The following is a 65,046-nucleotide window of genomic DNA, read 5'->3' as shown; positions in this document are numbered from 1 at the left end:
TTAGTTACTTGAAATGTAACGAATTTACAAAAAAACCCTAAGAACTTGATGCCTTGCAGGTGCACGCAGTTCATCCCCATACGCCAATCTTCCCCACTAACTCGCTAATTTCAGAGAGGTGTTAAAAACAATACACACGATTGATTGCGTTTTCCTGTGCTTGGTTGTAGAAAGATGGAATATGCGACTCGTGATCTGTATTTGGCAGACGCCTTGTACACAGCAGGGTGCCATGAGTGGCTTCAGTGTGAGGCAGGAGGCAAACGCTGTCTTTTCTTTTTGCAGTCTCAACAGATGCACTTGGTAAAATGTAACATTTGGAACGCAACACGATGCCTTTTTGTCAGAGTTTCTTCCTCTACCGGATGGGCGAGCGTTTGAAATCTCCTGCAGTTTCGCGTGAGCAGCAGTGCGGCGAGGATGGGCAGGGGGCTCAGAGCACTGGGTCAAAGCAACTGAGCTTGCAATGTCGGCATCCTGGGTTGAAGTCCGGCTTTCAATCACCCGTGATGAAACCAGCTTTCTCAAGTGCGTAGAGCAGTGGTGGGCCTCGGCCTGACCGCGAGCCAGTGACTAAAATGAATCGTTCAATTTCGTCGTTGGCATAATTTGCTTTGTTCGAGCTCTTGAGAACGAAGTATTTTTCAGTTTGACACGTGACAAGTGCTTTCTGCAGGGCATATGAAGATCTGCCCCGAGTGTGGATAAATCGGCACGTTCGAGTTACTTAAGACGTGATGTATTCTGGTGCGGTTCTCCAAAAACATGATGTGGCACGCCGCTTTCGGCGAGCGTTCCGGATGGAGCGGTCTTTTTGTTGCCGCGTGACGACGATAATGCAGTTGGAATATAAATGAGGGGATACGAAAGCAAAAAATAAAGGTCTTGGCGAGGAAATTCATTTTTTTTTTTAAACGGGTGATGCTTTCAACTCGAGCAGCTGTAAACGGGGGTAACATATTTCACCACTCCACTTCTGGAAACCCGCGTGCGCTTCTGAACTAAAACTGCAAAACTCAAGGTGGCGTTTGACATCGCCACTGCGCCCGGCCCGCATTGAGAATCATTTTTGCGTTTTTGGCAGATCGTGACGTGCTCATTGCTGCAGAATTAGAAAGAGCACTTGCGGCAATTCCAGGGTGTACTGCTGTGCTCCGACAAAGGTGGTAGCAGTAAGATCCGCTCCAGTAAAGTTGACCGATTCCAAAATGTATAGTTTTCCACTCGGTGGTAATTCGACGCGATACGATGGCTTTCTTTGTTGCGTTCGTGCCGTTCGTGTGTAGCCAACTTATACGAATGAGTTCTGTGAGGGTGGGCAGTTTCTGGTCATGGTGGGTAGAGAGGGGGGGCGGTGGGAGACGTGCTGCACCCGTGTCGACCTGTGGGTAAACTGTGCATAGACATCGTTGTCTGGAATGTTCAGTAAATGGTGGGGTAAAGTGTGGGTATTACAGCCACCCTTTTGGACAAGTCTTCGTGGCGTAGGCGCTGTGTGTGGCCGGTATTAATTTAGCTTTGGAGGTAGTTAACGTCAGGATTTAAGAGGTCACGAGTTCATCAGTCGACTCTTGCTCTTGCTAACATTTCCGTGGATGGTGGCGCCTCTTCGTGGCTTGCAGCGGCGGTGTGACATGAACCCATTAGTTGCGATGTATACAAAAGAAACAAAAAAAAACATCGATTCTTCCATATGATTCAACGCTTGTGTCGTGAGATCAAGAATCTGTATTAATCGACAAATCGGTGCATCGTTTCACCTCCTAATCAATGATGTTACGTCGGCGAATTTCTAACGGTTGCACGCAGTGGAACAATTTGTGAACGGGTCCTGCCTGTCTGGTGCAATGATGCAGCAAGTCCTGTAGCTGTTGTGTAAGCATAACCCAAATGAATTTGAGCATTGTGTTATTGAAGCGACTGTGCATTCAACTCAAGATCAGTGGTGGTTGCATGCCGTGCACAAAACTCTGCGGACTGGTAAGACGTTACATCGGTAGGCTCTTGTGTGGCCTTAAAGATTAAAGCCATTGCTGTATACGGGACATCTCATCGGTGGACTGCAATGTCATTGTTGCTTCATAACAAATCCACTGTAGCGGAGAGGTATGGATGACGTGCGATGTGGGGCTCTTGCCAATTAAAACCTTCGCCGTTGATTTTTTTTTAAAAGCTTTATTCAGGGAGGGGGGTCTTCTTTGAGGTTTTTAGTGCCCAGAGAAAACGACGCCCTGGGGAGGGGAGTGCTTGGGGCTGATTCAGCGAAGGGGGGGGGACAGAAACCCTGTTATGTCAGCTATGTCATAACAAATCCCCATTTATTTTCCACGACCAAAACAACTTTACCAATTTACAACTTTTAGGTGAATTATATTTGTTTTCTACTTAATGCAAATCTAAAAAAAAACATGAATCCAATGCTATGGTAGTTACAGTACGAGACTGGGACTGTCTAGGAATGTGTACGTTTCTGTGCGGCGTGGAGACGCGGTGAACAACAAATCAGCATGGCTTTGCGGTATACTCTTTGGTTTTTTTCGGTAAAGTCACGTAGGTAAAACATTAAAATAAATTCAATCACGACGTTTCGGGCGCAAACACAAGCGTCCTTCTGTTGCGCCCGAAACGTCGTGATTTAATTTATTGCATTTTTTTCCTAAGTGACTTTACTGAAAAAACAGAGTATGAATCCTTGCAGTCACGAAAACTTCAAATCTAGAATGGCTTTGCCGTGTTTATTTTTTTCCATTCGGGAGTGCAATTTTATATTTCTGTCGCTCAACTTTTACGAGTTCGTCAGCCGCCACTCCCTATGACACAGCAGCGGTCCCCAACATTTTTGTCACCAGGGACCGGTTTCGTCGAAGACAATTTTTTCACGGACCGGGGTGGGGGGGTCATCATTGGGTCTTTCCCCCTTTTTAAAGAAGCTCTCCAGCGACGTTTGTTTTCGACTCATTGTGGCTACTAGGGGTTAGAGCTTGTGGGCTTACCAACACTGTGAGTGAGACAAGTGCGTAGTGTGGGAAAGAGGCGCGGATGGAAGTGGTGAATAATAAAATAATGGGGGCGGGTTCCACGTGCGGACTCGTCACTCTCACCTCCTGCTGCTGTGCGGCCCGGTTACTAACAGGACACGTGACCGGTAGCGGCCCGAACCCCTGATATACAGGACACAGAATACCCACTCACGCTCTGTTGAGGACACGCAGGAGATCAATGGTGGCCAATCCACCGAGCACAGTGATGATCCATTTTGGTGGATGCCACCAGCTGAAGACCAACAACGACCCTTCAATATACGTGGTTTTTTTCACTCATTTTCGAAGGGGGGGCAACTTTTGCCGATAAGATATCGTCAGCGTGAGGGCCGCAACACGTTTGAAACTATTGGGGTTTGACAGCACGATGATGGTGGGGTGTTTTCACCCTTTGTGTATCGTGCCGGGGGCCCCACTAGTGGCCCGCGGGCCTTGTACTGAAGAACACCGATGGACACAGTCACACACAAAGTATTAGCGCCCTCTATTGGTAGGCATTATTTTTAATGCATTAATTCTTGGGGATCATTTTTTTTGTTGATTCGCCATCACCCGAAACGAAAAATGTTAGTTCGCTTATGTTCGTGTTCTGATGTGTCCTCGGAGCAAGACAATATAGTGTTACTATCCGCCGCCGAATGGCGCTCCATGTATTGACCGCCATTGCTGGAGAGTAACGAACAACTGCACTCGACAGAAAAAAATTAACCCGTTAAAACAAAGTTTTTCACTATAAATCCTTTATATGCGTTGCATCGGGGCGGCTAGAGTCCTTTCGTCCTCTGGCTTGAGATGGCTGCCACCTATGGGTCAGATGATTGTGTGCCAGCATTAACCAATTGGTAAATAGATATTTTTCCCCCTAAACCGTGTAAAATTTTGGGACAATTTTTTCACGAACATTAATTGTCACGCACAACGAGTCTGTGTGGAAAATGTCAGCTCGATTGGATCACGGGAAGTGGGTTAAAAAACGACCGAAAGATTTGCACGGTCCTAAGCAAGCAACCGAACTTAATATAAAGGATTTAAAAAAAATTCAGAAACATTTAGAAAAACCACCGTTTATTTTTCTGGGGTTCATGGTCAACATTTGTTTTTTTTCATTTTCGTAAACCCAACCTCGGCTCGTGTGCATGAGTAAGGAGGATTGTGGCATCGTAGGACTGGCCGACCGTGGTCATTGCTGGGTTGAAGGGAGCACATTTTGTGTCGTCTCTCGCCTGGTACCAGACGTGGCCTAGGTGCCCCTGCCCACCAAAGGTCCTTCGGTGTTTAATAATCTCCAGATTATTATTTTCCCACCACGTCAAGGAAATGTCTTCTTGCAGAATGAAACAATCCGCTGCTGGATGAACGAACGCCTCTCCACACCATCTCTGTCATGCACTCCGATTGGCCGATTCGTGTAGCGGTTGGGCGTGAAGTGATTCCACTGTGATTTAAATTGGCATAGGAGCCAGGAGGCTACACACTTACGTGCTTTATTGATTTTTCCCGAGAAAGGAAGGAACCCATTAGCCTTGACCTCTTTGCCTGCTGTCCCCTGCTGTGCATGCGCTTGCCAGTTCCTGTACTCCACTTAAATTGGGGGTGCCACGGTGGCGAGATGTTAACTACCTCGCCGGGTATACAGGAGGTCGTGGGATCCCGACCCTGCTGTATATTTGGAGTTTGCATGTTCTCCCTGTGGTCGCGTGGATTTCTCTCCGGGTCCTCCGGTTTCTTCTCTCCGCATTTAGAATCGACATCACGCGTCTCGAGTATAAATTTGCACACGACAAAGCCACTTCGTTGATTCTAGATTTGAAGCTTTCGTGACTGCAAGGAATCATATTCTTAGGTTTTTTTTCGGTAAAGTCACGTACGTAAAAAATTAAAATTAATAAAAGTAAAATAAAAATAAAATAAAAATCACGACGTTTCGTAGGCAACACAAGCTTCCGTCTTCAGGTGGAACCATCACAGCACGATAGCTGTATCAAGTGAGAGAAATTCCAAGAAACAGTATTTGTATATATACTGGTTGAGGGTGGGAGGAGCCAAGGTAGGCCCTGGATATTATTTTTGTGAGGTTCGGTGCGGCTGAAGCACGCTGTTAGGAATGAGCCTTTGTTGTGTAAACTAGGTGCGGATGATGTAAAGGTGGTTGGTTTCTCATTTATGACCAGTTCTCCCCTTGCAGGCTTGCACGCCACCAATGTAGACATCCTCACCCGCCACCACTGCCCCCTGCACTCGTGGTTTTCTCTGGGCACTCTGATTTCCTCCCACGTACCAAACACTCAATAATCGAATTCGTCAAACATTCCCATGTCCCGATCCATCCTGGAAGAAAAAAAGAAATACAGTATTGGCGATGCCTTCCTCGGTAAAGAATACACTTTTTGATCGGTTTCACTCGGAGGATAGGGTCATCCTAAGGTTCTTTAACTGTTTCGAGTCGTGTGCTAAACTCTTAAGAAAATATAAATGCCCCCATAGTCGGTTCACCCAAATCATACCTGATGCTGAAGATACAGCTAAAAACAATAGGGGTAATTCCATTGAAGCCACGATCAAACATCGCAACAGTTGTTAAATTAAATTTCTGTACTTAATTGAAAAAAAACCGTAGCAACACCGCACCTACTTGGCAATTTATTTACAGGCCGGGTGCTGCGTACTTCTTGTATCGTACAGGGACGGCTGTCGCTCAGCTTGCCCTATGCTCTACTGCAGCAAGGGCATCGAGATGCGATGTAAGGCGCTTTGGGTTGCTAAGGCATTGCCTAGAAATGGAAATCCTCATCCTTGAAGCAGACGTAGCCTTCTACCGGATAGTCGTACAATGAATACATGATGAAATAATAATGATGTATAATGACTGCTACAGTGGAAATGAATGTATACAGAATGGTTGGCCTTTTGTGGCCTTACAAGTTATATGCCCGTTTACACTGAAATCTACATTCCGTCCCGGTTGTATTTAATAAAGGACTTGCACAAGGTTGAACACGAGGGCTGGCACGTGTGCCTGCCAAAAGAGGGGTCACCCTCTCTACCTGCTCGTGCACCACACACACACAGTTGCATCCCCCCCTTGCCTTGATGATGTACATGCTGCATTTACAAATAAAACGTGTATACCTGTGCCGTGACCCATCTCTGTTCAAGCTTTTTACACGCGTTTTATTAACTCACTGTCTGTTAAATTTCGATTTAAAGCTTTCGTGACTGCAGGGATTCATCTTCTTGTTTCTTTCGGTAAAGTCACGTATTATGTTTTATTTTTATTATTTTATTACTTCCCTTCTACGTGACTTTACCGAAAGAAACAAGAAGATGAATCACTGTCTGTTGTTGTTGTATCCTCAAATCTTGTAACTCAATTTTAACCCACTTCCCAATGTGGTATCGACTTCAAACTTGGTATGCTTATGTCATACTGATGACAATACTATATTTTATCATGAAACAATCTATATTTTAAAACATTCTTTTTATATTTAATGTTTCGGCTTGGGTCTAATTGTCTACGGTCAACTGACGTTGGCTGTAATTGACCAGTCACTTACGTTATGGCAAGCTTCGGGGCCACTTCCCTGGCGTCGTGTAGTTCTGCCATTACTAGTACATTTCATAAAAGCGTGTTAAAAAAAATGTTTTTTTAAACACATTCCTGTGGAGGGAGCTGGTAGGAACGTTGGGTTGCTCGGTCAATGGCCAGGGTTAACGACGGCGTGGTGTATTCCGCAAATATGCCCGACTGAGGGCGGGCACAAGTCGGCGTGAGTAGGTTAAACGTTGAGTTTTATAAGGGCACCACGGAGTGACCAGCCCCTCCCCACCCAGCCCCACCCCTCCCACACCCCACCCAGCCCCACCCCTCCCACACCCCACCCAGCCCCACCCCACCCTCTCCACCCAGCCCCACCCAGCCCCTCCCCACGCTCCCCACCCAGCCCCTCCCCACCCAGCCCCTCCCCACCCTCCCCACCCAGCCCCTCCCTGCACGACGGACACAATAATCCCCTGTGGGCTGGTGTAACCAGGAGGTTCCTACCAGTATTACGTGGTAAACCAGTAATCATCCATGGTGCAATTCCACCAGCAGATGGCAATGCTGTCCAGCGATGGAACGTGGATCGGGCGTGAACAACGTAAAACGTGACACAATTTCCCCGATCCACCGATACACTCCGTTGCTCACAGAGGTCGCAAACGGGTTTTGATTCCTTACCCGTACCCGGCCGCACCAGGGTCGCAAACGGGTAAGGTCGCAAACGGGTACCCGTACCCGGCCGTACCCGTACCCGGCAATACGGGTAGGGTACGGGTATCGGGTACCCAATTGCGACCTCTGGGATGAAGCCATGTTGCAGGCGCGGGTGGGTTGATTCTAGGAACTTGAATTGTGAGAAGAGACAAGACGTTGGGAAATGAGTGAGAAACGGTTACTCACCAGTGACTCACGGCCTACCCGTACCCGGCCGGGTACGGGTAGCCGGGTATCGGGTAGGGTACGGGTATCGGGTAACCGGTTGCGACCTCTGGTTGCTCAGGATATACCTGGGCGTGACCACCTGCACATGAACCTGTGGGCCGTTGTTCTGCAACTACAGCAGCAGCAGGCGTACGGGACTAGGAGAAGAACAAGACGGGGCAGTGGCAACTTCGTTTCGGAATGTTTGAGCAAGCCGAAGGTAGTGAGGGGTAATTGGCCCCAACGTGGAGTGTTGGCGAATGTTGTTGTTGTTGTTGTTCACAATTATGGACGTATGAAGTCAAAAAAGTCGAAGTGATATCCGGCTCAATTGAGCATTCGGGCAGTATATTATTGGTTCTTTCGGTAAAGTCACGTAGAAGGGAAATAATAAAATAATAAAAATAAAACATTGTTAAATAATTCTCACGACGTTTCGGCCACAACGCAAGCAGCCGTCCTCAGGTGAAGAACAGCCCTGAGCCAGTGGTGGAAATTCCACGTAGCAGTGGCAGCGGTGAGTCTATCCACAACAACAACCACTGATGACTTTTCTCCGTCAATGATACTTACTTTAGCGACCCCGTAAAATGATGGGCTGAATTAAACCTCCCCAAAAAGAGGATTTGAACTCGCAAACTTTGTGGCTGTGTGCCGCTCGCTCTGCCTCTGAGCCGCCTGGCCCACGTGTCCAGGAGAGCTGGAAACCATTCAAATCGATTCTTGTTTTGACCTTCGCATGAATGGGTTGCACTCCTAGTGACTGCATGGGACACAATGACCCATTGCATGCAGCAGCGGATGTGAATAACTAAAAATAAACGATTCTTATACTGTATACGTAATTTGATACATGTAGCCAGAGCTTAAGAATTGACAATGATTACACTGGTCAACACACTTGTTCTGGCATAAGGTGTTCCAACGGTTGGGTAATTTTGGGGTGCTGATTCCAAATCTGGCATCAGTTTTTGTCTATCACATCAGGTTTTTGAGATATCAAATATTGCATTTTCAATAAAAACTGCAGAAGAAAAATATTAAATAAATGTGGATATCTACATAAAATGATATTATAAACACACTATCCTAAAAATACAGCACCATATTTTTACACTAAAGCAGTCACTGACTCGCAACAACTTGCAATCATAAGTGACAGAGTTAATTTCGGGTAAAATCAATGAAAGTGGGGTATGCCGATAGCATAAAAATGAGATGTGATAGAGCAATTCTGAGATCAGATTTGGAATCAGCACCCTGAAATTAGTCTAAAACAGCTGCAAAAGTCCAGGCCAGAAAAAAATGTTTTTGTTGTTGTTGACCAGTGTTGTCAATCGGTCAATGCAGGATTCACTAGCTTACTGCGGGCTCGGTTTGTGCGATTTAACTTACATGCGGCTAACCTATTTCTACACAAAATTCCCTCTGTGCGGGTTGAAGTCACTCAGATGCGGTTATGTGGTGGGACGTGGGACAACGTTGTGTGTGTACTGCGTGTGTACTGTGTCTAATGAACGGTGTGTAGTCATGTGTGTGTACTGTGTGTGTAATGTGTATTTTAAACGGTGTGTGTGTACTCTGTGTGTGTACTGTGTCTAATTGACTGTGTGTGTACTGTGTGTGTACTGTGTCTAATGAACGGTGTATGTGTGTACTGTGTGTATGTACTGGGTGTGTACTGCATATGTAATGTGTCTTTTAAACGGTCTGTGTACTGTGCGTACTCTGTCTAATGAACTGTCTAATGAACTGTGTGTGTGTACTGTGTGTGTACTGTGACTAATGATCTGTGTGTGTACTGGGTGTGTACTGTGTATGTAATGTGTCTTTTAAACGGTCTGTGTACTGTGCGTACTCTGTCTAATGAACTGTCTAATTAACTGTGTGTGTGTACTGTGTGTGTACTGTGACTAATGATCTGTGTGTGTACTGGGTGTGTACTGTGTATGTAATGTGTCTTTTAAACGGTCTGTGTACTGTGCGTACTCTGTCTAATGAACTGTCTAATTAACTGTGTGTGTACTGTGTGTGTACTGTGACTAATGGTCTGTGTGTGTACTGTGTCTAATGTACTGTGTGTGTACTGATCAGTGTTATTTGCTCGCAGATTCACTCAATCGGGATAACATCTCGCACGACTCAGTCGCTACCGCAGGCCATGCCCGTGGAAAGGACCTCGCCTTTTTGGACGTCAGGATGACGTGAACGCCACACACCACGTGCTCTCACACGATGTGCAATGTACTCACGTCAGCGGACACAATATCTGATTGCAAATAAACCGGGACGCTTGGGTCGTGAGCTCAATGTGAGCTTTATTTCTACATTGATACACCGTTATTTTTTTTTACAGAACTGGAAACGTTGCATTATGCATTTAAAAATTCGTTAACAAGACTTGTTAACACATTTGAGCATTCTAAAGATATACACTGAGATGCACATTCAATGTGTAATGTATAATATAATTTTATGTTTTTATATACAATTTGTATACATCATCGAGTATTGCTTGTAATACACTGTACCTAATGCAAGGAATATGTTCACAATGATTATACAAGGCAATGGTTCTCTAACTCAAGTCCACTGGTTCCATATTTTCAATCAACTTATTAATGAGCCGTGATCCGTGTTTGCCATATAAACTGTTAGGTTTTTTCGGTAAAGTCACGTAGGTTTTTTTCTTTAAGTTAATAAAAGTAATAATGGAAATACAATAAAATAATAAATCACGACGTTTCGGAGGCAACACAAGTCTCCGTCATCAGGTGGGACCGTCACATCTAAAATTATTAACTTTTAATTTTTTTTTTACCTACGTGACTTTACCGAAAAAACCTAACAGTATGAATCCTTGCAGTCACGAAAGCTTCAAATCTAGAATTTGCCATATATACTGAGTGGAACAGATGGCAATTGTACAAATCTGGTCAGGATCGGTGGCTCTGGGAACTGGGGTATGTGAGGCAATGATAAAGCATCATCATAATTTTTGTATTTAATTTCTCTGACCAAAAATTACACGTTTGTTCCCAAGTTCGTGAATATCTATTAAGACACTGAATTTCAGTCGACTATCGTGGTGCTTATCATTTGTAAGTTATAATAGGATGGAACGGGCACTTATAAAGTGAGGGAAAAAACATTTCCCCAGGGATTCAACCAAACTTTGAATTTGACAGTTTTACTCCTAGCCCAAAAAAAAAATGCAGGTGTCTGAACTGTAAATTCACTCAACACTCAACACTGACACTCGTTGAACGGGAATAAATTCAGCCGTCAGCAACGGTCGGTCATGACAATCAATGAGAGCTTTGACATTGTGCCTCTGCCGTGTTCGCCTGCACGCGGGGATGCTGTCATCACCTGGAGATGAAACATCGCGAACTCGGGATAAATTCTGCAATGCACACGCGAAAACCTCAACGCGTGGAACAACACGGACGCTCAAATGAAGTTGACAGTGACATGCTTGGGATGTTGAAGGTATCGCAATAGTGAATTAAAAGTTTCGTTTAACCAAGTGATTTTAATAGCTTAGGTATTGGAAGTTTAACACTTGTACTGCAACACCGCGCGCGCGCATTCTTTTCAATGTCAGACGCTAAAAGGTAATACGTGTGCAATAACAACCACATATTATAATTGCAATTTTAGAAAAAACTATCGAGCCGAGTGCTACAATAATAGTAATAATAAGTTATCAGCACCGTACGGCGAGCCAGGCAAATTACATCCGCAGCTGTCTCCATTCCCATTTGGTCAAAACGAACAGCTCAATCAACAGCTCCCAACTCTTTCGGTCCACGAAATTTTGACACCGCGACGAACGCTGAAGGCGTGGGGCTACGCGCAGTTGCGCTCAGTCCTCGTGGAATCGTTGCCTTCCGCATGGGGCGACGTTCCAGTGCCAAGGCAAACGCAGACTCTTCCGTGAGACCTGATGAACACATTCGCGCCCGCCGCGGAGAGATGATTTGCAGGATCAACTACTTTGCCGCCCGCAACGCTCGCGGTCATTTCCTTCCAGCGTAGTTGTGTCAAGCAATCATAAATTAGGATTTAAATGAAAAAACTAACTAACTAAACCCATCACCTTTGGCACTGACTATAACATTAACAGTGGGAAGTAACATTCTGTAAACCGCTTTAATATATATACGGACACACACACACGCACGTATGCATGCTAACAAGTGGAAATGGGGACCAGTCAAAAGTTCTTAAAAAAACGATGCCAACAATATGCAGACCCACTTAAATGTCGTAGGTCTAATATCAGAGTATTGATTAAATACGAAGTGCAGGTTTGTTATACCTTTCAACATAATTCTGTGGATTGTGTTCGCGTGACTGGCATTTGGCTGGTCCTCATTTCTCATCGCAAGTTTGTGAAGTACACGTCCTGGACTGCATATGATCTTAAACGTATTTCATTCAGCTGTCTGCTCTTACAGTATACACACCACTCCATCCGAGTCGTCCTGTCGCTACGAAGATTGATCTTGATCGCTAGTTATGTTTCGTTATTTGTTTGTCTTTTGCCCATCTGTAGTTAGTTAGTCTGCTTAGGAGTTTCTGTTTTCTTGCATGCGTGGTTTTCTTGTATGTGTGGTTTTCTTGAATGTGCGTTATTAAAAACATTTTAACCAGTTTGTCAATGCACTTTTTAAACAGAAGAACAATGACGCTTATTACGAAATGCAAAAGACGTTGATTGATTCTTGTAGACATTATTACGTGTAGATTGTTGACATCGATACAATTGTTCCAAGTTTCACATTCAAACGAACAGCTGCCTCTTGCGGAAGACCCGTGCGCTATCCGGTAATAACCCAAAAAGATTTTTGTTACTTCAAATTGTAAAAAAAGAACCCACATTATACCTGCCATTCATTTTCTCTTTGATTTCCCATACATGCATTGCTTGCGCACGTACACAACTGTCATCGATAGAAACGTAAGCCTTTCGTCTATTGCACAGCTACAACGGCCTGTGCCAATTCGCACGCGGCTGCGATGTTGACGGCATCAACGGGACGTTTCGGCGACAGAGCCCGGTGCAACTTGAAGCCTCCAGGTCTCCCTTGCAAAACAGAACTCTGTATCTCCGCATTATACGACTCTCTGGAAAATAAGACGCACCCCAAAAATTTGTGCCCGGTGCCAATTAAAGTTATACAAATCTGGTCACGCACGCACACGCAACTCCTGTACCGGATTAGAAGACGCACCCCTCGACTTTTGCTTTAGAATACTCTCCTGCACGGCGGGGACTAAAGCGCGTCTCGTCATACGGAGAATTGGGTGGCATCAACGGGCTCTTGCCAAGTTCCAGATTGAGTTGCCGGTAGCGGCCGCATTGATGATGATGTGCGATTCGGTACCGGTTGCCCGAGGCGATCGAAGGATTGAGGAGGTCTTCATTTTCTGCTCTGCGGCGGATTTTTTAAATAGCCGCGTTGAATTAGCAAGCAGCTGGGTTGATCCGACGTTACTTTCGGATGTTTCCCGAAATGTACGCATGATGTTGAACTTCTTTCGCACCACACGTAGCCAACCGTGCTTATCGGAGGTGCGGTGTTCACGTTGCCTTTTGTGTTTCGTGTCTTGTCCTTCCCTCGCACCTCTGATATTAGCACAGTTGACTATGTATGGTGCGAAAAAAGTTCAACGCACATACGTTAACGTACAAATCCAACTGTGTGTGTGTGTGTACAGTATTAATAACAGAGGCTTTGCAGCTGCCCCCATCACCGGGCAAGTTATGTGCGTACGTGCGTGCGTACGTGAGTGCGTACGTACGTGCGTGAGTGAGTGCGTGCGTGCGTACGTACGTGCGTGAGTGCGTACGTGAGTGCGTACGTCCGTACGTACGTGAGTGCTTACGTGCGTGCGTGCGTGCGTGCGACGGGAGCTTGCCATCTAGTTAAGAGCAGATCACCGCTGTCGGCTGTGGGTGTCGCCCTAGTTTCGTCGGCAGCGGGGCCGCTCATCTCTCTCCGGAACTTTGGAAAAATGAGCCGGTCCCTTAGTGGCTATTGAAGTGAAGTGTTTAGGTTTTGCACCGTGTGAATCGCGCACGGTCACACTCGAGAGTGACTGAAAACAAGTTGCCAGTTCCGCTACGTTTAAAACCAAAAACCCTAAAATCTCACGCCCCAAAAGACGCGGCCTCGCGCGCTGAGGTTCAAGCCAAGGGTGAGCTGCGTTGTCACCGATCAATTCGGAACGAGCAGCGGAATGAGCCTAACAACAGCGTTCTTCCCCCCTCCCCTCCAGTTTGAGCCCACTCTTACGCTAATTAACAACAATTAATAAATACGGCTTTCGAAAAACAAAACAACTAAAAACAATAACAACAAACAACAACAGTGCGGACAATTACCAGCTCGTCGGAAAAGTTGCTTTTTTTTGTTGTTGCTGGAATTGCCGAAAGTATTCAGAGCAGCAATTAACGCTGATGAAAGTCTTCAAGTCTGCATGCCGGACGTCTTCACAATCGGCTTTTGTCTCTCTCGCGCGTCGATCTGCCACCGAGAGCGAGCCTCAAGGGCAAGTGAAGGTGCAACGACCACTGCCGGCCCGCTGTAAGACAACGAGCCCAGGCTCGCTCCCGTCTCTCCTCTCTCTCTCTTCTCTCTCGCAAACAACAAACGTTCCACTTATTCCTACTGCCTTCTTGGCTGGTCTTAAGTGCAAGAACATTAGAACGGGAAATAAAATCACAACAAAAATCGACAATCCAAACGCTCCCACGTTCAGGTCCAGCTCGCTTGAACTGGGATCTGACTGCTAATGTCGCTTTGGTCCATCTAACGAATTATGCTCCAGCTTCCGACACGTTACTTTGATTAATCTGCTTAGATATTCATTAAAAGGAAAGTACATTTTTTTCCTCCTCTTCCCATTCCGGTGCCGATCCGTAAAAACACCGCATCCCCGTCGGCTCGAACGACGTGGACGGAGGTCACATGGTGCCGGGGGGGGGGGGGCGGGGTCGAGTCACCAACAACCCCCACGACCGCAGAAGGTTTTCACGTCGGCGTCGGGCAAAAAGTCATCGAACCGCCGACCTCGGCAAACCGAACCGCAACTCCCTCGAGCCTTCACCCTCCCCCCCCCCCGCCCACCTCCCGCTAACCGGGCAGTTAGGAGGGCCCACCGATGGGAAAGGGAATCAAGATTTTCCTCTTGCAAGTCGGCGACGGGCCGAAAGGAACGCTCGGCGCGGATCCGCGGCCAGGTCACAGGAAGGCGGAGCCGTTGGGAGGGGCGTAGGAGAATCCGGCGAAGGCGTCCCTCGCCTCCTGGAAGCTGGCGCTCACCGCGAACTCTCCCGGGGAGCGGCACAACGAGCCGGGCACCGGCTCTGAGATGAACTCCGGGTCAAAGTGACGCAGGTCGGACGGACCGTTCTGCACGCGGAATGGGGAGGGAGGGAGGGCGAACGATTGATTATGAGCTCATGTTTGTCTCGGTCGTAAAAAAACGGCGGTCTCACTCCAGCCTGGAGCAGGGCGATGGGAGGAAATGTTGAGTTCGTAAAGCGCACGATGTAATGTTGATGTTGTTTGAGAAAGCGCACTGGAGGTTCAATGCCTGGCCCATTGCCTTTGCTTCCCGACGGCCACCTTTCTCTGATAACCGAGGCCAGTGTGACCGAAACTTTCGAGACGACACCAGATGTCAGACGGCAGGGCAGTGCCCAGCAACGTCTGTCGGAGAGCTTTACCTTCAGTCAAGTGCCGTTAAGGGCAATGACATTCAATTAGCTCCCGGAATAAACGATGTTCCGGGCCGTTAGCCATGTTGCCCTTTCCCCATACCTACGATTAGCACAGTTGGCTACGTACGTTGCGAGAGTAATGAAACGTAAATAAATAAGCCAAGACGACGATCTGGGTCTCCTCCGTGACATTAATACTGTCACGCACAAGCCCCAAATCAGGCTTTTAAACGCAATCGTCGTTGTTGTTGTTGCTTGCTGCCAGCTGCCTGATCATTGAGCTCCGATGATGCGTGTGCTGAGCTCGCTAGGACCGCTGCCCTAGCCCTGGTCTTTGTGATCACAAACTCTGATGAGCCCGTTCATTGTGGCCGTCCTGGATAACCGAGGGACTCTTGCACCAGGGTCACTGGGGGGGTCACGGGGGGGGGGGGGGTCACTGGGGGGGGGGGTCACTGGGGGGGTTAACTGGGGGGTTACTGGGGGGGTCACTGGGGGGTCACTGGGGTGGTCACTGGGGGGTCACTGGGGGGGGTTACTGGGGTCACGGGGGGGGGGGTCACTGGGGGGGGGTCACTGGGGGGGGTTAACTGGGGGGTTACTGGGGGGGTCACTGGGGGTCCTGGGGGGGATCACTGGGGGGGGCACTGGGGGTCACTGGGGGGTCACTGGGGGGGTCACTGGGGGGTCACTGGGGGGGGGTTAACTGGGGGGTTACTGGGGGTCACGGGGGTCACTGGGGGGGATCACTGGGGGGGTCACTGGGAGGAGTCACTGGGGGGTCACTGGGGGGGTCACTGGGGGGTCACTGGGGGGGGGGGTAACTGGGGGGTTACTGGGGGGTCACTGGGGGGTCACTGGGGGGGATCACTGGGGGGGTCACTGGGGGGTCACTGGGGGGTCACTGGGGGGTCATTGGGGGGGGTCACTGGGGGGTCACTGGGGGGGTCACTGGGGGGTCATGGGGGGGGGGTCACTGGGGGGTCACTGGGGGGGGTCACTGGGGGGGGGTCACTGGGGGGGTTAACTGGGGGGTTACTGGGGGGGTCACTGGGGGGTCACTGGGGGGGATCACTGGGGGGGTCACTGGGAGGGGGTCACTGGGGGGTCACTGGGGGGGGTCACTGGGGGGTCACTGGGGGGGGTTAACTGGGGGGTTACTGGGGGGTCACTGGGGGGTCACTGGGGGGGATCACTGGGGGGGTCACTGGGAGGAGGTCACTGGGGGGTCACTGGGGGGGGGTCACTGGGGGGTCACTGGGGGGGGGGTAACTGGGGGGTTACTGGGGAGGTCACTGGGGGGTCACTGGGGGGGATCACTGGGGGGGTCACTGGGGGGTCACTGGGGGGTCACTGGGGGGTCACTGGGGGGTCATTGGGGGGGGTCACTGGGGGGTCACTGGGGGGGTCACTGGGGGGTCACTGGGGGGGGGTCACTGGGGGGGTCATTGGGGGGATCACTGGGGGGATCACTGTGGGAGGTCACTGGGGGGGGTCATTGGGGGGGTCATTGGGGGGGTCACTGGGGGGTCACTGGGGGGTCACTGGAGGGGGGTCACTGGGGGAGGGTCACTGGAGCGTGGCGTCGCTTCTGGTGGTTGGACGTGAGGCTCACCACATTGGGGTTGAACGGCGGCACGATCTTCTTTGAGAGGAGATCTTCCCAGTTGATGGGGGAGAAGAAGACGTGACCTTTGATCTCCGTCTGGTGGGGGCGAGGGCAACGGGGTGTGTGCGAAATGAACAAAGTTAGATTGAGACCTCGTTTCTTTCGAGCTGCTGGTTGGCTACGTATGGCTCGAAAGAATTTCGACGTACACACATACAGGCACGCCAAGGAGTGATCGGCCCAACCCGCTCGCTCGTGTGTTAACATCCCTCCAGTTGGAGGAAGATGGAGAGAGCCTAAAATGTAAATATCTATGAAATGGGCTAAAGGCGTGAATATTCTCGCTGATAAGGCGACACTCCTGCGAAGACAATGGGGAAGCGCCAATACTTAATATTCAACACCTGAGCGGCAGCACATTCTAATGAAATAATGGATAAAAAAATCGTTCTGGTGGAGAGAAGAACATGGCTCTTTTTGAATTAGCAGTAAAGTTAAAAATAGCGGAATGGCCATGCATTTCAATACGACGGTGGGTGTGGAGGGGGAGGGAGGTGGGCGGGGAAAACAAACGATGAACATTAAGAATCGTCGAGTTAAGCGGCGATACACGCCAGGGGGTTCACTCCGCGGGTTCAGCGCAGTAGAGGGGGAAACGGGACGGAGCGTGCGCCGAACAACATTCCGTGCGAGCGGTTGGCGGTGGCGTCTCTTACGAAGTCTCCGCTAGCGCCGAGCCTCTGGGTGCGGTCCTTGTGGAGCAGACCCTCCAGCAGATCCCGCGCCGAGTTGGAGATGTTCGGCTTGAGCGCCAGCGGCTTCTTCAGGATGTTGTCGTACATCTCGGCCGTGTTGCGACTGTAGAACGGCGGCTGAAACCGGGGCGGGGGAAAAGAAGCGAGGGCCGTTTGGGTTTTGACCGAGACGGGGGTCTGTCGACCGCGGGACGACGGTGGCTACCGCACCGACGCGTCTCATTTGTCGGGCAGAGAACGGCGGCGACGATGGCGATGACTCGCTCGTCCGCAAACGTGCGCCGTCGCGAGAATGCGTGAACCGCGATGTGCGACCGTCGCTTGAGCGCTCACCAGGCCGTAGAGCATCTCGTACAGCACGGCTCCCAGGCACCACCAGTCCACGGTGCGATCATACGCCTGCTTCTTGAGGACCTCGGGTGCCAGGTACTGTGGGAGGGGGGGGGGGGGGGGGGAGGGGTGGAGGGAGCAGGTGGGGGGAAACGCTTTGATCGAAATAACGTTTGGGTGGGCCAGTGCGCAAAGAGACGATGTATGAACACAAATCTAAACAATCCGGTATGAGACCGTCTTACGGAAAGGGTGATTTTTGTTTTGCTTCTTGTCTAAATTATAATCGATAATAAAACTGCATTGCATGAGGGCTCAGGTTTGATCCCTCCAACATTCACTTTTAAAAACGTCGTGAGAATTATTGTATAATGTTTTATTTTTATTATTTTATTATTTCCATTCTACGTGACTTTACCGAAAGAACCAAAAAGATGAATCCCTGCAGTCACGAAAGCTTTAAATCGAAATTCACTTTTAACTTTCGGTGCAATGCCGCATTTTGTCCGCTAGGGGGGGCCCCGCTCATTGCGACGAGCATGGTGAAACATTTTCATCAAGGCTTTTGTTTGGTTGCCCTGGGTCAAAAGGTGTTACGTCATAGATAAATACACACAGTACGTCGCTAATCGTAAAAAAATAATACGTTGTTCCCTGGCTGGTTCCTTCCGGTCAAAATGAGCCCCCTACTCAAGTGCCGTGACTGGTAGAACGACGGGACAATTAACTCTAGATTTGAAGCTTTCGTGACTGCAAGGATTCATATTCTTAGGTTTTTTCGGTAAAGTCACGTAGGTAAAAAATTAACATTAAAATTGATAAAAGTAAAATAAAAAAATCACGACGTTTCGGATGCAAGTAACTTGAAACAGCAATCGTGCTGTGACGGTTCCACCTGAAGACGGAAGCTTGTGTTGCCTCCGAAACGTCGTGATTTTTATTTTACTTTTATTAATTTTAATTTTTTACCTACGTTACTTTACCGAAAAAACCTAAGGGACAAATAACATTTCTGAGACAGAAGGACGGTGAGTGGTGGCTTGGCTCGCACGCCACGTGCAACGAAGATCCACCCACGCGTTCGGCTCAAGCGTTGGCTACGGTTTTTTTTCCGGTTTGTTAAATAAATTTCGTATCTGAAAAAAACAAACAAACACCCAGAAGCAATCGCTCACCTCTGGAGTGCCGCAGAAAGTGGAGGTGGTGTCGTTGGTCTGAATTCCCTCCTTGCAGAGGCCAAAATCTGTGAGGATGATGTGGCCCTGTCGAAGCGAACAAAGAATACGAGCGTCAAAACCTTGCGCTGCTGTCTGCAGGACGTGCACATAATTTCACAACGCGAGCATCTGTGTGTGCGCGCGCGTGCACGGGCGGGCGTGTGTGTGTGCATCAGAGGTCGCAACCGGGTACCCGATACCCGTACCCTACCCGATACCCGGCTACCCGTACCCGGCCGGGTACAGGTAGCCGTTTGCGACCCTGGTGCGGCCGGGTACGGGTACGGGTAGGCCGTGAGTCACTGGTGAGTAACCGTTTGTCACTCATTTCGGGTAGGGTACGGGTACGGGTAGGGTACGGGTACCCGTTTGCGACCCTGGTGCGGCCAGGTACGGGTACGGGTAAGGAATCAAAACCCGTTTGCGACCTCTGGTGTGCATGCGCTTGTGTCTCGCAGGTATCAAAGTATAATTAAGAGATTCCCGCTCACGGCCAACACCAGTGACGATTATTTGAACCGGTCCCGGGTCTCCCCCAGGTCGACTCAGCCTCAAATAATTGCGTGTAAAATATCGCCACTAGGGAGACAAAGGCGGCTGGGCGTGGTGCTGGCCACCCATGCCCTCGTGTGCCGTGCCGGCCTTCATAAGTGCTACTCGCTAATAACACACAGCATGTTAAGGCTATACGAGGGGGATCTTTGTCTTTGTACATGCATTTGTGTGTCTTGTGGGTATAAATAAAATGCTAGAATTACCTCGAAGTCGAGAAGAATGTTTTCGGGCTTTAGGTCTCTGATGGGGGAAAGTAAAACAGAAGCGTCGCATTTAGTCACACAAGGGGTTCACCAAACGGATTGAGAGCGTTTAAACCAGAAACCGCATCGCATGTGATGCAATCTGCTTCAGTCGAAGTGATTCTATGCTCAAACGAGCACTGGTAGCGGTTCGTCATCTCCTGCTTACAGCCCTGAACCATTCGTGTCAATTCCACATTTCTATTGTAGGGAGCGAATCTATCCATGGGAACCACTGTTGACTTCCCCACAAAACGGTACTTGGGCTGAGTCAACCCCAAACCAGGATTTGAACTTGCAACCTTCCGATTGCGAGCTGCTCGCTCTACCGCCTATCCAACTGGGTGGCAATTGGGTGTTGCAAATGACACGGGTCTGGTTGGTGTGGATAGACATGTTTTTTACTGGCACAGGGACCAAACTCTGGCATTTGCAAAGCCACGCAACACAAGCCCTGCACTCAATACACATTTAAGAAACTGCAATTGCCACCCCTTACCATACACTCAAAATGGAATGATCCCATCACCTGCTCGCGGAGCATCGTGGGATATTCCAACGTGAACTTGGGTGATCTCACCTGTAGACAATGTTGAGCGAATGTAGGTAGCCAATGGCGCTTGCGATCTCGGCCGCGTAGAAGCGGGCCCGTGGCTCCAGGAACACGTGCTCACGCTGCAAGTGGAAGAAGAGCTGGGACGGAAGACAAATGAAGAGCCGTGTGAATAACCGGCACCACAGCCATCGCAGAAACATCACAGCCATCACCATCATGGGACCTCTTTTGCCAGTACCGAAATATACTAATAGGGTTTTTCCCCTTTTTTCTGGCAACAAAACTGATACCTTTTGCAAGGTATCATGTTTACATTAACCACAATACTTGCAGTCAAATGCAAACAAAAAACAATACTCTGGTAATTTATGCATTGTCTTTGAAACTGATTGGTCCACACCAGAGACAGCTTTCTTTGGAGCCTCGTCTTATATGGTGTTCGACCAGATGACGCCTTTTGGCGTTTTTTGTTTGCATTTGACTGCAAGTATTGTGGTTAATGTAAACACGATTCCTTGCAAAAGGTATCAGTTTTGTTGCCAGAAAAAAAAGGTTAAAAACCCTATTAGTATCACAGCCATCGTCAACTTAGGTTTCGCCCCAACGCAATTTGGGCAGTCGTCTACGCGGTTTCCATCACCTGGCATTTTGTGATCTTCAACCAAATCGCCCTGACTGCACCCGATCACATCCGATCCTGTAAGCCACGCAGCTTTTGAGCCTAGCTAGTACTTGCCTGGCTATACCAGGTATTGTTGGGTTGAGCTGTGATGTGGCCAGAAAATATCAGAGCTTCTAAGTGTTACTACCCTCGAATGTGTGGCATTTCTCTGGGATCTGCGGTTTTTCCCCACAAACCAAACATTCATTGAATTGGCCAAAACATCCCATTTATTGCAGGATCCTCATGAAAATGAGCATTGAGGCTCAGGATGTCCCTGGCATAATTGACATTCACAAGCATTGTGAATTAACAACAGCACCAGAGGAAAACTATGCATTTTTTAATTTAATTTTTATCAGGTGAGGCCCACTGAGCTATGAAGCTCTTTTTGACAAGCGACCTGGCCACAAATGATAGCTCAATGAAGTGGCCTACCCGAGTGGAAATTTATAGCAGCCAACTACTCTAAAAGCATGTTTCTAAATGTGAAGGGAGAAACCGGAGCATCCGGAGAAAAATCCAAGCAACTACGGTGAGAGAGAGAAACACGCAAACTCCAATTATAGAGGCGTCAGGGTCGCGATCGAACCCACGACCTCCTGTATACCAGGCAAGGCGGTTAACATCTCGCCACCGTGGCCAACAGGAGAAGGGGATTTTGTAGCCCGTGTGCGCAACACCTGCGCACGGCAGAGCGTGGGCCGACTTCATTCAATCAAGGGAAAACGTGCGCACGCGGTGGCAGCGAGAGAAAAAACGCCCACGCCAACACACTGTGCCAATGATTCATAGCGGCATCGAGGCCGCTTCGACGCCGCGATGAGTAACTCCGTCGCTATAGGAGATCCTGAGCTCGTGCGTGGTAAAATGTTCCTTTGCGTAATATTCGTGTAAAAGTGGCGCGGTGTCTCCGTGACCGAAAATAGGACAGATCCCCGAGGGGATGCGTGTGTGGGCTGTTGTCGCGTAGAATTTTCAATCTTTTTCACGGCTGCCTTTGGAATCCCTTGTACGTATGTGTGTATATGGTTAACAACTTTCGCACCGTGCATAGACAACCGGCATCATTTGAGGTGCGGGGGCAGGGCAAAAAAACTAAGCACTAAAAGCGGTTATAAAGAAATTCTTTTTCGATATCGATTTCAAAGTGCATCACTCCCAGTGGCTTCCGAATGTCGACAGGAAGAGCATTCCAGACGGCCGCTTTCTGCATGTCTTTTGAGATGTTCCTCTCCGTGAGACTTTGCGTTGCAATCTTAACCTGGTTGTGGTAGCATCGCCGGGCATTGCGCGAGTGTGGATGATGCGTACTGTATTCCAAAAATAGGGCGCGGGGGGGATTACGCGTTACGTGTGTGAGTCGACGGAAGAGTGGTTGGATCTTGACTTAAAGCTTTCGTGACTGCAGGAATTCATATTCTTTGGGTCTTTCGGTAAAGTCACGTCGATAGGTTCAAAGAAAATAACAAAAAACTACTACTAAATAACAAAAAAACTACTAGTTTTCTGTTTTTTTCTTTGAACCTATCTACGTGACTTTACCGAAAGACCCAAAGAATATGAATATAACAGTGTTTGGTTGTGGGTACATGCCTAGGGAGTGTGTGGTGCACGGGGGAGATGGTGCCAAGAGGATATTTGTTCGACATGAGAACACCTAATCTGGTTCACAAAATGCAATGAATTCAGCTCATCCATGGGCTCCTGGAGTAGAACATTGGGCGAATGTGTCCGTCATAACCAAGGTCGCAAGTTCAATGGAATAACAGCCTATTTATTATCAGCAGCATCTGGGTGTAAATGTGCACATGTGCGTGTTGCAATTTCTTGCCGAGTATTCACGCGTTTGTGCAATGAATGAATGAATGAGGATTCAAAATCGACGTGAAAATATTTTGGCCGAGTGCGCTCCGTGATGTGATGCTGCTCCCAGAGCCAATGGTTACGGGGACTGCAAATCAAGGTCCCCGTGTGTGAGAGTCACACACAGCACGGACGCGAGCCGTTCTCCTGGCTCTCAGCCATTTGAGAATCTATCATCCAACACGATATCCAAATCTGCCCCCATGACCTCGCGACGTCGAGCCTTCGCTGTGCGCTGACGTCAATCCGTATTACTTGCTAAATAAATATCAGCTGGGTGTACAGTACCTGTTGTGTGTATACACAACGTAACAGGTGTGTAAACGTTGGGAGGGCAGCTTTTGAACTTAACAATGACGGTAAACCTGTAAGAGACAGCTGCAGCATCTGCACGCCTTTCAACCCCTTATGATTGCCCTACCTTATTACAGACCAATTCAGACCTTATTGGTCACCCCGTGCCCTTATAAATCTCAACGTTCATCCTACAAAGTCCCATCACAAGGGAGAAACACAAACAAATAGACGCATTTTCCTGCCCGTATTGAAACGGCTGTACGCCGTACGGACCGGAAAACTCAAAAGTCCCCGAACAAAAATACGTGGTGAACCGTATGGGTTGACACGGTATGCGTGTGCTCCTGCCAAGCCGAGGTGCGTTGACCCAGCGCTGCCCCCCCCCCCGCCCCACCCTGACTAAGAGGCCCGGTTCACGATGAAGAACGCAACTCTTTCACCAACTGCGCGTCTGTAATTGTTGTCGGATTCGTTTGGCAAGAGCGGAGAGTTAAAATCGGCGAGACCCGGGCCCGGCGTCCTCCTGCCTTTCTCGCGTCCTTCCTCACGCTGCGGCGCTATCCTGAGATAGCACGCGCCGGTGGGGGGGGGATGGGGGGGGGGGATGGGTGGGGGGGCGGTAGGGGGGGAAAGGCGCAGGAAAGAGGGGCGGCCGCGCCAGCACGCAACCGCGGGCGGACAAACAATGACAGGAAGAGGACGCCGCTGGAATGCAGCCGCCATTCTGTCTCGCGAGCCCCGCCGCTTATCCTCTCCGTCGTCTTCGCTCTCCCTCCGTCCGTCTCTGCCTCTCCCTCTCTGGCAGAGAGCCCCCCCCTTCCGTCACCCCCACCCACTGCCCAGCCCCCCAAACCTTTTTCTCCCGTGCTTCTTCTCTCCTTTCCTGCCTTCGACAGCTAACCCAGACGAGGTCACGCTAGCCCGGGTGTAATGATCGCAGAGACTCGTCGATTTTGAAATCGATTGTCGCACTCACGGTGACATGCCACGAGAATCAGTCATCTTTTCCGAGTTTTAAACAATTAATGTGACCCCCGCAGCTCCGATTATCACGGGCTGCTACGTACGGTGCAAAAGAAGTTTAATATTCAACTATCTCGCGGTAGCAAAATGTTAACTACCTCACTTGGTACACAGGAGGTCGTGAGTTCGATCCCGACCTTGACGCCTGCTGGAGATTTGAGGTATTCTTTCCATTTGTGATGCACTACAATGCACGGTGCACAGGTAGACGTTCTCACCTCTCCGCCGTTGATGTAGTCAAGCACAAAGTAGAGCTTGTCGGCCGTCTGGAAGGAGTAGTGCAGGCCCACGAGAAAGGGATGCTTCACATTCTTGAGGAGTACATTCCTCTCCGCCATGATGTGCTTTTGCTGGACAAGGCAAGCGAGAGAACGAAAGAGAGAGAGAGAGACGATGCTGTTATGGTAAAACGTGCGAATACTAATGACCCAGCGACATCATTAGTATTATTCGGAAGCCACTGGAGCTGTGCATTTTTAAATAAAAATGTAAAACTAATTTCCTTAGAACTGCTTTTTCTGTTTCGTTTGTTATCTCTCCTGCGCACCTCCAATTAGCACGGTTGGTATGGTGCGATAGAAGTTCAACATTCATGTATACATCATCATCGACAACAACGACGACAACGCATCCAGTGGGATTGTCACGGCGGTCGTTGCAGCCGCTCGTAATCCAAGCGCGAGGCGCTGCCGGGCGAGGCCATGAGTCGGGCGCATTTCTGATCTCTCCACCTATCGCCAATGCGCGGCGCACCGCGGGACACCTGCAGGGTTGACGATGCATGCGTTGGGCCTGACCGAGAAGACGCCACTTGGGTTACGGGGTAGGGGGGGGGGGTGTTGGGGCAGAGGCCGTTGCCCTGCTGGCGCGCCCATCGCCCAAAGAGGCACCACTCCACACTTGGTGTTTGCAGAGACCCTGTGTTGGCGTTGGACAGGCGCCGGCTTTGCCTGAGCAGCCGTGCTGGCAATAGCTTTTTGCTAGAGGCCGATGGTGTCAATGTCGAGATGGGCTGGACGGCAAGTTTGTGGTCAACTGTGTTAAGGAGAGATGCACAATGGCTGAGCAATTCTAATGATGACCTATAATTATCCATGAGAGTCTCAAGTGTTTGGCTTGTGGGTCGGAAACCGGTGAAGACTGAGAAAACCGGCCACATACGAAGGAGTTGCACACTGCAAGCTCTGCCATTTCCCGGTCTACTTGTAGCCCAAGCCTAGAACGCCTGCTATTTCAAAAGTATCCTCCCCAATTACGGCGACAATCAGGCTCGATCCGATGCTTGACAAAATCGGGTATATTCATGGCGATGTTGTCATATGCTATAATGCCCGGTTGCCGCTTTGACATTTGACATGATAGGCATTCTGCTATGGCGGGTGAGTTCAGGATATTTACCTCTTTCTTTTTGAGAATGGCTTTCTTCTGGAGCACCTTGACAGCGTAAAACTTCTCATCAGTCTTGAGCTTGGCTAACAGCACCTGGTTGAGAACACAGAGCAGAACATAAACCTCATGAGACGCACAAACGCAGCCGCGCGTGCCCTCCGCGCGTAAAGATGTTGCTCAGAATATACCAACGGTTGCCGTGTGGAGCTGGCCGTGCACTTCTCTTGCACGCGACTTTGTTGGGCAACATCGCATGTTTGACAGTGCAACTTTGTTGCTTCTGTTTTGCTACATAGTTGCATGGTAATTAGCCGTTAAGCTCAGTAAATAGACAATGGGAGGCCCAGTTCCTGTCCCCCCACTCCCATTCACCTCTTGCCTGAGCCCAGGTAAGACAGGCAGTTGACTAGGCAAGAAAAAGGTGTCTGTTGGGCCTATGAACAAAAACATCTATGCGGGTATTTTAGACAAGAAGTTATAAGCAAAATAACTCCTGAGTGCACGCTAATCACATTCACAACGACAGATTAATGCCACTTATTTATCACGAGTCAGCCACGTGTCATTACCACGTGATCCCCATTCAGCCAATTCGCAACAATAAAACACAGTCCCGAGAAGTGAGCAACTTGGTTCTGCGTTGAAGGCCCCGACTGTAACTTTATTTACTCATTGTTGCTGCGCGCCAATTCGAACGGCGAGCACACACATGGACAACACCACACTGCTCATCGGATTCCTCCTGTACAAATCAACATTCTGATTCTGATCATTTGTCGCTTGCAACGATTGTTGCAGCGAGACTGTTGCACCGATCGACTTCAATTTTCAGCTGGTCTGTGCAGGCTTACTTACTTTCCCAAAGCTTCCCTTGCCAATAATTTTCAGGAAGTCGAAGTCTGTGGGTTTTGCCCTGCGGGGGGAGGGAGGGGGGGGAGGAAAAGAGAGGGAGCGAAGAAAGAGGGATGTATTTTTTAAAATTAAGTAGCCGTTGGAATTTACCGTAATTCTTAAACTCAACAAAGCAGCTGACGGGGCGTATTTTTTTGCAAGCCAAGGCCAAGTCATGCAATTTATTTATTAAATCCAGAAAAGTTCACTCTTGAGTCTTAGTAATCCCGTTTCAGGAGGGTACTGCATTGCTGTTTTTTTATTTAAAGATGCGGTTCATCCATTTAATGAGCGTTTATACACTTTGGGTGAGTGTAACCTTAAGTGAATAAATTAAACGTAAATTTTGTTTCTTATCGTTTAACGTGTATCAGCATATGGTTGGCACAGCATGCAATATTCTGTACCCTCTGTTATTAATCCGTGTACTCACGGTATGTTCCGTAACAGCCGTATGCAAATCATATTTGCTTAATGTTACGTAGCGAAAGCATTTCTAGACGTTGTGCAATACAGCATTACGAAAATAAAGATTACACTGCAAATATGCACACCCAAAACACGCGAGTGTTTTTACAAATCCTACACCATTAAGAGAAAAGTCTTGTTTTTTTTTGTTTACGATGGGAGAGGGTTTTAAGTACAATCAATAAAGGAAGGGAAACTTAGACCACATGAACAGAAAAGGAGAGACAGAGAGTAACATCCCATCACACACAGAGGATGGGGAGACAGTGCTGTTTGCTGCAAGAAATGTAGATATGAGATTGGAGACATGAGCCAGGTGGCAGGCCGTGCAGATTGCTTATACAATAGCTGGCATGCACTTGTATGACGATGCCGTGTGCGTGTGTGCGTGCAAGTGCATGTGTGTGTTTCTTACTGTGGGTTGTGTGATGGACCGAGGTTGATATCTCTTGTTGAAATTTCCTGAAATAACAAAAAAAAATTCGCTGGGGTTGAATGGAGGTCACGAGACTGGAAATAGAATCAAATGAGACCACAGAATGGAATGTTTATTTTCCTCTTCTTTTAAAACGAAGCTTCTCATTAAAATAAATAGTTTGCACGAGTGGACAGTCTGAAGCTAATTAAATAGAACAGGTCGAAACGCTACGGACCCTCACAGGCCCATGCATTCCATTCCAATGTTGGTCACGGACTAATTTTAGAATGTGGCATTTAACAAAGCGTGGAAATAATTATGTGCAGCCATTGCTGGGAATCGAACTCCTAGTTTTTTATGGTACAGTGCACGTGATTCACCGCACCGCACGGCGATGGAGAGGCCTTCATCCGTGCCATCATAATCGTCGTAATCATCATCGCCACGGTGTGCGTACATTGCAACGAAATAACATTTCAGTCGACGTACATCAGGCTTTTCGATGTAGTTTTCGATGCATTTCGTCCTCGGTTCGCCAGAATCCAGGAACACTTGCACGTCCGTGCTGATGACAACAACAACAAACAACAACAACAACAACAACCAACACACACAAAGTTTAATAACAAATCGGAAGGAAAAACCCAACAGCGATTTGAACAACAGCAAAAAAAAAAATTCACCCGAAGCCTTTTCCCAGCTCGCAGCAAACGTGGCAACGTCTCTGCGCGCCTGCACTGATGACTACGGTATCTGGCACAACACCCCCACACCACTCCCGCCACGTCGTTCCATTTCCAAGCTGTCTTTGCGCACAGACTGCAATTGCTGCCTCTGCAGCCAAGAATGTCTGGCGGCTGGCGTGGGTGGCCGCCCGCAGCCGCTGTGGGCACCAGTCCCTTGCAGAGGTCCCAACCGGGTACCCGATACCCGTACCCTACCCGATACCCGTACCCTACCCGATACCCGTACCCTACCCGATACCCGTACCCTACCCTACCCGATACCCTACCCTACCCGATACTCGTACCCTACCCGATACCCGTACCCTACCCGATACCTGTACCCTACCCGATACCCGTACCCTACCAGATACCCGGCTACCCGTACCCGGCCGGGTACGGGTAGCCGTTTGCGACCCTGGTGCGGCCGGGTACGGGTACGGGTAGGCCGTGAGTCACTGGTGAGTCACCGTTTGTCACTCATTTCGGGTAGGGTACGGGTACGGGTAGGGAACGGGTACGGGTACCCATTTGCGACCCTGGTGCGGCCGGGTACGGGTAAGGAATCAAAACCCGTTTGCGACCTCTGGTCCCTTGGCAGGGCCCGTTCGCACGAGGGCTCCCTGATACTTTATCCCCCACCGACCATCACCACCGGGCCTATTATAACGACCCGATAGAGCCTCTGTAGTAGATCTGGAGGGGTTCCCCCCCCCCACCAAATCTCAAGGGCTGAGCAGCGTGGGGAGTGCGATTCAAAGTTCTCTCCCCTCGCAGCGATTGAATGCGCGAAGGGCAGCGGCTAAAGAGTTTTCCACCGAGGCAGCGGAAAAAAATAAAAAAAAGTTATAAAAAATTCAGATATGTCCGTAGGGGCTGTCTCGCTGCCTGGTAACTCCGGTTATTTGTGACTACCGCAAACTTTGAGAACGGGGACGTTTACGTGACTCATAGTTACATTTGAGCGGCACGGCTCAAATGTCTGTACAATTGCCTCCTTATGCAAAACTTGTTCCGCAATAGATCTAGAAGTGTATTTTATACACAGAGGATTCCACGCTGTGTCGTATGGAGTACAGTGTAAGCATGCTTAAATGATAAGTGGCGCTGCTGGTCATGCTGATGATAATTGATGAGTGCGCAGTGGACAAATGTGAATATACTAACAAATTAGCTAAGTATTTAAATGACCCAAATCTATATGCTTGTTTTTGCACAAACAGGGCCCTATTATGTGCAGGGAATGCTCTCACTAACAATACGTGGGAAACTAGAGGTTTGTGTTTCGCAAGCCTGACTGCTGATGAGAAGCAGAATGTCGAAACGGGCCCAGAGTTTGCAATCCTCAACAAACATTGCGAGTTAACGTCAGCGGATGGCCAATAGGCAGACAGAGTGACCTTTTTCTTTGAAAAAAATGTGTGGAGATACAGAGCAGAAACACTACATCTCGATCTAAAGCTTTCGTGACTGCAGGGATTCATATTCTTGGTTCTTTCGGAAAAGTCACGTAGAAGGGAAATGATAAAATAATATAAAACAATAAAAATGCTCACGACGTTTCGACTGCAACACAAGCAATCATCATCAGGTATGAAATCCACGGCAAGAAAATTTGAAAAAAGTTTTTCTTGCTGTGGATTTCACACCTGATGATGATTGCTTGTGTTGCAGTCGAAACGTCGTGAGAATTTTTATTGTTTAATATTATTTTATTATTTCCCTTCTACGTGACTTTACCGAAAGAACCAAGAATAACACTACATCTACTTAACGAATTTTATTTTTCACTGTTGCTAACCCTTAGCCATAGAATGTAGGCCAAGACTCTGGAAGGGACTGTCCATGAGGAAACATTTATTTCATTTATCAGGCCCCACAGTGTCACGTGCAGTCTCCCTCACTGTGTGCTATGGAGAAGGCCCATTGCCTGAAACGTCACCTGTCATTACACACTTCTCCCGTTGAACCTACACACTTTTATCCACGAATCGTTGTTGGGGTTGGCTTTTTGAGGAACAACTTGTGTGTGTTTGTGTGTGGTGGCTGATAAGACACGCGCCATTCGAGCATTTGCGTGGAGAGAGATAGAGAGGGACCAATTGGAAATGGACGTTAACGGCGTTGCTTTATCTCACTGTCCCGTCAACCTCCCGATGCCATTCTGTGAACGCGGTTTTTTTTTCTCACCGCGGGGGTGAGAGCGGGAAAAGAAACCCCTCGCGCTTTTGCGCTGTTCCCGCCAAAATTTAACGGAAGTCCCAAGTTTGAACTCGACAGCAACGAACCAAAACGGCGCAATGAGAAAAAGTCAAAACCAAAAATGCCGCTTAGGAAGTCGGCGCTTATATTTATCCAAGCCGGCGCTTACGCAAACTCTGGTATCTTGGCAACTCTAAATGTTGAGGGGCCGCGGGCGATGTTAGCCGGCACTTTAGTCACGGACGCGTTACACTTCACGAGTCGCCTTCTCCGTCGCAAAGCCGTGAGCATGAGCCATGGGACCAATGCACCCAACTGTCACTTCGTGGTGAATATTAATCTCGCTGTATAGCGGTTATTAGATGTACTGAATCACGTGCAAATTAATCTGCGTGGTCTTTTTTGTTCTTCCCATTCACGAGGCGTCAGCTGTATGCAAGTGGGTTGATGGGAGCCCCATTGCGCTACCATTCACAATTTAACAAAAAAAAAGGAATTGAGTACCGAATTAACTCGCGACATTTGAATCGTGGCATTGCATCGCACTGCTCGCCGGCTGTGGCTGTGGCTGGGAGGGGGGAAGCTTTGCAGAGGGCTGCGGGTAACTTCACCCCGAATTGGCACACAGCTCCAAAATGTTTACTGCTGGGTGCACGTCAGAGTTTGGACTCAACAAATGCTCTTTGCACGTGAAGCACCACGGGTGCAAACGTTGCATTTTAATCTGCACTTAATAAAGCCAGCGCCACGGGTGTGACCGTGCCAGTGTGGCAAGCTTCTACGACAGTCAATCAATTCAAACTTTATCAAGGGGGGGTGGCGCCAACGCTGTATCACTTGCGCACACACGATCACCCGATCGCCAGGCCGTGCCAAATGTGGGTTCGTTATCTCAACTGCAACTGCTTTTCCTGCTCTCTCTCTCTCTCGAGAGAGAGAGATTGTGAATCAGCTTCCCGCGTAGCGCACGCAGCGACACCAAGGGTCTGTTGGCGAATCCAATGGCTACGTACTCTTTGGTTCTTTCGGTAAAGTCACGCAGGTAGAAAAATAAAAAATAAAATAAAAAATAATATATCGCGACGTTTTGATCGCAAAAGTCGTGATTTTTTTTCTTTCACATACTTGACCTTACCGAAAGAACCAAAGAGTATGGATTCCTGCAGTCACGAAAGCTTCAAATCCAGATGCAATGGCTACGGTATCACCCTCGCTATGGTACCGAATGCTGGCGAGCGCATTTAGTGCACCTGATGGTCGAGTTTGGGGCGCCACGGTGGTGAGATGTTAACTACCTCGCCTGGCATACAGGAGGTCGTGGGTTCGCTCCCGACCCTGACGCTGCTGCTGTATATTTGGAGTTTGCGTGTTCTCCCCACTGTCATCGCGTGGATTTTTATTCGGTTCCTCTGGGTTTTCCCATCCACATTTAGCATCAACATGTGTTTCAAGTGTTTGGCTGCTATAAATGTACACATGATGAGTCAATTCGTTGAGCTATCATTTGTGGCCAGGTCGCTTTTGAAAAAGAGCTACATAGCTCTGTGGGCCTTACCTGGTGAAATTAAAAAAAGGTTTAGTTTTAGAGTTGTTATGTGACTCAGAATTACTGGGTAATAATGCCTGCCTGCCTGCCCACCCCGTAACAGCTAAGTGGCATGAGCAACCAGAGTTTGACTTTGGGTATTCGGTTCATCTGCTGAGCTCCATCCATCTCTCTGCCACGTATCACGTGTCACTTGATGGTTTGAAATATAAAACCGGAGCTGCAAACAGCCACAAAACCGATTATAAGTTACGCGTGCAAATAATTAAATTCGATGATTATCCAATTTCCTACATTGGCAGTAGTGATACGTGCGCCGCCGTACATGCTACACGCACGGCACAAATCGCGCGTGAATCTCAATGTTTGTTGCGCACTTGAATAGTTGCTAACCACCACCCAGTGAACACTGCACACGAATTAGCGAGGAGTTGCAGCTGTAATGGAAAAATAAACAAGACTAGTAGTGATCCAACTTCAAAAAGTATTGCACTGCACTGCATTATTCAAATACTAACCTTTACATTTAATCCTATCACTCAGCATCACCCTAACGTTAGATCTCACCACATTCAGTCTCAACTCTAACATTTACCCTTGCCCTGCCCCTAACACCGTAGCCTTTAGCACAGCCTACGGCTAAATCATCCAATCTCATAGGATCTCAGAACCCAAGCTGGCCTTGCGCGTCTTTAACATTTGGACCATGTGGCCACCCCCGCTGCTCGCCACGTGTTGTAGGCGTGGAGCTGCAGGGTGTGGCCGTGGCAAAAGGTCAAACGGTGCGTGTGCAGGAGGACCAGCAGCGTCAGTGAGACTCACGGATCACACATTGGACTTGAGGTCGCCACCTTCTGTACGAGATCGTTTATTCCACTTCTCCGCTGCTTAACAAAGGCTGTGGGATGAGAGAAAACAGAGAGAGAGGGGGGGGGGGGTAAGTTACTATTATTATTTTAACAACAAAGGCTCACCCTCTTAAGCCTCACCTTACCATATTAATAAAAAGTGTGCTGTACTTGGCCCTTATATAAACGGAGTGGTAGCTCCTGCAATCTCTCATTTACTTGATACAGCTGTCGTGGCTGTGACGGTTCCACCTGAAGACGGAAGCTTGTGTTGCCTCCGAAACGTCGTGATTTTTATTTCATTTTGCTTTTTATTAATTTTAATGTTTTACCTACGTGATTTTACCGAAAAAACCTAAGAATATGAATCCTTGCAGTCACGAAAGCTTCAAATCTAGAATTATTATTTTAAGGTTTGATTTTAAAAGACCTAGGTCAATGGGAAATTACCTGATTAGATCACAGGACATTCACAGGCACCAAGTTAGTACATTTTAGGTGAAGCCAACCCTCACAAACAGACGTACGCATTTAGGAAATGCATCGGTGCACTGCGGATGAGATGATGTACGTACAAGACAGTGTATATGCACGTGATATAACCAATGTATGACAGTCCATCACAGTCACAACCGGCGCATATTACATTTAGGTAAGTAAAGCAATACAATTCAAATGCAACGTGGATGTATAGAGCATGATAGATTAGTACCGCGCAGTGAAATTGTAAACGCGCGGCCATGCAACTGCTTGCCCACACCACTGCTAGCGAGTGACCTCTAGAGAGACCTTCTGAAGGATAGTTGGCCTACTCTTCCACGCTGGCCACCACACGTGACCTACAGTTCGACTTTTTTCGACAGGACACAGAACCACTGATTCACGAAGCGACACGTACATGTCCTGTGTTGAACTTCAAAGACAAAGCTCCCACATTTAGCCTTCAAAGACTGTTTGGGGCAAGTGCTGTTAATGAGCACCTACTAAGGACGGCACGGCACACGAGGGGGTGGGTGGCCAGCACCACGCTTCAAGTGGCGATGTTTACACATCACCATACCAGGTACTCATTTGAGGCTGAGTTGACCTGCGGAGGCACCGGGACCGAGTCAGATAACCATCCCTCTCAACCCCTTATCAGTGCCCTACCTTGTTACAGACAAATTCAGACCGTATTGGTCACCCCGTGCCCCTTACAATTCTCAACGTTCATCCTACAAAGTCCCATAACAAGGGGGATACACACATATAGTCATATACTCACCACTAGTACACTCACCACGACATACCTGTCAACCCCTTATCAGTATCCTACATTATTACAGACCAATTCAGACCTTAGTGGTCACCCCGTGCCCCTTATACATCTCAACGTTCATCCTACAAAGTTCCATCACAAGGGAGAGAAACACAAACAAATAGGACACATTTTTCCTCGCCCCTATTGAAACGGCTGTACGCCATGTGGACCTGAAAACTCAAAGTCCCTGTAACAAGCACACGGGGGCTATAAACCGTACAGGGATTGACAGCTGTGGATGATCCTCACACAGGCGGCGTTGGCCGGAATCGAACTCAGCTCGGCGGATTTCGTAGCAGCAGCAGCAGCGCTACGCCGCCGCTCCGTTTGTGACAGGCACAGACGACAACGTGCTCACACCTTAGCTCCCGAGACGAGCTCTATCTCTGCTCGGATAACCCGACGCCTGCCAGTCATATTCGTGCCCAACTCTTATTCTCTTCGCGTTCCTCTCAGCCGAGGGATGATGACACGGGTTTTCGAGAGCTCGCAAACGAAAGTAAATAAATACATGTCCACCTACCACCACCCTCCTCCTCCTCCTCCTCTAGACACGGAGGGACAAGGCAGACAGCGCAGCGGATGAACTGGACGGTGCTCGCGTTCGATTCCGTGGCGCGGTTTACGGAGCGATCATTCCTTTATTTGACTCTCTCACACACTCCACCCACCCCTTACAATCATTTTCCACGACTATCTCCCTCCATCTCCTCCATACGACAACACCACCACCAACCAACCACCATACGATCACCCTGCCGAGTTGGCAATGCGACGCTCACTCCATTGCACAATGTTGAAAATGTGCCGGCCGGCTGATTGCCTTTACCGTATTCCATGTAAGAGCTGTTACCCCAGCAGCCGCAGTCTTGCTACGCTAAACCAAGTGTGTAATGCTTCTGTGGCGCGTGATACAGAATGTACAACGTGGCACATTCAAGGCATTCGTATATGATGCCACTGTATGTGTCGGTAGCATACTCGTGGGACACGTGAATGCATACGATACACGTGTGCGCGTGCGTATAGGGCACTTACAATATACACACGCGTGTACACACACACGTGTATATATTGTATGCGTTACACATTCTCTTGACGGAGCTGCTTATTGACAATCACCGATTACAATTAAGCGAAAATAGCATTCGTGTTAGTATGCGTAGGCATACTGACCATATGTAACAATTCAGAGAGAGAGAACGCGATATTTTTTTAAACATTTGTCTGATGTGCGCATGGCCTACGCGCTCCAACGCCGACAACCCCCAGGCTTGGATCGCAGGTGGTCACGGCTCACATCGGTGGCGAACAGATGATAACCCCCCGGGTAGATCGTGAACCCAGCGTGGTGAAGTCTGCTCGGCATCTGGCAAAGTGCAGCGGTGAGCGCGCTCTGCGCTACGATAACTCCCGAGTTCGATTCCCGCTCACGGAGATTAACACCACCAGTGAGTAACCCTGCACCTCCCCAATAAGGTGCGGTGTTGTAAACATCGCTACTGTGGGAGACAAAGGCGGCCGGGCGTGGTGCTAGCCATCTCCCACCTCCACCCCCCAATCACAGGCGCTTGCGAATCGCGAACAGAACTTGCCCCGAAAGTCTGTTACAGGCGACACGGTCGGGGTGGGAATGGGCGTGCGATCTTTTATCCTTGGACGCATGTGATGAGAGAGATGATGAGAGATAGAGAGATGATGAGAGAGATGATGATGAGAGAGATGATGATAGAGAGATGATGAGCAAGAGATGATGAGAGAGATGATGAGAGAGATGATGAGAGAGAGATGATGAGCGAGAGATGATGAGAGAGAGATGATGAGAGAGGGATGACCAACACTGACCTGTCATAACGGTAAAGAGTCCTCGCATCTTGGAGTAGCTAAGCCCTTCTCCGCTCTCCTTTTCGATCGTCATCGTCTTCGTGGCGAGCAGATCTGCGAGGTCTTTTCGGTGTTCTGCGTGTCGGCTTTTTTTTTTATTGTAGCGTAGGATGTTGAGTCTTCAATCGCTGTCAACTCTGCTTAGGTAAACTGGCTATAGGCAGTCGGCGTGGGTTCCAAGCTCTCAAATTTCGCAGGCAAGCGCTGTATCGTCTATGAATAATATACGATGATGGGCACGAATGACATTAACGACGCAACTTCTGAGTCGCGCGAAGGTGTATTTCTAGGCGGAGGGGATGTATTTATATCTGCGCTGCAGTAAGTTTAAAAATAAAAATTAAGAAGCAAGCCGCTTTGCTATGCGAGTCGGTGGCGTGGTTCCCCCTGTTGGTGTCTTGCGCGTCTGATGTAGGAGGAGGAGCGAGTCAAACAGCAGCAGCAGCAGCGCAGACGTCGTGGCAAGACGCGATCCGTCAATGAATGAGCCGAGGGGAGACTGCGCGGCTACAACATGAGCACGGAGAGAGAGAGAGGGGGGAGGAGAGAGGAGGAGGAGGATGGGTGGGTGGGTGGTGGTGCTTTCCACTCGAGCTGACGTCAAGCCGGTCGAGAGGGGGTGGGGTCGGTGGAGTGTTCCGACGACGACACGCAACCTCTCCCAGCTCTCCCTCCCTCTCGCTCGCACACACATGGCCTCCCTCACTCCCCTCCCACTCTAGCCGCTTTCTCTCTCTTACGTTCCCTCCCGCATTAAAAGCCTCCCCTCCCTCTCCTCTCCTCCCTCCCCTCCCTCCGTCTCCTCCCCTCCCTCCCTCCAAGTCCTCCCTCCCTTTCCTCCCTCCTCCCCTCCCTCCCTTTCCTCTCCTCCCTCCCTCCCCTCTCCTCCCTCCGTCTCCTCCCCTCCCTCCCTTTCCTCCCTCCTCCCCTCCCTCCCCTCCCTACCCTCCCTCCCTCCCTCAAATCCTCCCTTCCATCCCTCCCTCCCCTCTCCTCCTTCCCCTCCCATCCCTCCCTCGTATAGCATTTACCAGAATGTTACGGCAAATGATGTTAGCGAAGCACCTATGAAGGCCTGAACGGTACACGAGCGGGATTGGGTTGGCCAGCACCACGCCCGGCCGCCTTTGTCTCCCCAGTAGTCACGATGTTTACACACCGCACCAGGTACTCGTTTGAAGGCTGAGTCGACCTAAGGGGATGCCCAGGGCCCGGTTCACGCAATCGCCCGCTGGTGTTGGTGACCGAGAGCGGGAATCGAACTCGGTTCGTCGGGTTCAATAGGCGCAATGGGGAGGGGGGGTGGGGGTTGGCTGCGCTAACCACTACAACTGCCGCTCCCCCATCGCACGCAGTCCTTTTCCATCCCCTCCCCTCCCTGGACCCAACCACCCACCCCCACTCGCTCCCGTCCGCAGCCTTCGGCGTGAGCAGAAACACACGTGGCGCAGTGAACGGCCCCTTTTCCGCGTGCCACGTTGACCACGATAAGCCTCCTGAATCACCGGCCCCGTTGTTCCCGTTAAATAACTAACGCCGGTGCGCCACAGGCTCTCTTCTGTGATGCACGCACCCGTCACACCCCCCAAGCTCCCCGATAAATCCGGCTTCGCGAGCGATCGGGAAGCACAAGGCTTGCTGCCCAAACCCGTGGTTGCCCCATGGTCGTTCGCACACTTGCGCTCGCGATACAGAGGAGAGCAGGTTCCATTACGTCTATGGGGTCGTCCATAAATGACGTCACGCACCTAGGGGAGGGGGGGAGTTAGACATTTGTAATAAATGTTTTCTCCTACAACATCAGTGTGCAGCGCCACATTAAATACGCACTACAATGCCAATAGTTTAAAGCCATTTGAAGCATGTTTTATTTTCAAAATGGAAATATGGTTTTTGGGGGGGCGGGGGGGTGCAGAGCTCTGTGACGTCATATTTGAGGAGGAGGGGGTCTGACTTTTTGTGACGCTGTGTGACGAGGAGGGGGCGTGGGGGGGGGGTCAAAAATCGTCCAAAATCGCGTGACGTCATTTAGGGACGGTCCCTATCTCCCGGCTCGGAAGTTGAAGCGACGGTTGCCAATCGCTTCTGTCTCTCCGTCTCTTGCTCCCACCCGCCACCGCTTCCACTGTCCACGCATTTGGAACAAAACAAAAATTAACCCGTAAAAACAAAGTTTTTCACTATAAATCCTTTATATGCGTGGCATCGGTTTTATTTTATTATTCATTTCTGTTTTTCTTGAGTAAGAGTTTCATTTTTATCACATTGGTATTTTAAACTAAATATATTTTTTTTCCTAAAAAGTGGAAAATTTGGGAATTTTTTTTCACGAAAATAAATTGTCACGCACAACGAGTCTGTGTGCAAAATTTCAGCTCGATTGGATCACGGGAAGTGGGTTAAAAACGACCGAAAGATTTGCACGGTCGTAAGCGCGCAAGCAAGCAAGCAAGTGAACTTAATATAAAGGATTTAAAAAAGAAAGGGGGCGTGTGTGGTGGGGTAAAGCGTGGGTACTCCCACTTCTTCCAAGACGTCTCTTCAGCGTGGAAGAGTAGGCCGAATACCCTCGAGAGAGAGAGAGGGGGGAGGGGAGGTGATCTCAAGAGCTCCCTTCTAACGGAGGCTCTTCCGTGAACAAGTAATTGCAGGGCCGCACCTTTATCCTTTGGTCGAGTGTTGACGCACACACACAAATACCTGAACCACATTGGTCATGAGCGCTGCCTTACAACAGACAAATTAATATATAATGACGCATATTGGCTGACGTTTCGGGTAACGGCCCTTCATCAGAGCATCGAGCGAGAGCAGGGAGATTACCTTGCTGTTGGAGACCGAATGCTACACTGGGGTTTGTCACCAATGGACACTTGTAGATAAAGTGTCAATCTTTTCAGAGGACGCGAGTCTACGCATAAACTAAGAACGATGATGAACAACGCCCCCGCACCCCAAGTTCAGTAGTGATGGTAGTTTGACCATACTTCACCATTCTGGTCAGTGTGGATCGGCGAAGGATAGCCTTTAGGACTGGTTCAGAAACGACTCGCCACTGGTGTTAGCTCGTGGTTTGGGAATAGAACTCAAGTTCAAGTTCATTTATTAGGTATAGCCCCGTGAGCCATTCGGCTCTTGAATCGGGAGCAACCGCAACAAACAAAAAAACAAAAACATGAACAAGAAAACATCTTAAAGTGAATATGTGACTAAGTGTAAACGGAAAATCCAAGAAAAGACAGCAAAATATTGCAGAAAAAAACACCGCACACCAACGCTGTGTGCAAAAATCGCCATGGGATGCAAGTCAAACAATAACAACAACAAGACAACAACTCATACTGCTAGTGCCCTCATCCACGATGCCACTGCCACAATGACAGTTCACAGAAGTTGACCTCATTGCAAGGCCCGCGGGTCACTGGCAGCCCCTGGTGCCCCCCCCCGACAAGACACAACACGTGACACCCCCCCCCCCCCATCATCATCGTAGGCTGTCAAACTCGAATGGTTTCACATGTGTGGCAGCCCTGACACTGATGATGTCTTATTGGCGAAAATGCCCCCCACCGTCCCCATGAAAATTAGTTTAGAACACTGCTTTTCATCGAGTAAAATAATTATCAATTGTTCCCGAGATAATATGTCAATTGTTCCCGAGTTAAATTATATCAATTGTTCCTGATAAACTGCATCATCAAAGGAATGATCACCCTGATGCCGTAGGCCCTTGTGATACCACAGGAGTTGTTTCTCGTGTTAATAATCCATGCCAACTGTTGCCATTTCAAAAGCTGTGACCGAGTCTGTCTCAACGACAGCAGTTACACAAAGCCCTCCCTCCACATGCACATCACGTACAAGAGGTTACATTAATTAAGAAAATATTAAGTAAAATAGTTTTTTTTTATATCATTTCCCGGTTAATTTTACCGAGAAAGTAAATGTATTATTCCGACTGCGGTAATCCACTGAAGTACATCGTACTAAAAAAAATAAATGGTGTTCCCCTACTCAATACAGTAGTCCATAGGTCTGTGTTCTTAGGTGAAGATAAGATTATCGTTTAGCCTTCTTGGTTAAACACATCCCGTCAAATTGATAACATTTTATTTTTCGTGCTGCTAACTTCACTGGCAACTGCCAATCAATGGAAACCGTCCGCAAACGTTTAACTTTTGAACATAATTTTTGTTATATGGCGTCAAACATATATTCCTGTTATGTGCACGAGAGTTTAACCGGGTTAGGTAGGGGCCGCCCATAAATGACGTCACGCGATTTTGGACGATTTTTGACCCCCCCTCCCCTCGTCACACGGCGTCACAATAAGTCAGACCACCCGTCAAATATGACGTCACAAAGCTCTGCCCCCCCCCCCCCAAATAAAATAAAACATTCTTCAAATCGCTTTAAACTATTGTCATAGTAGTGCGTATTTAATGTGGCGCTGCACTCTGATGTTGTCGGAGAAAACATTTAATAAAAAGTCTATTTAATTAAGTAGAACGTGTTGTCTATATTTATTTAAAGTTGCGCAATTTGATGTGACGTCACATTTCTCACCCCCCCCCCCTCGTCACACATCGGCCCCTTAACAGTTGTCTAATGTGATGATCACGTAACTGACCCATTGACTCATTGTTAAATATACAAGTTCCGGGATTGCGTGAAGGAAAAAACAACAGTTTGCCCAACAACTTTTCGTTGTTGATTGTATTTGTGAATTCATGACCAAGGCCTCCCCCACCACCCCCCCCCCCCAAGGCGCTCACAACAATGACAGTCGGTGTGCTAATCCCTGTTTGTACATCGCCTGTGATGTCACCAAAGACGTGCTAATGTCTATTTCAAAACCGTCACCTCTCTCTTTCTCTCGCTGACGGCTGCGTGTGCCCATTTCCGTTGGACAGGTGGAGAATTTTACAAATGAAAAGACTGAAGTGAATTTAAGCCGTAGGCCTCAATGACCCCCCACCCCCCTTCAATTGTTTGAGATTTGTAGGGGAAAAAAGGTCACAGCAGGTTATAAGTAGATTTTGTAGAGCACTAGTCTGTTGGCCTCATCTGAGTCAACTTAGCTTATTTTAGGCCGAGTCCAGGTCAGACTCAAGGGCCCATTTCAAGTTTCAAGTTGATTTTGTTTAACCAGGTGAGAACTCACGAGATCAGGATGAGTCTCGTTTGCACGAGTGACTTGGGGGCACGAGTCTGCCAGTAAGGGGGGTTGATGAATGCGGCCGCTGTGTGTTACACTGCCAATTGAGTCATTAGCGGGCAATTTTCTAATTTGGCCAATTTGGACCCTGACCACCTCCAGAACACAATGGCCTACTCGAGCGAATGACGTAGGCGAGTCTTTACCGTCCACTGTAAAGCAGACGCCGCGTATTATTACGGCTATTACACTCGAGGTAATAACCATAATAATGGCTCTGCCTGGGTGGTCGTTTGGAGCTTTTGACTCAGAATTGAAAGAAATGTGTTGAAGACAAGCCCACGTTCGCGGGTTGAGTCGTGAACGCCGCTTGTGGGGGAAGTCTGCAGAGGTTGCCTTATGGAAGAGACTCCTCACCACCATGGAAAAGTGGACTCTCCACCACTGACCGGTTCAGGGCCGCCAACGCAGATGCTTGCAGAAGGAAGGCACATTCATTTTAGATTTGAAGCTTTCGTGACTGCAAGGATTCATATTCTTAGGTTTTTTTTCGGTAAGTCACGTAGGTAAAAAATTTAAATTAATAAAAAAAATGTATTTTACTTTTATTAATTTTAATTTTTTACCTACGTGACTTTACCGAAAAAACCTAAGAATAAGGCACATTCATTAAAAAAAAATACTTAAATGATCACGGAATTGACCAAAGGTGAACTCTCCACCACTGACAAGTTCAGGGCCGCCAACGCAGATGCTTGCAGGAGGAAGGCACGTTAATTTTTTTTTACACTTAAACGATCACGGAATTGACCAAACATCCCCGATGCAGGGCCCTCTTGAGGGCGAAAGAGTCTTGAGACTCAGTAAGGGTTATCTAGATAAAGGGCATTATTATAGCGTGTATTATTATTATGATTTACTTTGTATGGAAGGGGATTTGACATGGGCGGTAGATGTTGGTTAAGATCACAGAGTTTGTGGCTCTGCACGCTCATCTGCACACACACTCATTCTATGTACGCACGTAAGCACTCGCTCTCCAGCTCCCTGCGTCCCTCCCTCCCACGCGATCATACCGGAACATTCCACAAACAAACCCCACTGCGTGTTTGACAAACATGTGTTGCGTTTTGAACAAACACTCGTCGCTAAACAATGATTTTCCCTTTTTGCAGGAGAGAAGATGCCGCAAATTAATAACACGTCCGAGTAAAATATAATCACCATGCCAGGCATGTATGCTTGGAAATTCACTGACAGATACAAACCCCCACTCACCACACCCATCATTAACAGCGCTTCGTAGCAGAAAATGTATAATAGGCTGACATTTGGGCTATGATCCTAGTTCAGCACAAAATAAATAAGCAAAAGATTCGCCTTCCATCACGTGTCTGTCCAATCCACGCAAACACGTGACTTGACCGAAAAAAACGAAGAATATGAATCCTTGCAGTCACGAATGCTTCAAATCTAGAATAAATGTGTGTGTGTGTGTTTTTAATACATCCCATCAGCCACACACACACGGCCTTCTGGGAGCAGCGTTGGTTTATTCAACACAAACAAAAACTCTGGGCCGGTTTCCGCATTTCGTGTCTCATCAACAGAGCCATGCGTCATAGGCGGAGTTCCACTTCTATATTTGGGGGGGAGGGGGGACAGGCAGCGGTTTGCTTTGTCCCTCACATTAGGAATCGCGGGTGCATGTAATTAATCATTATTTACATCTTAATTGTAAATTCCTGAAAATTAATTAATAAGTATGTTCAGTTTCGGGGGGGGGGGGCATTGCCCACCCCGTGCCCCCCCCCCCACGCCAACTTCGCCCATGGGCAGCCTTGTTTGAACCAATACTGGTGACCTGCTTCTTCCATACTGCAAGGCGACATTTTGCAATGCTATGTCTGTGTGGATATCGAGGATATTAAGCCATTCGATTGCCTCTGTGGGGGCTCGGTGGCTGCCGGGGATATTGCCCGCTCATTGGCGGTGCAGGGGGCAGTGTGGGATCATGTGGGTGCCACAATGGCGAAATGTTAACTACCTCGCCTGGTATACAGAAGGTACTGGGTTCAATCCCGACCTGACGCCTGCTGTGTATTTGGAGTTTGCGTTTCTCCCTCGCCGTGGTCGCGTGGATTTTTCTCCGGGTTCTTTTATAGGGTTTTCCTCCACATTTAGAATCAACGTCATGCGTTTAGAGTATTTGGCTGCTATACATTTTGACATGATCAGCCGCTTCGCTGCATTGTCATTTGTGGCCAGGTCGATTCAATGGGCTTTACCTGGTAAAATAAAAATAGTTTAGTTATTTTTTCATCTTCTTGGTTCTTTCGGTAAAGTCACGTAGAAGGGAAGTAATAAAATAATAAAAATAAAACATAATGAAATAATTCTCACGACGTTTCGGCCACAACGCAAGCAGCCGTCCTCAGGTGAAGACCAGGTCTGTCGGGGAGACAGCGTCTGAATGAAACACCACCATGCTTGGAGCGTATATTTAAGCTGGGTTGGAAGGGGGGAAGGGCGCCCTTCTACGTGACTTTACCGAAAGAACCAAGAAGATGAATCCCTGCAGTCACGAAAGCTTTAAATCGAAATTTATTTTTTTATGTCACCGATCGATCAATCCAAGATTTGTAACGCGCCATATTCCGCCCAAAGCCGATATGGAAGTGAGGATGGAGTAGAGAAAATGTTGAACTAAAATTAAACTCAACAGAAGAGAAAATAAATGTTTTCAGTCCGGTCATAAGAGCACAGATTGTCACAGTTGAGCGGAATTAATTTGGCAGAGGCTGTTCCAGACCACGTGGGTTGCAGATGAACAACACCGTTCCGCTGTCCTAAGGGGCCGTCCATAAATGACGTCACGCGATTTAGGACGATTTTTGACCCCCCCTCCCCTCGTCACACGGCGTCACAAAAAGTCAGACCCCCCCTCATATATGACGTCACAAAGCTCTGCCCCCCCCTCCAAAATAAAACATGCTTCAAATCGCTTTAAGCTGTTGTCATTGTAGTGCGTATTTAATGTGCCGCTGCACTCTGATGTTGTAGGATAAAACATTTATTGAAAAGTCAATTTACTTAAGTAGAACGTGTTGTCTATATTTATTTAAAGTTGCGCAATTTTTATGTGACGTCACATTTCTCAAACCCCCCCCCCCTCGTCACATATTGTCACAAATGTCTGCCCCCTCCCCCCCAGGTGCGTGACGTCATTTATGGACGGCCCCTAAGCTGAGTGGCTCTCACACGCAGCAGGTCCACGGCAGATGAGCGTATAGGTGTCGTGATGGTACAGATGGGTGGATGGCGTCGCACAGGTTAGATGATCGGTTGTCTTTGCTATGAAAGTGAGTCCTGCACTGCGACCTTGAACTGGACTCTGTCATACACAGGTGGCCAGTGCAGCTCACCAGACGTTGGGGCCAGGCACACGACTCTGGCGAGGGTGTTGTGGGGGATGATCTGGCTCTGGTGACCGCAGTCACATTGCTGTGAACTGCCAGATGTGTAGAGGCAAGGGCCCTCTCTGTTGGTAATACAAGTTGGAGCGAGGGCAGAGAGATGGGCTGACTTGCAGCTGAGAGATTTCACTTTACATTGGAGCCTCTGGGGAAGGTTAATGAATGGCCCGTCTTAAGGATTTAATTTACATGTGAGCAGTTATATTGAATAAACTTTCATTGATAAACCCATCACAAAAATACATACACGTATTTACTCATATACATTACAAGTAAACATCTATTGCGTTCTGATTAATATGTATGAATATAACCAGTGGCAGCGCGAGGCATGAGCAAACTAATCACAGGCCTAGGGCCCCAAGAAACTCAAGCGACCTCAGATTCATTAAAAAATTAGAGGCGAGCCAAATATCAGCTCGAATTCAGGTCCTAATGATCATAACAAGCTAATTAGCGTGCGGAAGGCAATCCATATTTCTCATCTATATCGTTCCACGATCTCTCGTTCAACTAACTTAATCTGTCCACACCTATCTCATTTCACTGCGTCTCCATCGTAGTCTGTATCTCTCCACTCTTATCTCGCTGCACCTCTATCGCTTGCCTACATCTCTTCTGTTTTCTCACGAGGAGTTTGTAATCGATAGGAAGGGGTGAGGGGAATGGCGTGGTGGGATGTGGTGGGATGGGAGTGGGGGGAGGGGGCGTAATAGGTTTGGGTGGCCCAAATGAATTCCTGTTTAGGACCTCAAAGCCAGCATCAACAATGATTGCACCACCAGGGAAACCTCACTGAGCCGAGATATTCATTTTCAAGGTTATTTGTTGCCAACGAAAATGTCTGTGTATAGTCTTTGAGATAATTGGAATAATTACCTGGAGAAACCCCACGCAAATCTGAGCACGTCTTAGAATGCTGTATCAGAATTGTAAACATTCTTCACGTAATGCGTTCATGAGTAAGTAGTCGTGCTTATTTTCAGCCGGAGCAGTCCAGAAGGAATTCTATTCTGGGAATAATTTATTTGGCAACCAGCCACATCCATCGCAGCAAATAGTCACGGCGGTTATCGTGTCCTCACATGCATTGTATGAATACTGGGTTACAATGCCATATGATTGTTATGGATAAGCCATACCTCGTAAAACACTTTTTTACTGGTAGGAATCTCATGGTTACACCAGCCCACAGGGGATTATTGTGTCCGTCGTGCAGGGAGGGGCTGGGTGGAGAGGGAGGGGCTGGGTGGGGAGGGGAGGGTCGGGAGGGGCTGGGTGGGAAGGGTGGGGCTGGGTGGGGAGGGGCTGGGTGGGGAGGGTGGGGCTGGGTGGGGAGTGGGAGGGGTGGGGCTGGGTGAGGAGGGGCTGGTCACCCCGTGGCGCCCTTATAAAACTCAACGTTTAACCTACTCACGCCGGTTTGTGCCCACCCTCACAGTCGGGCATATTTGCGGAATACACCACGCCGCCGTTGACCCTGGCCATTGACTGAGCAACCCAACGTTCCTACCAGCTCCCTCCGCAGGAATGCGTTTTACGGCAAAGCCTGGCGCCGACAATATCGAGTTGAGAAATCAAGTCCTGGGAGTGATATAATGCGAGAGACTGCCCTTTCCACACGTGTTGCCTCTCAGCACTCGACGCGACTTAACGGGTGCTAATGAATGATTGAACCCCGGCGCTATTAAAATTTCCACACAGTGGCACAACCTCCGTATTGCGACGTGGAAAACAGCTTCGGTTAAATTCCACTCCTCCTTTGACGCAACGGGTTATAATCCATGCTCGCGTGTACCGTTGGCCGATGCGAATGTTTTAAATAAAGCTTGCTTTACAAAAATGTGACGTTTTAGAAAATTAAATGGGGGTCACGAGACATCTTGACCACTCAGTACAACACTTTTGTTTTTTTTTTTCTCTCTCTCTCTCTTTCTATATATATTTCGAAACTCATTTCTTCAGAACTGCTTTTTGTGTTTAGTTTGCCGTTCTTCCCCCGCACCTCCGATTAGCGCGGCCGGATACGTACGGTGTGAAAGAAGTTCACCATGCAAACTTAATTAATGTCACAGAGGGCTCTGGTGAGAACTGGACAGGTCTGTCATTCACTTTACGTTTCGTGGCGAGGCTCAGTTGTTGCACTGGGCTGTCTAGCTCTCTGGTTTTTTGTAAAAAAATTCTCATATCCAATTTTAAAGGTCATATATGCTTCAATACATCTCAAATATTGGTTTCTAATAATTGGGACCCACACTGTTTTGGAATAGCTAACGCAAAATCTGAAAATTGACCCAAGGTGGTTTTAGTACGGCTTAGGGTTCACACGAAGCCTGTGATAATTCCAATGCTGATATTGGGAATTTGGATCAGGAAGCGCGTTAACAAGAAGCCGTGAACGTGAAGAACATCGCTTTGTTGTCGAAGCAATGAGCAGGCCTCCTGCTTTCACAAGCAATGGGTTCCCCTGTAGTGTAGGGCATTCTTCGCGAGTTCTTGCTCAGTGTTGAGTGGTACATTGCATTGCCCTTGATTGCCCAGGAAAGTTTCGCTTGGTGTCATGGAACTGCCTACTTTTTTTAAAACAATAAATGGGGCGATGATTGCTATGTATAATCCCGATTTAGTTTTTTTTTACAATAACCCTCCACCACCCGACAGAGCCAATCGAACCAAGTAGTCACGTGGGGGCAAATGTGCCGATTGATTAGTTTTCTTTGTCTCTTCAGCAGAACCGGAGGAGGAGGAGGATGAGAGTTGAGAAGCAAGCACAACTTTTAGACAATTTTATTCTACGACGTTTCGCTGGGGATCAGCTATTAACAAGAGCTCAGCTCTCGTGTGAATTTGTCGGCAGCGTTAATTTTCAGAACAAAAAAAACCGTTTCCCATCGGTGCATTTTTTCAGCAACCGCAGCTTCGAACGCACAGATTGTTTTTCTTAATTTACAAACACGGCTAAAGCTTCAGCATTGTACGCAGCGCAATAGGCTTCTAAAACCACCGCTGTCGGTATGCGTTCACCGTTGTGACGTACAGCTCTCCGATTGCGCGTGTCCGCGTTGGCAGTGACGTCCGACGTTTCGCTGCACGGTGCCGGGCGCTTCTTCAGGAGCCGGACCTGACTCAGCAACTGAAGCTCTCGGCACGTGAAGCGGAACGTCGGACCTCGTGCCGAACAACGACGGAAACGCGTCGGAGAGGCGAGAGCACAGGCAAGTGTAACGGGGCATACTCTCTTCAATTGAAATACAAATGCGGCGTGGCCTCATGCCTCGTCTTACACGCGAGTCGTATCGGAACACGCTGTGCAGAAACAATGGGCCCCGTTCACTCGACAGCGAGGCAGTGCGTCGTCGGCAGAGGGGAGAGGAAAGATCTTACGTCTCCTCTCCTTGGTTCTTTCGGTAAAGTCACGTAGAAGGGAAGTAATAAAATAATAAAAATAAAATAATTCTCACGACGTTTCGACTACAACGCAAGCAGCCGTCTTCAGGTGTAACCGAAACGTCGTGAGAATTATTTTATTTTATTTTTATTATTTTATTACTTCCCTTCTACGTGACTTTACCGAAAGAACCAAGAAGATGAATACCTGCAGTCACGAAAGCTTTAAATCGAAAGTCTTACGTCTCGTTCGTCCGAAGGTCACCTTTATCCACACAGCAGTTACACCGTGTGTGCTGTCAGTACAGGTGAAGAGGTGAAGCGGCGAGGGGGGAGGAGGAGGGGGGGTGGAAGCGGGGGGGGGTGTCGGGGTTAAGACCAGTCCAGATGTCACTGGCCACTTTGACCAACGACGGTGGAGTTCGAACTCGGCCCAGCGGCTTGCCCAGCGGCGTGCGCTAACCACGACAGCAGGCCGACCGCTGCCTCCGCCGCAGTACAAACACCGACGAACAGCGACGTCGGCTCCGTGTCGTCGTTTCCACCGGGGCGGTTGAAGCCACGGGACGAACCTCTCAGTCGCGGTATGGGTGAGCTGGTGGCGTGGGTGGTGGTGGTGGGTGGTGGTGGTGTTGGGTGAGGTGGAGGGGTGGGGGGTGGTGGTGGGTGGTGGTGGTGGGTGGTGGTGGTGTCGTTGGGTGAGGTGGGGGGGTGGTGGATGGTGGTGTCGTTGGGTGAGGTGGGGGGGTGGTGGGTGGTGGTGGTGTCGTTGGGTGAGGTGGGGGGGTGGTGGGTGGTGGTGGTGTCGTTGGGTGAGGTGGGGGGGTGGTGGGGGTGTGGTGGGTGGTAGTGGTGGTGGTGTCGTTGCGTGAGCGAGCTCGGGGTACCTACATGGGCTGAGCGCTCGAGGTGTCCGCGTCCGCCTGCATCGGGACGGTGCAGACGTCTCCGTCGCGGTCTCTGCCGCGTGCCGAGTGAAGGCTCCGTGCGTTCGAGCCGCGTCGTCGTCAAGAGTTGCGGGGCGCACGCGCGGGCGCGAGCGATGAACCGTGGCACGGCGTTAACCGCGGGGTCATGCAACGCGCCACGGTCAGAGCCGCGTTGCCTATTAACCCGCAAGCTTCGCGAGAAGATTTGGCAACGCGTTACGCGAAAAAAAGTGCGATCGCAGCCATGTGACCCCCCCCCCCCACCAAACTGTGGTGAACCCGCAGGGGCACTTGGGAGATGCACAGAGATGCGTTAGAGACAAGCCACAGTTGTGATATTGTGGCCATGCATTTCGCGAATATTGACCAAGTTGTAAACCACTGTACGTCTCTGCTCCTTCGACAGAGGAACAGCAAACCTGCACTAACTCCTCTTTCTCTTTCCTGAAGCTCTTTCAGGGCAAAGCAGACCTCGCACGTTGACATTTAGTGCCTTAACCGCCTGATTTCTTGCGCAAGACTATCCGAGTGTAATACGCAAAGTTTTGTAGGCGTATAATTCTCTTAACTTTGTACCCGTTACAACAACAAAAAAAGGAACTCGCTCATAACTTTGGCCATGCTATAAATTGGCTCATTTTCAGCCCAACAAACCAGGCCGGTTGGGGAGACAGGCAGGCAGAGGGCAAAGCTAATGACTCGGGGAGGCTTCTCGTCAATTGTTTGGGTTTGTGGTTGTTTCGATTTTAATAATTGATTTTGCTGTTGGAGTCTGACCACAAGCTGGCTCCGTCCTGTTTGCTGCTGGCGCCCAAGGGGGGGAAGCAGAGAGGAGTGGGGGGTGACGCCCTTCAGCATCTGGGGAATGTACGCCCACATCCCGTGAGACGGGAGACGCAGACGAAGCAGCAAGTCCCCTCGCAGCATTGTTTGTCTATATATACACACGCGCAGTGCAGTCACTTCTTAAAACAATGGGCTGGAGCGGTGGGGCATTGGTTAGCACACTGCACTGTGGAGCACACCCCTCCCCCCCTGCTCGTCTTTCACCCGCTCCCTCGCCACTTGAAACAACCCAACTTAATTATCAATCAGCCAGGCTGAAGTATGGCGAAAGATAAAACCCACGGGTCCAAGAACACATTCCTGCGGAGGGAGCTGGTAGGAACGTTGAGTTGCTCGGTCAATGGCCAGGGTCAACGGCGGCGTGGTGTATTCCGCAAATATGCCCGACTGTGAGGGCGGGCACAAGCCGGCGTGAGTAGGTTAAACGTTGAGTTTTATAAGGGCACCACGGGGTGACCAGCCCCTCCCACCCAGCCCCACCCCTCCCATCCCCCACCCAGCCCCACCGTCCCCACCCAGCCCCTCCCCACCGTCCCCACCCAGCCCCTCCCACCCAGCCCCTCCCTCCCCACCCAGCCCCTCCCTGCACGACGGACGGACACAATACTCCGCTGTGGGCTGGTGTAACCAGGAGGTTCCTACCAGTATTAAGGGCTTGTACCTGTCTTACGTTTTTCTTCAGGTCATCTTGGTCTACACAACGGTTGTGAAGTGTGGCCGTAAATTAGGATGATGATTATTATTAGTAGACAATGGGGGGTTGACTCAGCCCATCATCCTTCCGGGGTTGATAAAATATATACCGCTTTGTGAAAAAGTCAACAGTCGTTATACCTATGGATAAAATAGATGCTTAAAAAATTTGTTTTACTTATAGATTTGAGAACATTCCATGATGGAGTGGTGGCTTGTTGGTTAACGTAACGCGCCAGGAACCCTGCAAACCTGAGTTGGATGCCCGAGCACGGCTAACATCGATGGCGATTGATATCGAAACCGGTCCTGCCCCCACCCCACCCCGCCACTCCAACCTGCACTCACCAGAATGGTGAAGTATGGTCAAACAATCCCCATAACCAACACGTAGGGCACGGGGAGGGTCTTCATCTAGCAGTGGATGGACAAAGAAGCTGCTCGGTTAGTAATCCACAATGACCGATAACGAACGTTCATTTTGTACAGACAATAGCACTTTTTGACGTCACGTTTACAATAGTACTGTGATAGTGACGTCACGTGTTCACTAGTACTGTGATAGTGACGTCACGTGTTCACTAGTACTGTGATAGTGACGTCACGTGTTCACTAGTACTGTGATGGTGACGTCACGTGTACACTAGTACTGTGATAGAGACGTCACGTGTACACTAGTGCTGTGATAATGACGTCACGTGTACACTAGTACTGCGATAGAGACGTCACGTGTACACTAGTACTGCGATAGAGACGTCACGTGTACACTAGTACTGTGATAGAGACGTCACGTGTTCACTAGTACTGTGATAGCGACGTCACGTGTACACTAGTACTGTGATAGTGACGTCACGTGTTCACTAGTACTGTGATAGTGACGTCACGTGTACACTAGTACTGTGATAGTGACGTCACGTGCACACTAGTACTGTGATAATGACGTCACGTGTTCACTAGTACTGTGATAGAGACGTCACGTGCTCACTAGTACTGTGATAGAGACGTCACGTGTTCACTAGTACTGTGATAGTGACGTCACGTGTTCACTAGTACTGTGATAGAGACGTCACGTGTTCACTAGTACTGTGATAATGACGTCACGTGTTCACTAGTACTGTGATAGAGACGTCACGTGTCACTAGTACTGTGATAGAGACGTCACGTGTACACTAGTACTGTGATAGAGACGTCACGTGTACACTAGTACTGTGATAGAGACGTCACGTGTACACTAGTACTGTGATAGAGACGTCACGTGTACACTAGTACTGTGATAGAGACGTCACGTGTACACTAGTACTGTGATAGATGACGTCACGTGGTACACTAGTACTGTGATAAGGACGTCACGTGTACACTAGTACTGTGATAGAGACGTCACGTGTACACTAGTACTGTGATAGTGACGTCACGTGTTCACTAGTACTGTGATAGAGACGTCACGTGTACACTAGCACTGTGATAGAGACGTCACGTGTTCACTAGTACTGTGATAGAGACGTCACGTGTACACTAGCACTGTGATAGAGACGTCACGTGTACACTAGCACTGTGATAGAGACGTCACGTGTTCACTAGTACTGTGATAGAGACGTCACGTGTTCACTAGTACTGTGATAGAGACGTCACGTGTTCACTAGTACTGTGATAATGACGTCACGTGTACACTAGCACTGTGATAATGACGTCACGTGTACACTAGTACTGTGATAATGACGTCACGTGTACACTAGCACTGCGATAATGACGTCACGTGTTCACTAGTACTGTGATGGTGACGTCACGTGCTGGGCACGAGGTGGACGATTCTATCGCGGGATCGTCAGAGATGCTGGCGACTTGGCGAGAAAGAGTCCATCGTCCAGCAGTGGACACACCATGGCCGATGATGACAACGAGTGAGAGCGGTTTAATCGTCCCAGGGAGTCATCAGAAACGATGTAGTTGGGTCATCCCTCCCCCACCAGCTCCCATCTTTAGACACAGACCAATTCCCCCCCTCCATCCCAGCTTAAATAGTCGCTGCAAGCCTGGAGTGTGTCATTCATTCTAGATTTGAAGCTTTCGTGACTGCAAGGATTCATATTCTTAGGTTTTTTCGGTAAAGTCACGTAGGTAAAACATCAAAATTAATAAAAATAACAAAAAATGAAGTGTCATTCAGACTCTGTCTACTCGACAGACCTGCTCTCCACCTGAGGACGGCTGATTGCGTTGTGGCCGAAACGTCGTGAGAATTATTTTATAATTTTATTATTTCCATTCTACGTGATGACTTTACCGAAAGAACCAAGAAGACAGGCCACTTCTTTACATTAGCTGCACCGTCGTTCCAAGCGCGTCGCTCATTCATCGCGCGCTCATTTTTTTTTGTCCCTTCCAGCCTGTACGGCTGCCCTCCTTGCGCTCGAGTGCGCGTGAATAGTTTGGGAACGTTATCTTCGTCCACCAAGATCCTCAGAATTATCTCCACCACCCCCAACTCCCCCTCCCGTGTTGAAATAATATTTCGACATATGAGTTTATGAGTTCGCAAGAGCGTACGAGCTGTTTCCAAGAAACTGATGTTATCTTGGACGTCCCAAGCAGCCACCCTTCATCATCATCACAATCACATTCACCATCCTTATCAATGTCACGGCCCAGCTACCGTTGCCCGCGTGCCTCACGTGCAAGGCACGCGCCGACCGCGTGCCGCGCGCTCTGTCCCTTCATTCTGAACGGCCTGGCCGTCGTCCCATTCACAAAAAAAAAATGAAATAAAGAAACGGAGCCCCGAGCCAAAATTCGGGGCCGCGTTACAGATCCTGCCTCTCACACCCCCCCCCACTCTGCCCCCCGCCAAACTTTGAACGATGGGATGTTGCGCAATAGTGCTGGTGTGAAGCTTCTTCCGACGGTGGCGTGAGAAGGTCGTGGCGAGAGCCGGCGTGCTGATGGTGGGACCCTTGGTGTCAATGATCAGAATCATCAGAATATGTGGGGAGCGGTGGCGCGGCGGTTAGCGAGCCCGGCGCGCTACGGAACCCCAGAAACCCGAGTTCGAGACCCGGCCGCGGCTATCATCAATGGAGAGTGATAGCGCGGTCCTGGGGCATTCCCTAGGTCGACTCGGCCTTCAATGAGTGTCTGGCGAAAGTGCGTAGACATCGGCACGGTGGATGCAAAAAGGCGGTCGTGGCGTGGTGCTGAGAACGTCGCTTTCTCGTGCGTCGTGTCAGCCTTGATGGGCACTCGCCCCCACGATCGCTTGGAGGCTGTAAGGGGGGGAAACTGCAGGCGCCAATGGGAGGACGTGGGAGCGGAACAATGAAATAAATAAATAAATGCTGTGTCGTACAGATGGCCCGGTGGCTCCAGGATCAGGGTGCTGAGCTGGTTACCACTCAGGCCGAGTCTGGGTTTGAGCCGACTATGATTGAGCCACCCATGAAGATGCGAATGAATGAGACTCGCGTGATGCCAGTCCTTCTGTGTCGCGCCGAGACGTGAACTCTCCTGCAGTCGGACTCAATCATTCATAGATAGCGGAGCTCGCAAATGTCTCTCACAAGAAGAAATGTAACCCTGCGAAGTCCATTCATGAAGTTGTCACTGAGAACAAGCGTGCCAGGTCACGGGACAACTTTGTTAAACACATTTTTGTATTTTATTTTCAGCAGGTAAGGACCATTGAGTTTTATGGTGTGGCTCTTTTTCGCAAGCGACCTGGCCACAGATGATAGCTCAACGAAGTGGCTTATCGCGTGGACATTCATAGCGGTCAAATAACTTAAACGCATGTTTCTAAATGAGGAGGGGAAACCCACACGACCACGGGGAGAAGATCCAAATATACAGGCGTCGGGATCGAGGTAGTTAACATTTCACCACGACACACATTTTACTCATCCCACCTAAAATTGATATTGGTCCCAAAAGCCTACGTGTTAAATTGTAACCCTAAGTTGGTGATATAAATCTAAGCTGTAACCATAATAATAACAACACTTCTTTGCACTATCTCAATCCACTGCTGGATGAAAGCCTCCCCCAATAAGTGTCAGCTACGTGAGTTTTTTTGTTCTTGTTACCGTGTTTCAAACCACTCTCAGTGCGGGTTGCTGATGGGCATCCCCAGGACTGACGATGATGTCACGAGCCACACTCATGCTAGCCGTGGCTAGTGATCGAACGCTGGATTCATAGAGCAGTGCCCTAGCCATTGCATCAACGCTTCCCAATCGTACGCAGACGAAAATGTGGCAGCATGCCCGCATAGATACTCCAACTGGGAAAAATGTGATAATTGTTTTTTTACCCTTCTATCTGGCAACAAAACTGACACCTTTTTACAAGGAGTCATGTTTGCATAGACCACAATACCTGCAGTCATAATACAAACAAAAGAACATTACTCTGATAATGTGCACTGTCCTTGAAGTTGATTGGTCCACAACCGAGGCACAGCTTTCCTTAGAGCCTAGTCTCACATGGGTTGGACCAGATGACGCCAAAAGGCGCACAACTAAAAGACAATGCACCATCAGAGTACGAGAGCTCGGGGCAAGCATCTACACTATGGGAACCTCATTTGCCAGTTTTGTTGCCAGATAGAAGGGTAAAAAACCAATTATCATATTTTTACTGGCAAATGAGGTTCCCATAGCGGGAAAATGTGTTTGAAATGCATTTCAGTTGCACAATTAATTCCCGTCAATGTTTGGGCTATTCCTCAGTTCGCATTTAGTCCTGCGTTTATTTATTTATTATATATACAGTATACTACAGCTCGGAAAAAATAAAAATAAATCATCCCAGGCTTCCGTTGAATGTAAAGTGGATTGCTAAAGCCATGCTTAAATAACAATCGCACGGACAATTATACGTGACATTAAGCCCGCCTGCTCGATGCCACGTGACCTGCTATTTAATTCCACGCGGCTGCTGATGAGCAAGCCACGTGGAATAAACTCCAGCACCGGCACGATGACTTGGGACCCTCGCCATAAGTCACGTATAGCCCATTGTCTAACGTCACTGCCACATGAGGCTCACGCCAATGCCGCGCCAGGCATGTCGGTTTTGACCGTAAATCAGAGGTCGCAACCGGGTACCCGATACCCGTACCCTACCCGATACCCGTATACCCGTACGGGTAGCCGTTTGCGACCCTGGTGCGGCCGGGTACGGGTAGGCCGTGAGTCACTGGTGAGTAGCCGTTTGTCACTCATTTCGGGTAGGGTACGGGTAGGGAACGGCTACCCGTACCCAGCCGGGTACGGGTACGGGTACCCGTTTGCGACCCTGGTGCGGCCGGGTACGGGTACGGGTAGGCCGTGAGTCACTGGTGTGTAGCCGTTTGTCACTCATTTCGGGTAGGGTACGGGTAGGGGTAAGGAATCAAAACCCGTTTGCGACCTCTGCCGTAAATTCATCACAGTGTTCAGTGCACATTGGTGATATGGGGGTGCGGAGTTGTGTGTTGGGGGGGGGAGTGGTATTGGCAGAACTGAGTTCAGATACCACTCGCTACTGATGTTGGCAGTGAATGAGAATCAAACTCGGGTCACCCGGTTCACAGCGCAGTGTGTTAGCTACTGCGCTCACTGCTCCACCACCACCTCATCATTATCACCACGATTCACGATGATCATCCTGATTCAAACATCATTTGACTGTAAATGTGTTACCCCATGAATAGTTAAGGGTTTCAAGATATTTTTTTTGCGTGTGTATTGTTTGCACGTGTGCAATGTACTGGATTTCTGGGGGAAAAAAATCAACTGCAATAGAAGAAAATGCAGTGTAAATTCTGTACACGGGTCAGAAATATTCTTTATGTACCGCCTTGTCATCAACACCAGCATACTACACCATTGGAACCTCATTTGCCAGTAGCAAAATATGATAATTGTTTTTATATCTATTTATCTGGCAACAAAACTGACACTTTTTTTTACAAGGAGTCATGTTTGCATTGACCACAATACCTGCAGTCGAAATGCAAACAAAAAACATAACTCTGATAATGTATGCACTGTCCTTGAAATTGATTGGTCCACACCCGAGACAGCTTTCCTTAGTCTAGTCTCACATGGTGTTGGACCAGATGACGCCAAAAGCCGCACAACTCAAGGACAATGCACCATCAGAGTATGAGAGCTCGGGGTAAGCATTTACACCATTGGAACCTCATTTGCCAGTAGCAAAATATAATAATTGTTTTTTTACCCTTTTATCTGGCAACAAAACTGACACCTGTATACTACTCTTGATTTGTCTAAACGTGTACGTCATTCTTGATTTAACTCCAGAACCGAACGTAAAACACGAGCAATTGAAGGAACATATAAAGATAATACGAATACAGCCACTTTCCAAAATAGCACGAACCTTTTGGAGAGGCTCTGGCCTGACCTTGAGAGCTGCAGAACGGCGTGCCGCACGGACAGAACGGTCAGCTCGCTGGCCACCACCTCACTGCCATCTGCGAGTCACAGAGCAAATAGCCGTTGAGCATGTACCAGAGAGTTTGTAGGGGATTGCATGCCGTTCGTCCGTCGCGGCGAAAGGACAATAACTGCTGACACATGGCCGCGGTAGAAACCGTTGCCAAAAATTCCGCCCTCCCTCCTCCCAAAAAAAACCCCAACCCCGGTATGAAACATTTACAACCGCGTGGGATCGCCTCTCCGTCCAATATTTAACCGAGTGAGACAGGAGCGGCTACGAATCGCGAGATTCGTGGCTTCTTCCAACAACTCGGTACGCCATGACCCAGATTTCCACATTGCAGTTTCACGGACGTATGCCACGTGAACGATCCGACTTGCACGCTAACAGGTGTTTCCGCGAAGCAGTGGAAAACTGGGCGGTGGGGGCTTGCAGGGCGGATGAGGAGGGATGAGATACACGGGGGGCTACATGGGGGGGGGGGGGGAGGCATGAGTTTCAGAAGTTTGGAAACTGCCGACAGAGAGAAAGCATTCCATCTGGCAGCCAGCGGTCAGCGAGCAGCTGATTGCAGAATGTCAAAACCATAACCCGCCAGTGTCCTATGTCCTCTTGGTGGATGTCCAGCTGACCGGCAATACACTCTGCTCCACGTGCCAATTGATAATGCATTACATGTCCCGGTTTGCATCATCATCATGATAGTCATCTTCAATTAAATGAACAATGCTGTGCCATGCAGATGGCCCGTTGGCTCCGGGGTCAGAGTGCTGAACTGGCACAACTCAGGTCAAATCTGGGTTTTTAGCCAGCGATGATGAAGCCACCCAATGCGTAAAAAACGAGACTCGCGTGGTGCCAGTCCTTCTGTATGGCGCCGAGACGCAGACTCTTCTGCAGTCAGACTAAATCATCATTTATATCTTTTCTAGATTTGAAGCTTTCGTGACTGCAAGGATTCATATTCTTAGGTTTTTTTGTCGGTAAAGTCACGTAGGTAATTTTTTGTTTAATTAAAATAATAAAAGTAAAATAAAAATATCTTTATTTGAAGCTTTCGTGACTGCAGGAATCCACACTCTTTGCTTCACGTAGGTATAAAATAAAATAAATCACGACGTTTCGGGCGCAACACGAGCGTCCGTCATCGATGTGTTTTTATTATAAATCATTTATAATAAAACACATTTTTGGGTTACACATTCGTCGTTAAACCCGCCGTGTTGTGAATAAAAGAAAAGGTCAGTCGATAGGATCTCAGAAGTAGCACTGTAATGTCGCCTTCTGCGGGCCGTTCTCTAAGGGAGGGCAGGGAGTTGCTTGTGGACACTTCATCTAAATTGCAATAAAATGTTGAGAAAGACAATGATCCTGCGTGTCACTCACCGGCCACAATCACAGCGTCTCACGCCGAGTTTTACGCACCAGTACAGTGAAGGTTAAGGACGTCTGGTGCCTCTAAAGTTACAGCAAGGCGGAGTACACCCGTGTGACCATGCAGTAGGACACTGCCCTTGCTTCAACGTGGTATGTATGAATAGCCAGCAATCAAGCACTTCAACATTATCGCTGTGGTACCGTAGCAATGTGTGCTTGACCCCAGCCCTTACAACGTGGCCTTCACGGCACGGCGTGTACCGACTCACGGCATTCGTCGATTGCAACCCGCACCGACGATTGGCACGGTTCGCAATGTACGGTGCAAAAGAAGTTCGAAGTACATACGTACATAATCAACGTTGTTGGGTTTAGATCGCGTTATTTATAAATGTGTCGTAACCCTCCACCACCCGACACGGCCAATCAGTAAAAAGTGTCACGTTGACAAAAGACAAATAGTTCACTGCTTTAGCCCACCGGTGTATTGAAGCGTGAAACCACAACATTTACAATTTGAGTAGTACGACGTTTCGCTGGTAATTGCATCCAGCATCATCGGGCAATTCGCTAGAATACATACGTACAACCGATTCTTACGCCGACGATAGCAACAAAGCAACGGATCGGATTGGTGTCAACGTTTGCCAATCGGTGCTACGTGTGTGTACCTCGCAGTGAATTTTAAACTCACAACGGCAAATCGTAGCAGCAACAAAATATGTATTTATTCTTGAATCATGAAATTGCAACAGCCGACTGCATTTTCATGGCAACTGTTGCCCCACATGCGCTGCCACTGTTAACGACACAGTAATAATTTAAACACAGAGCCTCCTCCACCAAACCTATAACGAGCCCTAGTTACGTGGCGTGAGCAGTGCAAAGTCCCCCACCCACCCACACCCCACCACCCCCGGGTATAATGTAGGTGGCCTTTGTTTTTAATTGTAGCGGAGTGCGCAGCCCTTTATTGCTTTTCCGCTGCGGAAATGGCAAGAGCGATGGAGGGGGGGGGGGGTCTGCACCTACACAGAAACTACCTGTGCTAAGTGCTGTTGCTTCGGGCCATGCATTTCAGAAGACCACTTAACCATGAATAAGGGGACCGAGAAAGGATGTCTTTTTTTCTTTTTCTTCTTTACGGTCACGGGGGGAAGAAGTGGAGCGTTTCATTTTTATTTCTGCCCACTTGTGGTCTTGACCGGCTTCTTATTTATGAAAAGTGCATTGGGGGAGACGGCGTCTGTGTGTGTGTGTTCTATGTTTGTGGGGCACACATACACAACTAATCACACACACACACAATCAGATTGTGGGAAGCAGTAGAGTAGTGGTTAGTGCGCCCCGCTATGAACCCTATGACCTGAGTTCCGATTCTCGCTCACGGCGAACAACACCGGTGTCGATTATCTGAACCGGCCCTGGGCCTCCCCTAGGTCGACTCAACCTAATAATGATTCCCTGCTGCGATGTGTAAAAATCAACACTGGTGCTTGCCAATAGCACCTGCCCCAAAAGTCTGTTGAAGGATATACAGGAGACCTTTGTCTTTGCTAGAGCCGGCCGAGTGGAGACCACTGCTGATGCATCTTGCCAGTCACTTCACTTAACATATAGCACCTGGGTCTGTCCCGTGACCTCCTGTCAGCGAGCCTTCCACACTTCACGTGGCCTCAAAGTGCACCTAGCCTGGCACAAGCGCTGTGGTGACGCCACTGCCGCTTAATGGTGAATGGCGGTGGTTGTTGTTGTTGCTGCTGCTGCAAGAGTTTTGGGTTTGGTGTGTGAGTGAGTACTCAACGAAACGAACATTAATTGCAATTCCCCACCCCCATCCTTCTCGCATGTAGGACACAGGCTGGTGCACTGCTCGCTGTGACGTTTTATGATATGATGACGCCAATATCACTGGAATCTTTTTTTTGTGGGGGAAAAAAAACATGGCAAAAGATTCATTCAGCGAAAGGCTAAAGCCTCCCATCATCTTCATCCAGTGGCAGAGGTCGCAAACGGGTTTTGATTCCTTACCCGTACCCGGCCGCACCAGGGTCGCAAACGGGTACCCGTACCCAGCCGTACCCGTACCCTACTCGTACCCGGCCGGGTACGGGTAAGGTACGGGTATCGGGTACCTGATTGCGACCTCTGGGATGAAGCCATGTTGCAGGCGCGGGTGGGTTGATTCTAGGAACTTGAATTGTGAGAAGAGACAAGACGTTGGGAAATGAGTGACAAACAGTTACTCACCAGTGACTCACGGTCTACCCGTACCCGGCCGCACCAGGGTCGCAAACGGCTACCCGTACCCGGCCGGGTACGGGTAGCCGGGTAGCGGGTAGGGTACGGGTATCGGGTACCCGGTTGCGACCTCTGTCCAGTGGCATTCTTCGATTCACTCGTGCATGATCTTATGCAGTGACAGCGTGTGCGTTAAAATTTTTTCAATGTGGTATGGTGGGGGCAGGGAAGGGGTGGGGGGGGGGTAGCGTGATTGTGTCACTCGTTGCTGGCACACCTGATCCAGCTGGTCTGCTGGCCTGCCTCGAGCGAGCTGACGTTAAGACCGCTTGACAGAAGGATGACCCCTCTTCTTGGTTCTTTCGGTAAAGTCACGTAGAATGGAAATAATAAAATAATACAAATAAAACATAATAAAATAATTCTCACGACGTTTCGGCCACAACTCAAGAAGCCGTCCTCAGGTGGAGAACAGGTCTGTCGAGAAGACAGAGTCTGGATGACCTTTCGGGGCACTGCGAATGTGGGTACGTTGTGCCCGAATGACCTTGCAACCACCAGCAAGGTCACATTCTTTAAAAAAATTTAAATAAACAGTCCTAATAGTGGTCATCATCTGATCCATCACTAATCTTTCACCGCGTATTTATTATTATTATTATAACGCTTGCCAAGGGTCAAAACCAAGTCCTCTGCCACTACCGCACATCGTCAACGTCGGTGAACCCCTTACACCTTCTGTGGCGAATGCCCTTGTGTCTGAATTGGTTCGTCTGACAATAACAACCATTTGTTCAAACTCGGTGATGTTCGTGCCGCTCTTCGTTCTCATAGACAAATCGCCAAGCGCGCCTTGCAGGTGTCACGAGGCCCCCGATAAACGCGTCTTATTGTGACTCGGGTCAAACCGCTGTGCACTGATTCTAGATTTGAAGCTTTCGTGACTGCAAGGATTCATATTCTTAGGTTTTTTCGGTAAAGTCACGTAGGTAAAACATTAAAATTAATAAAAGTAAAATAAAATAAATAAAAAAATCACGACGTTTCGGAGGCAACACAAGCTTCCGTCTTCAGGTGGAACCGTCACAGCCACGACAGCTGCATCAAGTGCACTGGACGAGTGTCGCCGAGCAGAACAAGAAACCGTCCCCACTGCCTCGCGCCCTTGGCGACACCGAGCTTGTGAGCTGCGCCACACACGTGACCGAAATTAGACGAATAAATGTGAGTAATGAAAAGCAGAACGAACGATAACACGTTTCACTGATACGCCACCGTGAAAGTCGAAACACGAAACCTTTGTTCAGATGGGCTGGGTCGCGCCTGAATGGAGTGTCTCTCTCTACATTAACCGAGGGATCTCGATGCAAATCCATGGGTCTCTGGGGGTAATTGCCCCCCCCCCCAAATAAAATAAACAAGCCACGGCGATGATGACACAGCAAAAGAACACACGCAGGGGGCAGCGAGAGGCTCACTCGAGCATCATTCCGTTGGCGAAATCGTGCTCATAACACGTCGTCTTCTCGTTGTCATCATCATCAGCGACTTTGAGGACAGCGACGACGACTGAGCATGATGATACGCGAGCGCTTGGCACCATGTGCACAGGAAGGCACACACTGTCCGTCCACGAGCCCCGGTGAGACAATTGGTTTCAGATCGCGGCTCTGGTGTGGAGGGCATTTGGCAACCCTTCTATCAATTTGGGCCGACTCGCTAAAGAGTCCTCAAATCTTTTTTGGGGGGTTCCCGAAAAAAAAATATTTGCTGATGTTGGGTCGTTTCACTCGGAAGGCATCGTCAGCCTTAAAAGTTTGACATTTCTTTCGAATCGCATGTCTGCCCTGTTGATCCGTTCTGTTCGGCGCCGGTGGCATAGTCCAAAGTCACGGCTGACGCGAAAGATGCTGAGGTGAGGGTGACGCTCGCGTTTTACCACCGCCGGCTGCGTTAAACATTACCCATCGACACGCAGACGCAGCGTCTGCCAAAAGAAACGCGCTCCGTGGAAAATCACTGCGGGCCCGCAGGTTTAATTGCGTCGCACGCAGGGTGCGATGCGATCTGTAAATCGAGAGTTTTTTTTTCTAAAACAATATCTCATTGTGAAATATAAATCAATATGTTTGCCTATTTAATAACAATATCCAAACACTTGTGAGATTAACATTACGGTCTTGGCATTTGTTGGTAATTGTTGACCACTGTCTTGATTGCCAAACGCTGAACAAACCGGCAAGCCAGCCCACCAAGGGAGCCTTGATTTAGTTTGGATGAAACCACTGTTGGACAAAGAGTTGTGCTCACGGAAAATGTCCAACAAGACAAAGAGAGACGCACTCGTGAGACACACACGCTCTTGGAGGCACGCTGATCTTGCCGCGACGTGGCACGTATAATGTTACACTGGCAAATAAATAAAGTTGCTCTTCGGAAAGTATTCCACCGTCAATCTGGGCTGCAGTTGAAACAGCAGTGGACATCGGCCAACCGCGTCGGACGTTTCGACCGGGACGAGGTGTTTAATAGTTTTTTTTTCTTCCGGAATCATGTGGGGTGTCCTAAGGTGGACGTGACGATCACAATAATACTCTTTGGTTCTTTCGGTAAAGTCACGTAGGTATAAAATAAAAAAAAATCACGACGTTTCGGGCGCAACACAAGCGTCCATCATCAGGTGGGACAACCACAGCAAGAAACAATTGCTGAAAACTTCAGCAAATGATGACGGACGCTTGTGTTGCGCCCGAAACGTCGTGATTTAATTTATGTTATTTTCTACCCACGTGACTTTACCGAAAGAACCAAAGAGTTTGGATCCCTGCAGTCACGAAAACTTCAAATCGAGATCACAATAATATCCCTTTGTCCAGCTAAACCTCACCAACTCTAAGGACCGTTTCAGGATTGGTCCCACATTGGCCGTGCCTCATGCTCAGGAGCGTGTTTCATGTCGCAGGCGACCTCGGGATATCTGGAGAAAAACAAAAAAAATTCGCTCTTTCGAGGAGATAACGACCAAAGGTCCGCACAGATGGAGTCAAGGTCCCACTTTGTGTTGCTGACATCCGCAGGCTACCTCACGAGGCCAGCAAGGTTGGAGGTTTCAACAAATCGACATTGTACCCCCAAGCCCTTAGCCTTCAAAGCAGTTGGTAACTTTTCTCCCTGCCTTTAACCTGCACGACAAGCTCACATGTAAGGGGCGAATGGTCTCGAATCAAGCGGACTGAGTAAAGAACAGTTGCATATGACATCACAGTTTATAGTCGGCAAAAGACCGCTGTACGATGTACGCGATAATGTCGTGCAAAAGACAAAGATCCACCGTGTAGCCTACACAGGCTGCTGGGGGAAGTGCTGTTCGTGAGCACCCTGTGATAGATGGCGCGGTGCACGATGGGTACGTGTGACCAGCACCACGCACCTTGTCTCTTCCCAGCGCCAATGATTACATACCGCACCAGGTACTCACTCAAGGTGCATTCGACCTCGTGGGAGGCCCGGTAAAGGTTCAAATATTTGCGCATTGATGTTGGCTGTAGGCGGGAATCGAACTCGGGTTATAGCTCGGCTCGCTTACCACTTACACACCTACTGCTGCGGCATACGTAAGAGACGTGCAAACACACACAAGAAACGTACATGATGTATCATACATGCAATCAGTTGGCAACGCGTGCATTCTTAACAGACCTTGAGTAACAAATATAGCGAGGCTGCACGATGTACAATAAAAAAAACACACACATACCTAAAACCGGTCTATAAAGCCACGAGCTACATCATTAGTTTTATTGTGTTAACAAATGGACAAGATGTATTTGCCGGAATGCCTTGGGTACCTGAATTGTAAATGCCTTGTGTTTTAGAACAGCCTTTGTCACGCCATACGTAGAATAGCGTGAGTCTTGCTTGGAACATTAAGGTTATAGTTTTATTGCATGCATGTTGCTTAACGGACTGTAAATGCTCTTTAAATACAGCATTCGGTCCTTGAGAACAGCAGCAGCAGCCTTATCCAGATATAAGCTCCGAGCTGTGTAAATGCTTGCGAAACCAGTCAGCCCCATGCATGTCGATTTTTTCCAGGAAAGTGACTTCATCATGAGTTTAACATTTGGTGGCCTATTCTTAGGTTTTTTCGGTAAAGTCACGTAGGTAAACAATTAAAATTAATAAAAGTAAAATAAAATAAAAATAAAAATCACGACGTTATTTTATTTTACTTTTATTAATTTCATTTTTTATTTTTTACCTACGTGACTTTACCGAAAAAAACCTAAGAATATGAATCCGTGCAGTCACGAAAGCTTCAAATCTAGAATTCGGTGGCCTGTTGACTCAGAGACTGGAACACTGAGCGAGCATCGCTGGTGGTCCTGGATTCGAATCCAGGCAGCTGCCTTGCGATTACAAATTGCGGAGGAGTTGATGACGTGAGCCCAATCACCAATTAACTGCGTGAAATCAATTCAGTA

General features: G+C 48.7%; 1 protein-coding gene across 1 annotated transcript; it reads right to left on the bottom strand.

The window, feature by feature from the left end:
• Positions 1 to 9,804: 9,804 nt before the first annotated feature.
• Positions 9,805 to 36,540, bottom strand: LOC133353336 (serine/threonine-protein kinase Sgk1-like). The gene is made up of 14 exons (XM_061569484.1): positions 35,982 to 36,540; positions 32,811 to 32,886; positions 28,008 to 28,083; positions 27,516 to 27,562; positions 26,597 to 26,654; positions 25,751 to 25,834; positions 24,571 to 24,702; positions 20,530 to 20,642; positions 19,911 to 19,947; positions 19,111 to 19,197; positions 17,939 to 18,034; positions 17,567 to 17,722; positions 16,857 to 16,946; positions 9,805 to 14,930 (listed from the first exon to the last, which is right to left on the bottom strand). The coding sequence occupies exons 1-14, from the start codon at positions 36,052 to 36,054 to the stop codon at positions 14,760 to 14,762; spliced, it is 1,296 nt and encodes a 431-aa protein (XP_061425468.1). The 5' UTR covers positions 36,055 to 36,540; the 3' UTR covers positions 9,805 to 14,759.
• Positions 36,541 to 65,046: the final 28,506 nt, after the last annotated feature.

This window comes from Lethenteron reissneri, chromosome 43 (genome assembly GCF_015708825.2).
Source record: "Lethenteron reissneri isolate LAM-NWPU_2019-01 chromosome 43, ASM1570882v1, whole genome shotgun sequence".
NCBI lineage: Eukaryota > Metazoa > Chordata > Hyperoartia > Petromyzontiformes > Petromyzontidae > Lethenteron > Lethenteron reissneri.
This window is presented reverse-complemented; position numbering and strand designations above follow the sequence as displayed.

Excerpts from the sequence above, each read along its gene's own strand:
- LOC133353336 (XM_061569484.1), bottom strand. The coding sequence starts at position 36,054 with ATGACGATCGAAAAGGAGAGCGGAGAAGGGCTTAGCTACTCCAAGATG. Across the intron at positions 17,723-17,938 it reads ACGAGATGCTCTACGGCCTG|CCGCCGTTCTACAGTCGCAA; the intron begins GTGAGCGCTCAA and ends CCCCGGTTTCAG. Across the intron at positions 16,947-17,566 it reads TCGGCGCTAGCGGAGACTTC|ACGGAGATCAAAGGTCACGT; the intron begins GTAAGAGACGCC and ends CGCCCCCACCAG.